This window comes from Carassius auratus, unplaced genomic scaffold, assembly GCF_003368295.1.
Source record: "Carassius auratus strain Wakin unplaced genomic scaffold, ASM336829v1 scaf_tig00022685, whole genome shotgun sequence".
Lineage (NCBI taxonomy): Eukaryota > Metazoa > Chordata > Actinopteri > Cypriniformes > Cyprinidae > Carassius > Carassius auratus.
Genome location: NW_020525209.1, coordinates 1 through 55,000, shown reverse-complemented (window position 1 = coordinate 55,000; position 55,000 = coordinate 1). Strand labels below are relative to the sequence as shown.

At 35.9% G+C, this 55,000-nt stretch overlaps 14 non-coding genes and 11 pseudogenes across 14 annotated transcripts; all 25 read right to left on the bottom strand.

Moving 5' to 3' along the window:
• Window positions 1–4,694: 4,694 nt before the first annotated feature.
• On the bottom strand, window positions 4,695–4,813 carry LOC113077485 (uncharacterized; annotated as a pseudogene).
• A 370-nt stretch (window positions 4,814–5,183) lies between these two features.
• LOC113077488 (uncharacterized) lies at window positions 5,184–5,301 on the bottom strand (annotated as a pseudogene).
• Window positions 5,302–5,947: 646 nt separating this feature from the next.
• LOC113077474 (5S ribosomal RNA) lies at window positions 5,948–6,066 on the bottom strand. The gene has a single exon (XR_003281348.1). It is a non-coding gene; the product is annotated as a 5S ribosomal RNA (ribosomal RNA).
• A 494-nt stretch (window positions 6,067–6,560) lies between these two features.
• On the bottom strand, window positions 6,561–6,678 carry LOC113077482 (5S ribosomal RNA). The gene has a single exon (XR_003281356.1). It is a non-coding gene; the product is annotated as a 5S ribosomal RNA (ribosomal RNA).
• Window positions 6,679–16,008: 9,330 nt separating this feature from the next.
• LOC113077470 (5S ribosomal RNA) lies at window positions 16,009–16,127 on the bottom strand. The gene has a single exon (XR_003281344.1). It is a non-coding gene; the product is annotated as a 5S ribosomal RNA (ribosomal RNA).
• A 514-nt stretch (window positions 16,128–16,641) lies between these two features.
• On the bottom strand, window positions 16,642–16,760 carry LOC113077475 (5S ribosomal RNA). The gene has a single exon (XR_003281349.1). It is a non-coding gene; the product is annotated as a 5S ribosomal RNA (ribosomal RNA).
• A 6,056-nt stretch (window positions 16,761–22,816) lies between these two features.
• On the bottom strand, window positions 22,817–22,934 carry LOC113077487 (uncharacterized; annotated as a pseudogene).
• A 3,475-nt stretch (window positions 22,935–26,409) lies between these two features.
• Window positions 26,410–26,528, bottom strand: LOC113077498 (5S ribosomal RNA). The gene has a single exon (XR_003281359.1). It is a non-coding gene; the product is annotated as a 5S ribosomal RNA (ribosomal RNA).
• A 6,122-nt stretch (window positions 26,529–32,650) lies between these two features.
• Window positions 32,651–32,769, bottom strand: LOC113077494 (uncharacterized; annotated as a pseudogene).
• Window positions 32,770–33,146: 377 nt separating this feature from the next.
• On the bottom strand, window positions 33,147–33,265 carry LOC113077469 (5S ribosomal RNA). The gene has a single exon (XR_003281343.1). It is a non-coding gene; the product is annotated as a 5S ribosomal RNA (ribosomal RNA).
• A 7,812-nt stretch (window positions 33,266–41,077) lies between these two features.
• On the bottom strand, window positions 41,078–41,196 carry LOC113077489 (uncharacterized; annotated as a pseudogene).
• Window positions 41,197–41,569: 373 nt separating this feature from the next.
• LOC113077486 (uncharacterized) lies at window positions 41,570–41,688 on the bottom strand (annotated as a pseudogene).
• A 506-nt stretch (window positions 41,689–42,194) lies between these two features.
• LOC113077499 (5S ribosomal RNA) lies at window positions 42,195–42,313 on the bottom strand. The gene has a single exon (XR_003281360.1). It is a non-coding gene; the product is annotated as a 5S ribosomal RNA (ribosomal RNA).
• A 512-nt stretch (window positions 42,314–42,825) lies between these two features.
• LOC113077481 (5S ribosomal RNA) lies at window positions 42,826–42,944 on the bottom strand. Its single transcript, XR_003281355.1, has one exon. It is a non-coding gene; the product is annotated as a 5S ribosomal RNA (ribosomal RNA).
• Window positions 42,945–43,457: 513 nt separating this feature from the next.
• On the bottom strand, window positions 43,458–43,576 carry LOC113077473 (5S ribosomal RNA). The gene has a single exon (XR_003281347.1). It is a non-coding gene; the product is annotated as a 5S ribosomal RNA (ribosomal RNA).
• Window positions 43,577–49,086: 5,510 nt separating this feature from the next.
• LOC113077492 (5S ribosomal RNA) lies at window positions 49,087–49,205 on the bottom strand. Its single transcript, XR_003281358.1, has one exon. It is a non-coding gene; the product is annotated as a 5S ribosomal RNA (ribosomal RNA).
• A 377-nt stretch (window positions 49,206–49,582) lies between these two features.
• Window positions 49,583–49,700, bottom strand: LOC113077478 (5S ribosomal RNA). Its single transcript, XR_003281352.1, has one exon. It is a non-coding gene; the product is annotated as a 5S ribosomal RNA (ribosomal RNA).
• A 221-nt stretch (window positions 49,701–49,921) lies between these two features.
• LOC113077493 (uncharacterized) lies at window positions 49,922–50,040 on the bottom strand (annotated as a pseudogene).
• Window positions 50,041–50,563: 523 nt separating this feature from the next.
• On the bottom strand, window positions 50,564–50,681 carry LOC113077497 (uncharacterized; annotated as a pseudogene).
• A 221-nt stretch (window positions 50,682–50,902) lies between these two features.
• On the bottom strand, window positions 50,903–51,021 carry LOC113077477 (5S ribosomal RNA). Its single transcript, XR_003281351.1, has one exon. It is a non-coding gene; the product is annotated as a 5S ribosomal RNA (ribosomal RNA).
• A 525-nt stretch (window positions 51,022–51,546) lies between these two features.
• Window positions 51,547–51,664, bottom strand: LOC113077496 (uncharacterized; annotated as a pseudogene).
• A 221-nt stretch (window positions 51,665–51,885) lies between these two features.
• Window positions 51,886–52,004, bottom strand: LOC113077476 (5S ribosomal RNA). Its single transcript, XR_003281350.1, has one exon. It is a non-coding gene; the product is annotated as a 5S ribosomal RNA (ribosomal RNA).
• A 1,115-nt stretch (window positions 52,005–53,119) lies between these two features.
• On the bottom strand, window positions 53,120–53,238 carry LOC113077472 (5S ribosomal RNA). Its single transcript, XR_003281346.1, has one exon. It is a non-coding gene; the product is annotated as a 5S ribosomal RNA (ribosomal RNA).
• Window positions 53,239–53,607: 369 nt separating this feature from the next.
• On the bottom strand, window positions 53,608–53,725 carry LOC113077495 (uncharacterized; annotated as a pseudogene).
• A 233-nt stretch (window positions 53,726–53,958) lies between these two features.
• On the bottom strand, window positions 53,959–54,080 carry LOC113077491 (uncharacterized; annotated as a pseudogene).
• Window positions 54,081–55,000: the final 920 nt, after the last annotated feature.

Here is a 55,000-nt window from a genome sequence, read left to right as displayed (position 1 = left end):
TCTAAAGCATCAATGACAAACTGAAGAGGAAGAAACCCATTTTTATACTCATATAAAATATCTCTTACTCTTTTTATATCTACATCTAGCCACTTTTTAAAAAACACATCTGTTCCATCTGTAGTAATCTTTGCATTTAAAAACAGAGGTTGATTCAAAATTGTTTCTCTTCCTTGTGGCTTAAAATCAATATGTGGTAAGAAATCCCTCCATGCCTCTAAAACCTCTTTATAAAAATCTGGTATTCCTTTTTTAACTCTCATCCATAAAATATCATCCCCTATTCTCAAATTTGAACATTTGTTTAAAAAATGTTTCATTATTACTTTCCATTCCTCCATCTTTTCTCTATTTAGATATTTCTTTACAGTTTTCACTCTCATACTCTTCTTCCTCTGCTCAACATCCATTAACCCTAACCCTCCTTCTTCTTGAGAACCAATTAAAGTCTTATGTGCAATTCTAGGAGGCTTATTATTCCATAAAAAATCCAACACAATACCCTTTACTCTCTGTTCCACCCACATTGGCATTGCAGTTACAGATAAATTATACCACATCTTAGAGAGCATTAGACTATTAACAATTAAAACTCTTCCTTTCAACTCCAAATCTCTCACTTTCCAAAAAACTAATCTTCTTTTCATTTCTCCCACAATCTCTTCCCATCTTTTATCTCTTGAACTCTTTTCATCTTTCCCCAAATTTACTCCTAAAATCTTAATTTCTTCCTTTTCATTAAAAGCAATGCAAGCTGGTAATGCTGGCGCTTCTCCAAATCTCATAAAAGCAGTTTTTTCCACATTTATCTTTGCACCTGTTGCTTTACAAAATTTCTGCATGAGTTCCATTGCTATTCTAATGCTCTCTAAATCTTCTATTATCAAGGTGGTATCATCCGCGTACTGAAAAATCTTTTGTCCTTCCCTTCCATTTTCAATATTTATACTTTTTATTCTTTGATCCTTTTTAAACATCATTCCTAGAGACTCTGCGACCAAGGAATACAACTGTGCTGACAATGGACAGCCCTGCCTTATGGATCTAGTTATCTTAAAAGCATCCGTTAAAAAACCATTACATTTAATAAAACTCATTGCATCCTTATACAAGATCTTAATCCATTTTCTAAAATTACCCCCAAAACCAAAACGTTTTAAACTCGCAAATAAAAACTCATGCTCCACCCTATCAAACGCTTTTTCAAAATCCATGCTTATCACATATCCACTCTTCTTTTCTTCATTCATATAACTTATCACATCCCTTATGTTGCTAACTGTATCTGATATATCTCTCCCCTGAACTCCATATGCTTGATTTGATAAAATTATCTTAGGTAACACTCTTTTCAGTCTGTTTGCTAAAATTTTTGCTAAAATTTTAAAATCTACATTTAGCATAGTGATTGGTCTATAGTTTTTTAAATCCTCCCTTTCCCTTTTTCTCTTGAATATTATTTTGACTAGACCCATTTTCATTGCTTGATTAATCTCTCCCTTTTTAAAAATCTCATCATACACTTGTTTTAGTATTTTCAATAATTTATACTTAAAAGCTTTATAAAACTCATTTGTTATTCCATCCATACCTGGACTTTTATTCACCTTTAATTGATTAATAGCTTCTTCTATCTCTTCTATTTTTATCTCCGCATCACACTCATCTTTGTCTTGATTATTAACTGTAGCTGTTATCGTCTCCAATATACAGTCTTTTTCCCCATCATCTATTCCTTGTGTCTTAAACAATTCTTCATGAAAATCTTTTACCTCCTTTAATATTTCTTTTGTTTCTTTTACTTTCCTTCCATCTTTGCATTTTATTTCTTTTATCGTTTCTGCCTTTTTCCTACTTCTTTCCAGATTAAAAAAGAATTTTGTGCATTTTTCTCCCTCCACAGTATATTTTGCCTTACTTCTTATCATTGCACCTCTATACTTTTCCTCCTCTATTTTACTTAAATCCTCTTCTAACAAAACAACCTTCTGCACATCAACGTCCTCTTTACTTAATTCTTCATTTAATTCTTTTCTGATATTCCTTTCTTTTTGTTTCTTAACTCGTTGTAGAAATTTACAATATTTTATTGTAGATTTCTTTATTTCATATTTTACATTATCCCACCATATCCTTTTGTTTTCTACAAACAAACTACTTTCCTTTTCTTTGTCTATAATTTTTTCTATTTCCATTCTATAAGATTCATTTTTTAAAATCTCTGCATTTAAAATCCAAACTCCTGGCCCCCTCTCCATTTTACTAAAATCCATCAAAATAAACACAAAACTATGATCACTTAATGTTGTTTCCTTATAGTACACCTTTTCAATATATTGCTCTAAAAATCTTGTGTTTAACACATAATCAATCCTTGTTTGGCACAAAAAATTCTCTACTAATTGTCTTCTTGAATATTCTCTTCTTTTTTCATTCCTATCCCTCCATATATCAATTAAGTCATTTTCTCCCATTAAAACATTCAGCTCTTTTCTTGCAGTATCTGTTCTATAAACCATTCCTTCTGCCATATCCATTTTGCTAAAAACTGTATTGAAATCACCCATTAAAATTACTTTCTTATACTTTAGTGTAAAACTCCTTAAATCATGAAAGAATCTCCTCTTTTCCTTTTCTTCTGTTGGTGCATGTAAGTTGCATAAAACAAAAGTTTCATCCTCACTACTTATTTCTACTGCTAAACATTTTCCATTTCTATCATCAAATACCACATTCCATTTATCCTTCATATACTTATCAATTAAAATTGCTACTCCCCTTCCTTTTCTTCCATCCCCATTATTATATATTATTTCCCCATTCCATCTTTTTTTAAAATCTTCCATTAATTCATCTTTCCAATTTGTTTCTTGTAATACAATTATATTTTCCTCTTTACACATTTCTTTCATTTTTTCAAATTTCACCACATTCAACAAACCTCTTGCATTCCAAGATACAATTCTTAAGACCATTAAGGATAATAAATATTTAAAAATATTCATCATTTCATTTTTCTTCCTCTTCCTCCACTATACTTCTTAAAACCTCACATTTCCCTCTAAATGTAGCTTTTTCTTTCATTTTTTCTTTTCTCTTTCTAGCACAGTCAATATTTGGTTTTACCTTCAGTAGACTTCTTCTTTGCATACGAGTGAATTCTCTATCTCTTTTATATCCTTCAGACTTTTGTTTCTCAGTCTCTTTTTCATCTTCCTCTTGTTCACTCTCCTCTTGTTCTTTTTTATGCTCCAGTTCTCTGCCCTTTAATGAAGTCTCCTCTAGTGTCCTTTCTTCTTCCATCATTTGTTCTTCTTTTTCTCTCTGTGTTCCATTTGTCTCCTCTTCCCTTTCAACTTCTGCCTGCTCACCACCATAATTTTTCTCCTCTTCTTCCACTTCTTTATGAATTTGTCTGCACTCTACCTCGGAGTCAGTCTCTTTGTTTGGTCTCTCCTCATTTACCATCCAACATTCACATTTCACAAGAACTTTGTGGCAATCTGGGCATCTCACTGCATCACAGTCCCGTGCAAAATGGCCTTGCTCCTCACATAGGTGACATTTAAAGTCTGGACAGTCTCTTAAGATATGTCCCGGATTCAAACACATACGACAAGTCTTCACCTGTCTGCCATGTATTATCCGGAAAAACTGTGTTCCCTCCGCTGTCTCAAACTTTGTGCTATATGGTAATGAAACCACCTGATCTGGAAACTTAACACGCACAAATCTCGTTCCATCTTCCACTTCAGTGCCTGGATATAGCCTTCTTTTAATTTGTGATGTTGGATGTACGCCCCAATTATCCAATTTATTAAAAATGTCTTTGTCTTCAAGATAAGCCGGTAGATGCATAAACGATACAACATATTCCCTTGTCTGTAGTTTTCTAATTACACAATCCTTTCCTTTAATAGTTATTCCGTCCAGTAGAATGTCACACATGTCCTCATTTCTTAAAGTGATTTCATATTCTCTGCCCAGCCTGGGCCTTACCGCCAAGATATGTCCACCTCCAATTTTCTCTGTCACCATCTTGATGATATCCTCAGCTTTTCCATCTTGTACTCCCTCTAAATCAATTATCACGGTTGCTTCTTTTGAATATTTTCTTCCTCTTTCATTTCTTCTGTTATGTTCTCCATTGATTCCTTTGTCCACACTTCGTCGTTTGTCCAGTCCTTTGTCAATATCCGTTTGTATTTCACCAGCCATTTCCATGTCGTTTTCCATAAGATCCGTCCTTTAATCCAAGAGATATATTAAATCAAAAACAAAAACACCCTCCAGACAGCATTAAGCTGCTGGAAGGTGGTTAAAGCAAAACAAACAAACAAAATTATACTTTCAAATCAAAAACTTTAGCAAAACAAAAAATATAAACAAATAAGGGAGAGCCTTCCTCTCCAACTACAGCCCAGTACTTCCTGTCTGACTCAATAGCGCCCTCAGGTTGGTATGGCCGTAAGCGAAGACTGCTGCAAAGAGAGGACTATTTAAAGACCAGCCAATCTAATCACCAGTACATTATATAAGTAGGAAAGAAAACCCAAAAGATTAAAGCACCTGGTATTCCTAGGCAGTCTCTCATCAAAGTACTAACCAGTCCTAAACCTGCTAAGATTAAGAGATCGGGCATTGACTCTATCTTTTGGCAAAATTATTATATACTAAGTGAAAAATTTCCAAAAAGCTTACAGCACCTGTTATTCCGAGGCGGTCTCCCATCCAAGTACCAACCAGGCCCAAACCTGCTTAGCTTCCGAGATCAGACGAGATGGGGCATAGCCAGGTTGGTATGACCGTAAGCCAAGACTGCTGCAAAGAGAGGGCTATTTAAAGACCAACCAATGTAATCACCAGTACATTATATAAGTAGGAAAGAAAACCCAAAAGCTTAAAGCACCTGGTATTCCCTGGCGGTCTCCCATCCAAGTACTAACCAGACCTAAACCTGCTAAGATTCAGAGATCGGGCATTGACTTGTTTTTTTTTTTTTTTTTTAATGAAAGATTATTATATAATTCGTTAAATTTTCCAAAAAGATTAAAGCACCTGGTATTCCCAGGCAGTCTCCCATCCATGTACTAACCAGGCCCAAACCTGCTAATATTCAGAGATCGGGCATTGACTCTATTTTATGGCAAAATTATTATATACTAAGTGAAAAATGTCCAAAAAGCTTACAGCACCTGGTATTCCCAGGCGGTCTCCCATCCAAGTACTAACCAGGCCCAAACCTGCTTAGCTTCCGAGATCACACGAGATCGGCATAGCCAGGTTTTTATGGCCGTAAGCGAAGACTGCTGCAAAGAGAGGGCTATTTAAAGAGCAGCCAATCTAATCGCCAGTACATTATATAAGTAGGAAAGAAAACCCAAAAGCTTAAAGCACCTGGTATTCCTAGGCAGTCTCTCATCAAAGTACTAACCAGACCTAAACCTGCTAAGATTCAGAGATCGGGCATTGACTCTTTTTTTTTTTTTTTTTTTTTTAATGAAAGATTATTATATAATTCGTGAAATTTTCCAAAAAGATTAAAGCACCTGGTATTCCCAGGCAGTCTCTCATCCATGTACTAACCAGGCCCAAACCTGCTAATATTCAGAGATCGGCATTGACTCTATTATTTGGCAAAATTATTATATACTAAGTGAAAAATTTCCAAAAAGCTTACAGCACCTGGTATTCCCAGGCGGTCTCCCATCCAAGTACTAACCAGACCTAAACCTGCTAAGATTCAGAGATCGGGCATTGACTCTTTTTTTTTATGAAAGATTATTATATAATTCGTGAAATTTTCCAAAAAGATTAAAGCACCTGGTATTCCCAGGCAGTCTCTCATCCATGTACTAACCAGGCCCAAACCTGCTAATATTCAGAGATCGGCATTGACTCTATTTTTTGGCAAAATTATTATATACTAAGTGAAAAATGTCCAAAAAGCTTACAGCACCTGGTATTCCCAGGGAGTCTCCCATCCAAGTACTAACCAGGCCCAAACCTGCTTAGCTTCCGAGATCACACGAGATCGGGCATAGCCAGGTTGGTATGGCCGTAAGCGAAGACTGCTGCAAAGAGAGGGCTATTTAAAGACCAGCCAATCTAATTGCCAGTACATTATATAAGTAGGAAAGAAAACCCAAAAGCTTAAAGCAAATGGTATTCCTAGGCAGTCTCTCATCAAAGTACTAACCAGACCTAAACCTGCTAAGATTCAGAGATCGGGCATTGACTCTATTATTTGGTAAAATTATTATATACTAAGTGAAAAATGTCCAAAAAGCTTACAGCACCTGGTATTCCCAGGCGGTCTCCCATCCAAGTACTAACCAGACCTAAACCTGCTAAGATTCAGAGATCGGGCATTGACTCTTTTTTTATGCAAGATTATTATATAATCCGTGAAATTTTCCAAAAAGATTAAAGCACCTGGTATTCCCAGGCAGTCTCCCATCCATGTACTAACCAGGCCCAAACCTGCTAATATTCAGAGATCGGGCATTGACTCTATTTTTTGGCAAAACGATTATATACCAAGTGAAAAATGTCCAAAAAGCTTACAGCACCTGGTATTCCCAGGCGGTCTCCCATCCAAGTACTAACCAGGCCAAACCTGCTTAGCTTACGAGATCAGACGAGATCGGGCATAGCCAGGTTGGTATAGCCGTAAGCGAAGACTGCTGCAAAGAGAGGGCTATTTAAAGACCAGCCAATCTAATCGCAAGTACATTATATAAGTAGGAAAGAAAACCCAAAAGCTTAAAGCACCTGGTATTCCTAGGCAGTCTCTCATCAAAGTACTAACCAGACCTAAACCTGCTAAGATTCAGAGATCGGGCATTGACTCTTTTTTTTTTTTTTAAATTAAAGATTATTATATAATTTGTGAAATTTTCCAAAAGATTAAAGCACCTGGTATTCCCTGGTAGTCTCCCACCCATGTACTAACCAGGCCCAAACCTGCTAATATTCAGAGATCGGCATTGACTCTATTTTTTGGCAAAATTATTATATACTAAGTGAAAAATGTCCAAAAAGCTTACAGCACCTGGTATTCCTAGGCAGTCTCTCATCAAAGTACTAACCAGACCTAAACCTGCTAAGATTCAGAGATCGGGCATTGACCGATTCTTTTTGTTTTTTTTATTTTTTTAATGAAAGATTATTATATAATTCGTGAAATTTTCCAAGAGATTAAAGCACCTGGTATTCCCAGGCAGTCTCCCATCCATGTACTAACCAGGCCCAAACCTGCTAATATTCAGAGATCGGGCATTGACTCTACTTTTTGGCAAAATGATTATATACTAAGTGAAAAATGTCCAAAAAGCTTACAGCACCTGGTGTTCCCAGGCGGTCTCCCATCCAAGTACTAACCAGGCCCAAACCTGCTTAGCTTCCGAGATCAGACGAGATCGGGCATAGCTTTTTTTTTTTTTTTTTTATTATCATATTACAACATTCCATAAATATTTTGCACATGAAAGTCTTATTTACTTTTAAAACAGTCATTTAACATTTTTTTTTTCTAAAAAAGACTCAAATAAAAATTAAAAGCATTATTAACATACATTTTAAGAACAATCTAAATAACATTTTTGCAATAATACATTAAAATGAAAATGTCATTCCAAAGAATGGATTCCCTTTTACAATTTTTTTTTTTTTTTTTTTTTTTTTTTTTTACAAACACTTATTTTTCATCTTTTATATTATAGTAACCAAACAGAAAATTTAGAATAAAAAACATCTTTATCCTAAAAAAATTGCACACATGTATTTTTGCCACCACTCAATTAGTTTCATTGTCTTTAAAGAAAACATGTCTTGCTTCCCCCATTTCCACTTTTCCTCCTTTCCTTTAGCGCTTCTCTTCTTATTTTCTGCTTTTTAAGAACCTGTTGAATGTCTACACCTTTTGTTCTTGCTTTTACACCTCTATTCAGTCTTTCTATTCCTTTATTTTCCAAACCAAAAATCCTCCCCCCATTTTCCACTTCTCTTACCTCCGGCAGTATCTTCATTCCCTTATCCTCATCCTTTTCTTGACCTTTTTCATAGTCCATCCCAGTCGTGTCCACTTCTTCCTTTTCCTTAGAAAAGTCTTTGTTAATCAGATTTATTTCCTCTTTGTCTACTCCTTCTCCCGTCTCCATTCCTTGCTCTCCATCTTTGTTCTTTTCTTCATTCTCATCTTTGTTGGTTTCCTCCTCTTCCTCACTGTCCTGTTCATCTTCCTTTCCTTGAGTCTGCCGCAGTGAATCATTTAAATGCTCAGTTGCAGTATCTCCCATCACCTCCTGTACGTCCATATTTGTGTCCTCATTTACCTCATGTTCCATCTCACATCTGCATCTCATGATTGCTTTGTCGCAGCCTTGGCACCGTGGGACTTTGCAGTCCCGCGCATAATGCCCCTGCTCAAAACAGTCTCGACATTTGAATTGCGGACAGTCCTTTTTCTCATGTTCCACACTTACACAGATCCTGCATGTCTTCAATTGGTTGTCATGAATCACTCTGTAGTACTGCACTCCTTCTTCAGTCATGAACCTGGTATTATATGGCAAAGATGTCACTTCTTTTGGAAACTTTACCTTTAGTCCGTCCGCCACTGTTGTCCCCGGATGATATCTCCTTCTTAGAGGCAATATGGGAATTACTCCCCAATCTATCAGTTTTTGAATGATTTCCTCATCTTCTATATAGCTGGGCAGACTCAAGAAAGATACCATCCTTTCTGTTGCACACAGTTTCCTTATCTCACATTCTTTTCCATTAATCATGATTCCTTTCAACAGTGAATCACAGTCCAACTCACTTTCCATAGTCATTTCAAATTCATTGTTATTCTTTCTTCTTAGTCCGATCAGTTTTCCAATTCCTACTTTCTCTTCAACTGATTTAATGATCATTATTACTGTTGTGTTTTCTATATCTTTTACAGTCATTGTTAATGTTGCTTCTTTTCTGTATTGCCTCTGATACTTTGTTTGGTGGCTCAATTTCTTTATCAATTGCTGTCGTTGAGATAAATCATTTCTTTTTTCTTCAACTCCATTATTAGTTCCAGTACCTTCAGTTGTTTGTAGTTCTATTTTTCTGTCTTGTCCATTGGTTTTTCCATCTGGTTTTCTCCTTGAAACCACCTTTGCCCAAGTCTCATTCCTGCTTTCAGCATTCCCTTCATTCATATTCCTTTCCATCTCGTCAGCAATATATCCAGATTCTCTGATCCCCATCTCATGTCCATTTGACAGTCCGTGTCCTTTGTCCATTAAATCTGTCATTTTGTTATATGAAACCCCAAACAGTATAAACTGTTTGGGGTTAAAAAAAAACACTAACTAATATAAACTCAACACAAACAAAAAAACAAACCAACTAATAAAACTAAACCAAACTACAAAATGGAAGAGCCTCTCTCTTCCTACTACTGCCAGCTCACTTCCTGTTGCACTCTAGCGCCCTCAGATTGGTTTGGCCGTAAGTGAAGACTTCTGCAAAGAGAGGGCTATTTAAAGAGCAGCCAATCTAATCGCCAGTACATTATATAAGTAGGAAAGAAAACCCAAAAGCTTAAAACACCTGGTATTCCTAGGCAGTCTCTCATCAAAGTACTAACCAGACCTAAACCTGCTAAGATTCAGAGATCGGGCATTGACTCTATTATTTGGCAAAATTATTATATACTAAGTGAAAAATTTCCAAAAAGCTTACAGCACCTGGTATTCCCAGGCGGTCTCCCATCCAAGTACTAACCAGACCTAAACCTGCTAATATTCAGAGATCGGGCATTGACTCTATTATTTGGCAAATATATTATATACTAAGTGAAAAATGTCCAAAAAGCTTACAGCACCTGGTATTCCCAGGCGGTCTCCCATCCAAGTACTAACCAGACCTAAACCTGCTAAGATTCAGAGATCGGGCATTGACTCTTTTTTTTATTTTTTTATTTTTTATTTTTTTGTTATGGAAGATTATTATATAATTCGTGAAATTTTCCAAAAAGATTAAAGCACCTGGTATTCCCAGGCAGTCTCCCATCCATGTACTAACCAGGCCCAAACTTGCTAATATTCAGAGATCGGGTATTGACTCTATTTTTTGGCAAAATTATTATATACTAAGTGAAAAATGTCCAAAAAGCTTACAGCACCTGGTATTCCCAGGCGGTCTCCCATCCAAGTACTAACGAGGCCAAACCTGCTTAGCTTCCGAGATCAGACGAAATCGGGCATAGCTTTTTTTTTTTTTTCATTAAAATTCTTTTACAAAAAATTTCAATTCATTTACAACATTCCAGGGAACTCAATTTTACAATTCCTTAAAACATTTTGTACATTACCTGAGAACATTTTATAAAAAACATCCATTTTCCTTTCCATCTTACAATACACATATAACAGTTGCAAATATTCTTCCTTTCTCTTTTTAAAATATCCCCATATGTCTATTTTACAGTCTTTGTTTCTCACTATGTTTCTTCTTTTCCATATCACATACTTCCCCATTGATATACATAGATTGACCACCTCCTTATTTGTACAATTTTCATTCAGTCCCATTATTATCAACTCATCCCAGTTTGGAATATCTTCCTTTCCTCTTAGTTGATTTATCAAACCTTTTAAAATCTTAAAAAATTATTTCAATTCATCACAATATAAAAACAAATGTAAAAATCCTTCATCCTCTTTTTTTACATACTTTACACAAAGCATTTTGTGTCAAACCAATTTTACATAGTTTCATCTCGGAAAAAACAACATTATGCCTTATAAAATAATCCAACGCTTCCATTTTTACATCTAAGAACCTCCATTTAACATTCCTCCATATATTATTTTCATCTAATCCAGGAAAATGATCAATCCAAAACTCATTTACTTTTGGTTTTGTGAAAACAGATTCCGTAAAACATGTGTAAAACATCTTCACAGTACAAGAGTTAAAATCATATTCCTTCTTCCCAACTTTAAAAGACACTTCTACTTTCTCTTCCTCTTTTTCCCCACTCTCTATTATTTCAATCCACTCTTTTGGTATTGCTTTCTTTACAACATCATATTGTTTCTTTAAAGTACTGACATTGAAATCCTCTTTTGCTTCTTCTAAAGCATCAATGACAAACTGAAGAGGAAGAAACCCATTTTTATACTCATATAAAATATCTCTTACTCTTTTTATATCTACATCTAGCCACTTTTTAAAAAAACACATCTGTTCCATCTGTAGTAATCTTTGCATTTAAAAACAGAGGTTGATTCAAAATTGTTTCTCTTCCTTGTGGCTTAAAATCAATATGTGGTAAGAAATCCCTCCATGCCTCTAAAACCTCTTTATAAAAATCTGGTATTCCTTTTATCATTCCTTTTTTAACTCTCATCCATAAAATATCATCCCCTATTCTCAAATTTGAACATTTGTTTAAAAAATGTTTCATTATTACTTTCCATTCCTCCATCTTTTCTCTATTTAGATATTTCTTTACAGTTTTCACTCTCATACTCTTCTTCCTCTGCTCAACATCCATTTACCCTAACACTCCTTCTTCTTGAGAACCAATTAAAGTCTTATGTGCAATTCTAGGAGGCTTATTATTCCATAAAAAATCCAACACAATACCCTTTACTCTCTGTTCCACCCACATTGGCATTGCAGTTACAGATAAATTATACCACATCTTAGAGAGCATTAGACTATTAACAATTAAAACTCTTCCTTTCAACTCCAAATCTCTCACTTTCCAAAAAACTAATCTTCTTTTCATTTCTCCCACAATCTCTTCCCATCTTTTATCTCTTGAACTCTTTTCATCTTTCCCCAAATTTACTCCTAAAATCTTAATTTCTTCCTTTTCATTAAAAGCAATGCAAGCTGGTAATGCTGGCGCTTCTCCAAATCTCATAAAAGCAGTTTTTTCCACATTTATCTTTGCACCTGTTGCTTTACAAAATTTCTGCATGAGTTCCATTGCTATTCTAATGCTCTCTAAATCTTCTATTATCAAGGTGGTATCATCCGCGTACTGAAAAATCTTTTGTCCTTCCCTTCCATTTTCAATATTTATACTTTTTATTCTTTGATCCTTTTTAATCATCATTCCTAGAGACTCTGCGACCAAGGAATACAACTGTGCTGACAATGGACAGCCCTGCCTTATGGATCTAGTTATCTTAAAAGCATCCGTTAAAAAACCATTACATTTAATTAAACTCATTGCATCCTTATACAAGATCTTAATCCATTTTCTAAAATTACCCCCAAAACCAAAACGTTTTAAACTCGCAAATAAAAACTCATGCTCCACCCTATCAAACGCTTTTTCAAAATCCATGCTTATCACATATCCACTCTTCTTTTCTTCATTCATATAACTTATCACATCCCTTATGTTGCTAACTGTATCTGATATATCTCTCCCCTGAACTCCATATGCTTGATTTGATAAAATTATCTTAGGTAACACTCTTTTCAGTCTGTTTGCTAAAATTTTTGCTAAAATTTTAAAATCTACATTTAGCATAGTGATTGGTCTGTAGTTTTTTAAATCCTCCCTTTCCCCTTTTCTCTTGAATATTATTTTCACTAGACCCATTTTCATTGCTTGATTAATCTCTCCCTTTTTAAAAATCTCATCATACACTTGTTTTAGTATTTTCAATAATTTATACTTAAAAGCTTTATAAAACTCATTTGTTATTCCATCCATACCTGGACTTTTATTCACTTTTAATTGATTAATAGCTTCTTCTATCTCTTCTATTTTTATCTCCGCATCACACTCATCTTTGTCTTGATTATTAACTGTAGCTGTTATCGTCTCCAATATACAGTCTTTTTCCCCATCATCTATTCCTTGTGTCTTAAACAATTCTTCATGAAAATCTTTTACCTCCTTTAATATTTCTTTTGTTTCTTTTACTTTCCTTCCATCTTTGCATTTTATTTTTTTTATCGTTTCTGCCTTTTTCCTACTTCTTTCCAGATTAAAAAAGAATTTTGTGCATTTTTCTCCCTCCACAGTATATTTTGCCTTACTTCTTATCATTGCACCTCTATACTTTTCCTCCTGTATTTTACTTAAATCCTCTTCTAACAAAACAACCTTCTGCACATCAACGTCCTCTTTACTTAATTCTTCATTTAATTCTTTTCTGATATTCCTTTCTTTTTTGTTTCTTAACTCGTTGTAGAAATTTACAATATTTTATTGTAGATTTCTTTATTTCATATTTTACATTATCCCACCATATCCTTTTGTTTTCTACAAACAAACTACTTTCCTTTTCTTTGTCTATAATTTTTTCTATTTCCATTCTATAAGATTCATTTTTTAAAATCTCTGCATTTAAAATCCAAACTCCTGGCCCCCTCTCCATTTTATTAAAATCCATCAAAATAAACACAAAACTATGATCACTTAATGTTGTTTCCTTATAGTACACCTTTTCAATATATTGCTCTAAAAATCTTGTGTTTAACACATAATCAATCCTTGTTTGGCACAAAAAATTCTCTACTAATTGTCTTCTTGAATATTCTCTTCTTTTTTCATTCCTATCCCTCCATATATCAATTAAGTCATTTTCTTCCATTAAAACATTCAGCTCTTTTCTTGCAGTATCTGTTCTATAAACCATTCCTTCTGCCATATATATCCATTTTGCTAAAAACTGTATTGAAATCACCCATTAAAATTACTTTCTTATACTTTAGTGTAAAACTCCTTAAATCATGAAAGAAACTCCTCTTTTCCTTTTCTTCTGTTGGTGCATGTAAGTTGCATAAAACAAAAGTTTCATCCTCACTACTTATTTCTACTGCTAAACATTTTCCATTTCTATCATCAAATACCACATTCCATTTATCCTTCATATACTTATCAATTAAAATTGCTACTCCCCTTCCTTTTCTTCCATCCCCATTATTATATATTTTTTCCCCATTCCATCTTTTTTTAAAATCTTCCATTAATTCATCTTTCCAATTTGTTTCTTGTAATACAATTATATTTTCCTCTTTACACATTTCTTTCATTTTTTCAAATTTCACCACATTCAACAAACCTCTTGCATTCCAAGATACAATTCTTAAGACCATTAAGGATAATAAATATTTAAAAATATTCATCATTTCATTTTTCTTCCTCTTCCTCCACTATACTTCTTAAAACCTCACATTTCCCTCTAAATGTAGCTTTTTCTTTCATTTTTTCTTTTCTCTTTCTAGCACAGTCAATATTTGGTTTTACCTTCAGTAGACTTCTTCTTTGCATACGAGTGAATTCTCTATCTCTTTTATATCCTTCAGACTTTTGTTTCTCAGTCTCTTTTTCATCTTCCTCTTGTTCACTCTCCTCTTGTTCTTTTTTATGCTCCAGTTCTCTGCCCTTTAATGAAGTCTCCTCTAGTGTCCTTTCTTCTTCCATCATTTGTTCTTCTTTTTCTCTCTGTGTTCCATTTGTCTCCTCTTCCCTTTCAACTTCTGCCTGCTCACCACCATAATTTTTCTCCTCTTCTTCCACTTCTTTATGAATTTGTCTGCACTCTACCTCGGAGTCAGTCTCTTTGTTTGGTCTCTCCTCATTTACCATCCAACATTCACATTTCACAAGAACTTTGTGGCAATCTGGGCATCTCACTGCATCACAGTCCCGTGCAAAATGGCCTTGCTCCTCACATAGGTGACATTTGAAGTCTGGACAGTCTCTTAAGATATGTCCCGGATTCAAACACATACGACAAGTCTTCACCTGTCTGTCATGTATTATCCGGAAAAACTGTGTTCCCTCCGCTGTCTCAAACTTTGTGCTATATGGTAATGAAACCACCTGATCTGGAAACTTAACACGCACAAATCTCGTTCCATCTTCCACTTCAGTGCCTGGATATAGCCTTCTTTTAATTTGTGATGTTGGATGTACGCCCCAATTATCCAATTTATTAAAAATGTCTTTGTCTTCAAGATAAGCCGGTAGATGCATAAACGATACAACATATTCCCTTGTCTGTAGTTTTCTAATTACACAATCCTTTCCTTTAATAGTTATTCCGTCCAGTAGAATGTCACACATGTCCTCATTTCTTAAAGTGATTTCATATTCTCTGCCCAGCCTGGGCCTTACCGCCAAGATATGTCCTCCTCCAATTTTCTCTGTCACCATCTTGATGATATCCTCAGCTTTTCCATCTTGTACTCCCTCTAAATCAATTATCACGGTTGCTTCTTTTGAATATTTTCTTCCTCTTTCATTTCTTCTGTTATGTTCTCCATTGATTCCTTTGTCCACACTTCGTCGTTTGTCCAGTCCTTTGTCAATATCCGTTTGTATTTCACCAGCCATTTCCATGTCGTTTTCCATAAGATCCGTCCTTTAATCCAAGAGATAAATTAAATCAAAAACAAAAACACCCTCCAGACAGCATTAAGCTGCTGGAAGGTGGTTAAAGCAAAACAAACAAACAAAATTATACTTTCAAATCAAAAACTTTAGCAAAACAAAAAATATAAACAAATAAGGGAGAGCCTTCCTCTCCAACTACAGCACAGTACTTCCTGTCTGACTCAATAGCGCCCTCAGGTTGGTATGGCCGTAAGCGAAGACTGCTGCAAAGAGAGGGCTATTTAAAGAGCAGCCAGTCTAATCGCCAGTACATTATATAAGTAGGAAAGAAAACCCAAAAGCATGAAACACCTGGTATTCCTAGGCAGTCTCTCATCAAAGTACTAACCAGACCTAAACTTGCTAAGATTCAGAGATCGGGCATTGACTCTATTATTTGGCAAAATTGTTATATACTATTATATTTTTTTTTTTTAATGAAAGATTATTATATAATTCGTGAAATTTTCCAAAAAGATTAAAGCACCTGGTATTCCCAGGCAGTCTCTCATCCATGTACTAACCAGGCCCAAACCTGCTAATATTCAGAGATCGGCATTGACTCTATTTTTTGGCAAAATTATTATATACTAAGTGAAAAATGTCCAAAAAGCTTACAGCACCTGGTATTCCCAGGCGGTCTCCCATCCAAGTACTAACCAGGCCCAAACCTGCTTAGCTTCCGAGATCACACGAGATCGGGCATAGCCAGGTTGGTATGGCCGTAAGCCAAGACTGCTGCAAAGAGAGGGCTATTTAAAGACCAGCCAATCTAATCGCCAGTACATTATATAAGTAGGAAAGAAAACCCAAAAGCTTAAAGCACCTGGTATTCCTAAGCAGTCTCTCATCAAAGTACTAACCAGACCTAAACCTGCTAAGATTCAGAGATCGGGCATTGACTCTTTTTTTTTTTTTTTTTTTAAATGAAAGATTATTATATAATTCGTGAAATTTTCCAAAAAGATTAAAGCACCTGGTATTCCCAGGCAGTCTCCCACCGATGTACTAACCAGACCTTAACCTGCTAATATTCAGAGATCGGGCATTGACTCTTTTTTTTTTTTTTAATGAAAGATTTTTATATAATTCGTGAAATTTTCCAAAAGATTAAAGCACCTAGTATTCCCAGGCAGTCTCCCACCCATGTACTAACCAGGCCCAAACCTGCTAATATTCAGAGATCGGGCATTGACTCTATTTTTTGGCAAAATTATTATATACTAAGTGAAAAATGTCCAAAAAGCTTACAGCACCTGGTATTCTCAGGCGGTCTCCCATCCAAGTACTAACCAGGCCCAAACCTGCTTAGCTTCCGAGATCAGACGAGATCGGGCATAGCCAGGTTGATATTGCCGTAAGCGAAGACTGCTGCAAAGAGAGGGCTATTTAAAGACCAGCCAATCTAATCGCCAGTAGATTACATAAGTAAGAAAGAAATCCCAAAAGCTTAAAGCACCTGGTATTCCTAGGCAGTCTCTCATCAAAGTACTAACCAGACCTAAACCTGCTAAGATTCAGAGATCGGGCATTGACTTTTTCTTTTTTTTTTTTTTTTTTTTTAATGAAAGATTATTATATAATTTGTGAAATTTTCCAAAAGATTAAAGCACCTGGTATTCCCAGGAAGTCTCCCATCCATGTACTAACCAGGCCCAAACCTGCTAATATTCAGAGATCGGGCATTGACTATATTTTTTGGCAAAATTATTATATACTAAGTGAAAAATGTCCAAAAAGCTTACAGCGCCTGGTATTCCCAGGCAGTCTCCCATCCAAGTACTAACCAGGCCCAAACCTGCTTAGCTTCTGAGATAAGACGAGATCGGGCATAGCCTTTTTTTTTCTTTTTTTTTATTATTATCAAAAGTATCAAAACAAATACAATTTACATTCAAAATAGAGTTTCATATCCATCACATAACTACATAAACACAAGAACTTGTCTGTCCTATCACCAAAAGTTTGCATGTCTACATACATTTATACGTTTAATTGTAATGCCATTTTTCCTTTTTGTTTAGAAATGTATGCTTAAACCTCCTTCGTCATCCACACATACAAGTACACATCCATTAATGAAAACTTTTTCAAACAAATCCTGGCTCAGATATTTCCACATTAGAAAGACATTCTTTCTCATCACTGTTTTAAACAACAGATTAATGTCCACTTTTTTCCTTTCAAAATATGCCAAATTCCTTCTTGTCCAAATTGCATATCTTGCATGACTTAAAATGTAATTACACAAATTAACCTTCCAATCTTTACAATTATTACATTCACCGAATAAAAACATTTTCCTCCACTCATCTCCTTCTATCTCTTTTCCCCAGTCCTCCTTTATCAATCTTTTCAATTTTTCATGAAATATGTCTAGCTCTTTACATTCAAAAAATATATGCATTAACGTTTCTGCATCAGTTTTACATACATCACATTCTCAATTAACATTCTTATTAATTTGATGAATCACCACCTTTGTGTATATTCTATTATGTCTTAATTTAAAGTCCAAGTTTTCACACTCCAGTCCATTATACTTCACACTTAAGTTTTTCCATATTGACTTTACATTAAATCCTGGAAACATTTTTTGCCACACAGCTTCTGATGCAGGCACCTTAATATCCTTTCCCACAAAAACGTTATATATTGTTTTCGCATTCATTTTTATCTTTGGATTAAGAAAAATTGGCTGCTTGTATATTTGATTTATATTTTCACAATCATATTTCACGTCCATTAAAAACTCTGCCCATGCACTAAATACTTCTTGATAAAATAAGGGTATATTTTCAAACATTGGCTTCTTTAAAGCCATGAATACCCCTTCTTCTCCACATCCACTGCTTTTATCCAAAAAGTCTCCCATGAAACCTTTCCATCCATATTGCACTTTATCATATAAATACTTCTTCATTGTTTTCACTCTTATTGTTTTTCTTTTAACCTCTAAATCAATCAACTTTAATCCTCCTCCTGTGTAGTCTGCTATTAATGTATTTTTTGATATTTTAACCCCTTTCCCTCCCCATAAAAAATTATTAAGAACATCCTTGATCTCATTTACCACCCAAACTGGCAAGTCAACTGCACCTAATAGATAATTACATTTGGTAAGCAACAAGGAGTTAAACACTATTACTTTGCCCCTCAGTGTTAATTCTCTTAATTTCCAAAAGCGTAGCACTTGTTTTATTTTGTTTAAAATCCCTGTCCAAGTAGCATCTCTTGCTTCTTTTGCATTAACTCCTATATTCACTCCTAAAATCCTTGTGTATTCTTTTGTGACTTTAAAATTATTTTCACACCCGCTCATATCTATCTCTCCTATACTCATTATTTCAGATTTTTCAATATTAATTTTTGCTCCTGATGCTTTTCCATAAGTTTCAACATGTTTCATTATTCTTTTTATACTTTCCATATCTCTTACAGTAAATGTTGTGTCATCTGCATACTGGTGAATTAAACTCAATCTCCCATGTGGTACTGGAATTCCTCTTATTTCCCTATCTCTCTTTACCAGTGTCGCTAGGGCTCAACTGATATTGAATACAGCATAGCAGACAGCGGACACCCCTGCCTCACTGATCTTTCTAGTGGAAAATGATCTGTTAAAACACCATTTACTTTTACACAACTTTTTGCATTACAATATAATAAATTTATCCACCTCAGAATCCTCTCCCCAAAACCAAAGTCCCTCATTGCTTGTTCCATAAAACAGTGCTCCACCCTATCAAAGGCTTTGTTTAGATCCATACATAAAAGCAAACCTCCTTCCCTATCATTAACCATACTATCCACTACATCCCTTATTGTGCATATGGTATCTGTAATGTCTCTTCCTGGTATACTGTATGCTTGATTTGGCGATATTATACTTCCCACTACTCCTTTTATTCTATTGGCTAAGACTTTTGTCAAAATTTTATAATCAGTTTTTAAAAGACTTAAAGGTCTATAATTCCCCAAATTAAGAGGACTACCTTTATTTTTATATAGAATATTGATTATGCCCAAGCTCATTGATTCTGGTATCTCCCTTCTTTCTTCCATACTCCTGAATACCTTAATCAGTATAGGTGCTAAACTATCTATGAATGTCTTATAGAATTCATGCGTTAAACCATCTGATCCTGGACTTTTATTCGGCTTTGTTTGTCTTATTGCTTCTTTTATTTCTTCAATACATATATCACTGTCACACATAATTCTTTCTACATCAGTTAATCTAGCACTTACTGTATTTAAAACTTCATCCACACATTCTTGTTTTACATTTTCTTTCTTGAAGAGTTTCTTATAAAATAATTCTACCACTTCTATAATTTCTACAAAATCTGTTACCTTTTTCCCTTCTTCATCTTCCAACTTCATTTTGTGCACCTTTCCCCCTCCACCGCATACTGTGCCCTGCTCCTTACTATTGAACCCTCGCACTTTTCCTTTTCAAACAACTCCATTTCTGCTTTTATCCTAAAGAAATGTTCTTTTGAGTACTCAGGGTTGTTTTCTATTTTCTCTGCTTCTTTCTCTAACATATTTCCCATGTCCTCCATTTCCCTCATTCTCATAAAATGCCTCTGCTTTGAGTACCTTATACTTCTTTTTTGTATTTTCCCTTTCATTATTTCCCACCACTCACAGACATTCTCTTCAAATAATGAGTTTTCCATTTCACACTTTATACATCTGTAAATACTTTTCCTGTACTCTTCTTCCTTTAACAAAGATGAATTCAGACACCACATCCCCCCACCTCTTGTTTCCTTATTTCCAGCCATCTTTACTGTCATGGCAGCATGATCACTTACTCCAATAAACTTATATCTCACATTTTTCACGTAATGTAATATTTCTCTTTTAACTAAACACAGATCTATTTGACTTTGTTTTAAGTTTCCCAGCACCATTTGCCTTCTTGAAAATTCCTTTTTAAATGGGTTCTCCTCTCTCCAGGCATCTACCAAATCCTCACTTTGCATTAATTGGTTTAAAATCCTTCTAGACACAGATTTGAAGTTTGCACTTCTAGACACATCTAGTCTTGTGCACCACACATTAAAATCTCCAACCACATTTACCTGTACACAGTGGTTTCATTTGCTCAAAAACTCCTTTTCGTTCGATTTCTACATTAGGTGCATATAAATTAACCAATCTAAAAAGTTCATTGTTGAACATAAAATCTATTCCTAACAGTCTTCCTTTACCATCATTATATATTTCCTTTACCTTATACATTTCACCTTTTTTCATCAGAATCGCCACCCCACAAGCCCTCTGATTTCCATGATTTACATAAATATCATGTTCCCAGATTTTCTTTATATTGACCATTATGTCTTCAGACCAATGTGTCTCTTGTAAACAAATGACATCTGTTTTAAGCTTTCCAATAACCTGCTCAAACTTATTCATTTCTCTGAGTCCATTACAGTTCATGCAGGCAATGCTCATTATGTAAAACATTGCATATATTACCAGTATTAGACGGAGACAACACATAAAAGAAACTCAAGTTCTTACTTTTTTGCAAAGCATTCTTCACCGCCTTTCATTTTCCTTTTCAGCAACTTGATACTTGCTTCACTTGTGTCCAAATCCTCTTCCAGATTTATCAGTGGAGTCTCCAGAGACTCCTTCACCTCTTCTCTTCTGCTTTCCTTATTCTTTAGGCTTTCTTCTTCTTCTTGTTGCCTTGTTCCTTGTTTTTTCTTTTTCCCTTCATCCCCTTCACTTTTTGCCCCTTTTTTGATTGCCCCTCCGTCTTTCTCTTCCATCCTCTGTACTCTCCCGATACTCCCACTACCGTCCTTTAAGCTTTCAACAAACTCTCTGCTGCTCTCTTTCTCAACAGTCTGTTGTCCAGCAGTTAAATCTCTTTCTCTCCATGCATCCCCTCTTTCCTCTTCCTCCACCGTTAAACTCTCCTCTGACTCTTCATACAGGTCCACGAAGCTTCCCACGCTATCTCCTTCCTCCCGCTCTTCTGAAATTTTGCATACGCAAAATGCATTTCTCATCCTGCAAATGCTACAGTTTCCTTCATTGCATTCCCTTACATAGTGGCCCTGCATTCCACACCGAAAACATTTAAAGTTTGGACAGTCTCTCACTATGTGTCCAGGTTGAATGCACAGACGGCATACTTTAACCAGTCTGTCATGTATGACTCGAAAGTGTTCAGATCCTCCCAACGTCTCAAACTTAGTTGAGTATGGCAGCGATTTAACAGTATCTGTGAACTTGACTTTCAAAAATCTTGTTCCATCAGCAATGTCAGTCCCTGGCAACATTCTCCTTTTAATAGTTGAAACTGCTGACACTCCCCAATCTTTTCGCTTTCCCTTTATCTCCTCATCTTGAATATAAGTCGGCAGATTTAGGAATGAAACCACCATCTCATTATTGCTTATTTCCTTCGCCATCACCCTACTGTTCTTTATCTTTAGCCCATCCAAAATTTTGTTTTTTCCATTCTCTTCTTTCATTGTCAGTTCATATTCTCTTGGATTTTTATATCTGCAACCAATTACCACTCCACATTCTTCTCTTACTTTTTTCAGTAGCTCCATCATTGTAATTCTGTCTTCTCCAACAATCTCCACCAACACAGTTAATCTCTTATCATAGCTTTGTCTTCTTGATTCATTTTCATTTTCTCCCATATTCCATTTACCTTGTCCTTTGTCCATGTTTGTCTTATCAGCCCGTATCATTTATCAACTAAAAAAGGATGAGATCAAGAATAAAGCAAAAAAATCTTCTTCTTTTTTTTAAAAATAAAGATACCAAAACAAACCAAAAAGTCTAAATTTTCAAACAAACAATTACACTCCACGTGCTCTCAGCACCACTACTTCCACTTCCTGATTAGCTCAATTGCACCCTCAGGTTGGTATGGCAGTAAGCGAAGACTGCTGCAAAGAGAGGGCTATTTAAAGACCAGCCAATCTAATCGCCAGTACATTATATAAGTAGGAAAGAAAACCCAAAAGCTTAAAGCACCTGGTATTCCTAGGCAGTCTCTCATCAAAGTACTAACCAGACCTAAACCTGCTAAGATTCAGAGATCGGGCATTGACTCTATTATTTGGCAAAATTATTATATACTAAGTGAAAAATGTCCAAAAAGCTTACAGCACCTGGTATTCCCAGGCGGTCTCCCATCCAAGTACTAACCAGACCTAAACCTGCTAAGATTCAGAGATCGGGCATTGACTCTTTTTTTTATGCAAGATTATTATATAATTTGTGAAATTTTCCAAAAAGATTAAAGCACCTGGTATTCCCAGGCAGTCTCCCATCCATGTACTAACCAGGCCCAAACCTGCTAATATTCAGAGATCGGGCATTGACTCTATTTTTTGGCAAAATGATTATATACTAAGTGAAAAATGTCCAAAAAGCTTACAGCACCTGGTATTCCCAGGCGGTCTCCCATCCAAGTACTAACCAGGCCAAACCTGCTTAGCTTACGAGACCAGACGAGATCGGGCATAGCCAGGTTGGTATAGCCGTAAGCGAAGACTGCTGCAAAGAGAGGGCTATTTAAAGACCAGCCAATCTAATCGCAAGTACATTATATAAGTAGGAAAGAAAACCCAAAAGCTTAAAGCACCTGGTATTCCTAGGCAGTCTCTCATCAAAGTACTAACCAGACCTAAACCTGCTAAGATTCAGAGATCGGGCATTGACTCTTTTTTTTTTTTTTTTTAAATGAAAGATTATTATATAATTCGTGACATTTTCCAAAAGATTAAAGCACCTGGTATTCCCAGGTAGTCTCCCACCCATGTACTAACCAGGCCCAAACCTGCTAATATTCAGAGATCGGCATTGACTCTATTTTTTGGCAAAATTATTATATACTAAGTGAAAAATGTCCAAAAAGCTTACAGCACCTGGTATTCCTAGGCAGTCTCTCATCAAAGTACTAACCAGACCTAAACCTGCTAAGATTCAGAGATCGGGCATTGACCGATTCTTTTTGTTTTTTTTAATTTTTTTAATGAAAGATTATTATATAATTCGTGAAATTTTCCAAGAGATTAAAGCACCTGGTATTCCCAGGCAGTCTCCCATTCATGTACTAACCAGGCCCAAACCTGCTAATATTCAGAGATCGGGCATTGACTCTATTTTTTGGCAAAATGATTATATACTAAGTGAAAAATGTCCAAAAAGCTTACAGCACCTGGTGTTCCCAGGCGGTCTCCCATCCAAGTACTAACCAGGCCCAAACCTGCTTAGCTTCCGAGATCAGACGAGATCGGGCATAGCTTTTTTTTTTTTTTTTTTAATTATCATATTACAACATTCCATAAATATTTTGCACATGAAAGTCTTATTTACTTTTAAAACAGTCATTTAACATTTTTTTTTCTAAAAAAGACTCAATTAAAAATTAAAAGCATTATTAACATACATTTTAAGAACAATCTAAATAACATTTTTGCAATAATACATTAAAATGAAAATGTCATTCCAAAGAATGGATTCCCTTTTACAATTTTTTTTTTTTTTTTTTTTTTTACAAACACTTATTTTTCATCTTTCATATTATAGTAACCAAACAGAAAATTTAGAATAAAAAACATCTTTATCCTAAAAAAATTGCACACATGTATTTTTGCCACCACTCAATTAGTTTCATTGTCTTTAAAGAAAACATGTCTTGCTTCCCCCATTTCCACTTTTCCTCCTTTCCTTTAGCGCTTCTCTTCTTATTTTCTGCTTTTTAAGAACCTGTTGAATGTCTACACCTTTTGTTCTTGCTTTTACACCTCTATTCAGTCTTTCTATTCCTTTATTTTCCAAACCAAAAATCCTCCCCCCATTTTCCACTTCTCTTACCTCCGGCAGTATCTTCATTCCCTTATCCTCATCCTTTTCTTGACCTTTTTCATAGTCCATCCCAGTCGTGTCCACTTCTTCCTTTTCCTTAGAAAAGTCTTTGTTAATCAGATTTATTTCCTCTTTGTCTACTCCTTCTCCCGTCTCCATTCCTTGTTCTCCATCTTTGTTCTTTTCTTCATTCTCATCTTTGTTGGTTTCCTCCTCTTCCTCACTGTCCTGTTCATCTTCCTTTCCTTGAGTCTGCCGCAGTGAATCATTTAAATGCTCAGTTGCAGTATCTCCCATCACCTCCTGTACGTCCATATTTGTGTCCTCATTTACCTCATGTTCCATCTCACATCTGCATCTCATGATTGCTTTGTCGCAGCCTTGGCACCGTGGGACTTTGCAGTCCCGCGCATAATGCCCCTGCTCAAAACAGTCTCGACATTTGAATTGCGGACAGTCCTTTTTCTCATGTTCCACACTTACACAGATCCTGCATGTCTTCAATTGGTTGTCATGAATCACTCTGTAGTACTGCACTCCTTCTTCAGTCATGAACCTGGTATTATATGGCAAAGATGTCACTTCTTTTGGAAACTTTACCTTTAGTCCGTCCGCCACTGTTGTCCCCGGATGATATCTCCTTCTTAGAGGCAATATGGGAATTACTCCCCAATCTATCAGTTTTTGAATGATTTCCTCATCTTCTATATAGCTGGGCAGACTCAAGAAAGATACCATCCTTTCTGTTGCACACAGTTTCCTTATCTCACATTCTTTTCCATTAATCATGATTCCATTCAACAGTGAATCACAGTCCAACTCACTTTCCATAGTCATTTCAAATTCATTGTTATTCTTTCTTCTTAGTCCGATCAGTTTTCCAATTCCTACTTTCTCTTCAACTGATTTGATGATCATTATTACTGTTGTGTTTTCTATATCTTTTACAGTCATTGTTAATGTTGCTTCTTTTCTGTATTGCCTCTGATACTTTGTTTGGTGGCTCAATTTCTTTATCAATTGCTGTCGTTGAGATAAATCATTTCTTTTTTCTTCAACTCCATTATTAGTTCCAGTACCTTCAGTTGTTTGTAGTTCTATTTTTCTGTCTTGTCCATTGGTTTTTCCATCTGGTTTTCTCCTTGAAACCACCTTTGCCCAAGTCTCATTCCTGCTTTCAGCATTCCCTTCATTCATATTCCTTTCCATCTCGTCAGCAATATATCCAGATTCTCTGATCCCCATCTCATGTCCATTTGACAGTCCGTGTCCTTTGTCCATTAAATCTGTCATTTTGTTATATGAAACCCCAAACAGTATAAACTGTTTGGGGTTAAAAAAAACACTAACTAATATAAACTCAACACAAACAAAAAAACAAACCAACTAATAAAACTAAACCAAACTACAAAATGGAAGAGCCTCTCTCTTCCTACTACTGCCAGCTCACTTCCTGTTGCACTCTAGCGCCCTCAGATTGGTTTGGCCGTAAGCGAAGACTTCTGCAAAGAGAGGGCTATTTAAAGAGCAGCCAATCTAATCGCCAGTGCATTATATAAGTAGGAAAGAAAACCCAAAAGCTTAAAGCACCTGGTATTCCTAGGCAGTCTCTCATCAAAGTACTAACCAGACCTAAACCTGCTAAGATTCAGAGATCGGGCATTGACTCTATTATTTGGCAAAATTATTATATACTAAGTGAAAAATTTCCAAAAAGCTTACAGCACCTGGTATTCCTAGGCGGTCTCCCATCCAAGTACTAACCAGACCTAAACCTGCTAATATTCAGAGATCGGGCATTGACTCTATTATTTGGCAAAATTATTATATACTAAGTGAAAAATTTCCAAAAAGCTTACAGCACCTGGTATTCCCAGGCGGTCTCCCATCCAAGTACTAACCAGACCTAAACCTGCTAAGATTCAGAGATCGGGCATTGACTCTTTTTTTTATTTTTTTATTTTTTATTTTTTTTGTTATGAAAGATTATTATATAATTCGTGAAATTTTCCAAAAAGATTAAAGCACCTGGTATTCCCAGGCAGTCTCCCATCCATGTACTAACCAGGCCCAAACTTGCTAATATTCAGAGATCGGGTATTGACTCTATTTTTTGGCAAAATTATTATATACTAAGTGAAAAATGTCCAAAAAGCTTACAGCACCTGGTATTCCCAGGCGGTCTCCCATCCAAGTACTAACCAGGCCCAAACCTGCTTAGCTTCCGAGATCAGACGAGATCGGGCATAGCCAGGTTGGTATGGCCGTAAGCGAAGACTGCTGCAAAGAGAGGGCTATTTAAAGACCAGCGAATCTAATTGCCAGTACATTATATAAGTAGGAAAGAAAACCCAAAAGATTAAAGCACCTGGTATTCCTAGGCAGTCTCTCATCAAAGTACTAACCAGACCTAAACCTGTTAAGATTCAGAGATCGGGCATTGACTCTTTTTTTTTTTTTTTTTTTTTTTTTGTTTTTAATGAAAGATTATTATATAATTCGTGAAATTTTCCAAAAAGATTAAAGCACCTGGTATTCCCAGGCAGTCTCCCATCCATGTACTAACCAGGCCCAAACCTGCTAATATTCAGAGATCGGGCATTGACTCTGTTTTTTGGCAAAATTATTATATACTAAGTGAAAAATGTCCAAAAAGCTTAAAGCACCTGGTATTCCCAGGCGTCTCCCATCCAAGTACTAACCAGGCCCAAACCTGCTTAGCTTCCGAGATCAGACGAGATCGGGCATAGTTTTTTTTTTTTTTTTTTTTTTTTTATTGAAACAATTCCATCATACATAATTCTTCTTACAGTTTTCACATTGAAACATTATATTTTCTTCAAAATAAAAACACATATAATATATTACGCCTCTCCTAAAAACAGAAATTTACATTCCAAATAAAACCAATTGTTAAAAGTCCTCTTGCTTAGGCAACGTTATTTTGTATTTTTTAAATGTGTACAGAACATCAGTGGGAAACATCTTATGAAACGTATCCATTTTTTTCTCCATTTCAAAATATGTAAACAAGGTTTGCCCATAATTTTCCACCAGTCCTTTAAACACCATCCATACATCTGCTACATAATTTCTATTTTTTGCCACGTTCCTCCTTTTCCATATTGCATTTTTTACTAAAACCATCAATAGATTAATCACTTTTTTGTTTGTAATATTTTCATTCAAACCAAACATTAAGATTGTATTCCAGTTGAAAACATCTTCATTCCCTCTTAAATCTTTCACAAGTTCTTTTGTTTTGTCAAAAAATTCTTTCAGTTTTTCACAATATAGAAACAGGTGCAAGATCCCCTCATCCTCTTTAAAACAGACCTTACATACAGCATCTGGCTCCATACCTATTTTGCACAATCTCATTCCAGTAAAAATAACATTGTGTCTAATAAAATAGTCCAAAACTTCCAGGTCAGTATCTAAGAAATCCCATCTTATATTTTTCCATACATCCTTCTCTTGAATTCCATCGAAATGTCTTAACCAAAAATCATTGACTTTTGGCTTTTTAAAAACAGACAAATTAAAATACTGATAAAACATTTTCACATTACATGATTTCAAACACACCTCTTTGTCATTCAATTTTAAAAATACTTCCATTTTATTCTCCCCGCTCCCACCATCTTGAATCATTTCCAACCAGTCCTCTGGAATTTTACTTTTAACCTCTTCATATTGTTTTCTTAACACATCCACATTGTACTCTTCTTTTGCTTCTTCCATTGCATCTATAATTACTTGTATGGGTAAAAAACCTTCTTTGAATTCATATAAAATGTCCCTTACTTTTAAAATGCCCACATCTACCCACTTCTTAAAATAAAGTTATTTTCCTTGTGTCCCAATCTTTTTGTTTAAAAATAAAGGTTGATTTAAAACGATTCCCCTTCCAACAGGTTTAAAATCCACCTTTGCTAAAAAAGACCCCCAAGCGCTTAAAACTTCCTTGTAAAATTCTGGTATTCCTTGTATCATCCAGTTCTTCAGTTTCATCCATAAAATATTGTCTCCGATTTGTAAATTTCCACACTTATTCAAATAAAACTCCATAGTTCCCTTCCATTCTTCTTTATTTTCATCATCTAAATATTTCTTGACCACTTTTACCCTCATACTCTTCATTTTTTGTTCCAGATCTACTAGTGCCATCCCTCCCTCCTCTACCGGCCCAATCAAAGTGTTGTAAGCAATTCTTCGGGGTTTTTTTTCCCATAAAAACTCTAAAATGGATTTTTTTATTCTTTGTCTCACCCACAGCGGGATTGATGCTACATGTAAAACGTACCACATTTTTGATAACATTAAAACATTTACTATTAAAATCTTTCCTTTTAAATTTAAAAACCTGTTTCTCCAAAAGACCAACCTTCTTTCCATCCCATCCACTATTTCCCCCCACATATTATCCTGTACATTCTTTTCATTTTTCCCTAAAAGCACACCTAAAATCTTAAATTCCTGCACTTCTGTGAAACTCCAACACCCCGTTAAAACCCTCCCAAATCTCATGTATTCAGTTTTCTCTTCATTTATCTTTGCTCCTGACCCTTGACAATACAAATTGATTTTATCCATTACATTTTTAACACTCTGCAAATTTTCCACTATTATTGTAGTGTCATCAGCATACTGGTAGATCTTATTTAGCTCCTTTCCTCTATTTATTTCAATTCCTTTTATTTCTTTACAGTTTTTAACTATCAGTCCTAAAGGCTCTGCCACTAAAGAATATAATTGCGCTGATAACGGGCATCCTTGTCTTATAGATCTAGTTAAAATAAAAGGCTCTGTTAAAAAAACATTACACTTTACTTTTGTTAATGCATCTTTGTATAAAATTTTTAACCACTTTATAAAATTCTCCCCAAAACCAAACTGCTCTAAAATCGAAAATAAAAATCCATGCTCTACTCTATCGAAAGCTTTTTCAAAGTCTAAACTAATAAAATAACCATTTTTGCCTTCTCCACTGACATAACTTATCCCATCTCTTATACTGTTTGTTATATCAGCTATGTCTCTTCCAATTACTCCATATGCCTGATTTGTCTCTATTATACTCGGTAAAACATTTTTCAATCTGTTTGCTAAAACCTTTGCTAAAATCTTCAAGTCAGTATTTAACATGGTTATTGGTCTAAAATTCTTTAAAAGTGTCTTATCACCCTTTCTTTTATATATTATTTTCATCAAACCCATACTCATTTTTTGATTGAAAGCCTCTTTTTTAAAAACCTCCTCATATACTTCTTGTAGAATCAAACTTATTTTATCCTTAAAAACTTTATAAAACTCATTACCTATCCCATCTATACCAGGACTTTTCTTGTTTTTCAAATTATTTATTGCTTGTGTTATTTCATCTAGCTTTATTTCTCTATCGCATTCCATTTTGTCTGCCACCTCCACTCTTTTTGTTATTTGTTGTAATAATACATTTCTCATTTTTCCATCTGTATCTTTAGTTTTAAATAATTCTTCATAATAGCTTCTTACTACTTCCAAAATTCCTTTTGTTTCCTTAATTACCTCACCGTTTTTATTTTTCAATTCTTTTATCATTTCCGATTTTGCTTTCCCCCTTTCTAGGTTAAAGAAGAACCTGGTGCATTTTTCTCCTTCTACTGTATATTTTGCTCTACTTCTTAGCATTGCTCCATTACATTTACTTTCCTCAAATTTCTTCAATTCCTCCTCCATTACTATAACATTTTGCACATTTACCTCCTCCTTATTTAATTCTTCCTTTAATTTATCTCTTATCTCTTTTTCTTTAGCCCTTTTCACTTTCTGGATCAACCTGCTATACTTAATTGAATATTTTTTTATTTCATATTTTACATTCTCCCACCACAATCTCTTGTCTTCCCAATACATTCCATTTTCTTTTTCTTCTTCTATTATATTTTCAATCCCTTGTTTGTAACTTTTATTTTTTAAAAGTTCTGTGTTTAAAATCCAAACTCCAGGTCCCTTAATTTCATCTTTAAAATTCATTCTCATTAAAACCATTTTATGATCACTCAAAGAAGTTTCCTTATAAGTTACATCCTCTATAAAATAGGTTAGGTTTCTTGTACATAAAAAGTGATCTATTCTTGTTTGACATAAAAAATTACCGACTAGCTGTTTTCTAGAAAATTCTCTTTTCTTTTCATGCCTCTCTCTCCATACATCTATCATATTTTTTCCCTCCATCAAACCTCTTAATTCTTTTCTCCCTGTATCTGACTTAAAAACCATTCCATCAGCCATATCTCTCTTACTAAAAACCGTATTAAAATCACCCACCATTATTATTTTTACCCATCCTTCTATCAAGTCTTTTAAAACAGTAAAAAACATAGTCTTTTCTTTTTCTTCATTTGGCGCATGTAGGCTGATTAAATTAAATTCTTCATTTCCATATTTAATTTTTACCCCTATACATTTCCCTTTTTTATCATCATAGATAAGTTCCCCTTCTATTTCCTTGTTTTTTCTTATTAATATAGCTACCCCTCTTCCCATTTGTCCTTCTCCGTTATTAAAAAAGATTTCTCCATCCCATCTCTTCTTAAAAACATCCATTACACCCCTTCTCCAGTTTGTTTCTTGCAATAAAATAATATCCTCATTTTTACACAGTTCTTTTAGTTTTTCAAATTTCATTTCATTCAACAGTCCCCTAGCATTAAAAACAACAACACTTAAAACCATAAAATATAATAAAACAAGCATAAAACCCATTTTCTCAGTCCACGCTCTCAGAGACTTTCAACACTTCATATCTATTTACATTTACTAGAGGGTTCTCTTGTGTCACTTTTTTCCTAGCCTTATCCAGGTTCGGTCTTACCTTGGGCAATCTTCTTCTTTTGAGGCCTTTTACTTCAGTGTCTACATCCTCATTACTTTCCTCACTCTCTTTGTCTTCTTGATAGTTTTTCTCCATTTTGTCCAATGCACTGTCCAGTACCCTTTCGGTTTCTTGCACTGGTGCCAATTTTCCTCCTTCCATTTGAGTCTGCATCCTTTGTTCGTTGTCGTCCTCTCCTTGTCCATTACTGTTCTCTTTATTCCCACCGTCCTGCGTTCCTTCCTCCTCTTCCTCCATCTCCTTGCCTTCATCTCTCTCATACACCTGCTTTCCCTCCTGCTCCTCTTGATTTTGGTTGTTTTCCATCCAGCACTCACACTTATTCAAAACTCTCCTGCAGTCCGGGCAACTCACCGCTCTGCAGTCTCTTGCGAAGTGGCCCCTTTCCAGGCACTTGTAACACGTAAATTCTGGGCAGTCCTTTACCATGTGGTCTGGGCTCATGCACAGTCTACAGGTCTTCACTTGGTTACTGTGCACCACCCAAAAAAACTGTGGACCTTCTGCTGTCTCCATCTTGGTGCTGTAGGGCAGGGAGGCCACCTCTTTGGGGAACCGCACTTTAATATACCTTGTCCCATCTTCGATGCTGGTGCCTGGGTATGTCCTCCTCCTGATGTTAGAGACTGGGGTTACCCCCCATCCCTCTAGCTTCTTTAGGATGTCCTCATCATTCACATAGGCAGGCAGGTGCATAAATGAGACAACATAGTCCCTGTTTTGCAGCCTTTTCACCTCACAGTTTATTCCCTTAACCGTCAGTCCATTGGTTAATTCATCTGCATCCTCCTCATTCTCTAAGGTAATTTCATATTCCTTTGTTAGCCTTGGTCTCACAGCCAGAATTTTTCCCTGCGATCGCTTTAATAATGTCTTCTGCCTTTGCGTCCTGAACATGCAATAATTCCACAATCACTGTTGCTTCCTTCATATAAACTCTTTTTGCAGCACCTCTTCTTTCATCTTTATCCATTCCGTTTCCTTCTCGTCGTTGATTTTCCAGTCCAGGTTCTTTTTGCCTTTGTGTCCCTCCTTCCATTGCTTTGTCCGTCACCAAAGATTCATCCATTTTTAACATAAACAACCTATTAGACTTACTTTCCCCCCAAACAGCATACGCTGTTGGGAAGATAAAACTAAACAAAAAAATAAAAAACAAAACAAAACAAAAACTCCTAAAACAAACACAAAAAGATTAAATACAAACAAGCTTAGGTGAGCCTTCCTCACCCTCTACTGCCACGTCACTTCCTGTGAGCACTCTATCGCCCCCAGGTTGGTATGGCCGTAAGCGAAGACTGCTGCAAAGAGAGGACTATTTAAAGACCAGCCAATCTAATCACCAGTACATTATATAAGTAGGAAAGAAAACCCAAAAGATTAAAGCACCTGGTATTCCTAGGCAGTCTCTCATTAAAGTACTAACCAGACCTAAACCTGCTAAGATTCAGAGATCGGGCATTGACTCTATTATTTGGCAAAATTATTATATACTAAGTGAAAAATTTCCAAAAAGCTTACAGCACCTGTTATTCCGAGGCGGTCTCCCATCCAAGTACCAACCAGACCCAAATATGCTTAGCTTCCGAGATCAGACGAAATAGGGCATAGCCAGGTTGGTATGGCCGTAAGCGAAGACTGCTGCAAAGAGAGGACTATTTAAAGACCGACCAATCTAATCACCAGTACATTATATAAGTAGGAAAGAAAACCCAAAAGCTTAAAGCACCTGGTATTCCTAGGCAGTCTCTCATCAAAGTACTACCCAGACCTAAACCTGCTAAGATTCAGAGATCGGGCATTGACTCTTTTTTTTTTTTTTTTTTTTTTTTTTTAATGAAAGATTATTATATAATTCGTGAAATTTTCCAAAAGATTAAAGCACCTGGTATTCCCAGGCAGTCTCCCACCCATGTACTAACCAGGCCCAAACCTGCTAATATTCAGAGATCGGGCATTGACTCTATTTTTTGGCAAAATTATTATATACTAAGTGAAAAATGTCCAAAAAGCTTACAGCACCTGGTATTCCCAGGCGGTCTCCCATCCAAGTACTAACCTGGCCCAAACCTGCTTAGCTTCCGAGATCAGACGAGATCGGGTATAGCCAGGTTGGTATGGCTGTAAGCGAAGGCTGCTGCAAAGAGAGGGCTATTTAAAGACCAGCCAATCTAATCGCCAGTACATTATATAAGTAGGAAAGAAAACCCAAAAGCTTAAAGCACCTGGTATTCCTAGGCAGTCTCTCATCAAAGTACTAACCAGACCTAAACCTGCTAAGATTCAGAGATCGGGCATTGACTCTATTATTTGGCAAAATTATTATATACTAAGTGAAAAATTTCCAAAAAGCTTACAGCACCTGGTATTCCCAGGCAGTCTCCCATCCATGTACTAACCAGGCCCAAACCTGCTAAGATTCAGAGATCGGGCATTGACTCTTTTTTTTGTTTTTAATGAAAGATTATTATATAATTCGTGAAATTTTCCAAAAAGATTAAAGCACCTGTTATTCCCAGGCGGTCTCCCATCCAAGTACTAACGAGGCCAAACCTGCTTAGCTTCCGAGATCAGACGAAATCGGGCATATTTTTTTTTTTTTTTTTAATTAAAATTCTTTTACAAAAAATTTCAATTCATTTACAACATTCCAGGGAACTCAATTTTACAATTCCTTAAAACATTTTGTACATTACCTGAAAACATTTTATAAAAAACATCCATTTTCCTTTCCATCTTACAATACACATATAACAGTTGCAAATATTCTTCCATTCTCTTTTTAAAATATCCCCATATGTCTATTTTACAGTCTTTGTTTCTCACTATGTTTCTTCTTTTCCATATCACATACTTCCCCATTGATATACATAGATTGACCACCTCCTTATTTGTACAATTTTCATTCAGTCCCATTATTATCAACTCATCCCAGTTTGGAATATCTTCCTTTTCTCTTAGTTGATTTATCAAACCTTTTAAAATCTTAAAAAATTATTTCAATTCATCACAATATAAAAACAAATGTAAAAATCCTTCATCCTCTTTTTTTACATACTTTACACAAAGCATTTTGTGTCAAACCAATTTTACATAGTTTCATCTCGGAAAAAACAACTTTATGCCTTATAAAATAATCCAACGCTTCCATTTTTACATCTAAGAACCTCCATTTAACATTCCTCCATATATTATTTTCATCTAATCCAGGAAAATGATCAATCCAAAACTCATTTACTTTTGGTTTTGTGAAAACAGATTCCCTAAAACATGTGTAAAACATCTTCACAGTACAAGAGTTAAAATCATATTCCTTCTTCCCAACTTTAAAAGACACTTCTACTTTCTCTTCCTCTTTTTCCCCACTCTCTATTATTTCAATCCACTCTTTTGGTATTGCTTTCTTTACAACATCATATTGTTTCTTTAAAGTACTGACATTGAAATCCTCTTTTGCTTCTTCTAAAGCATCAATGACAAACTGAAGAGGAAGAAACCCATTTTTATACTCATATAAAATATCTCTTACTCTTTTTATATCTACATCTAGCCACTTTTTAAAAAAACACATCTGTTCCATCTGTAGTAATCTTTGCATTTAAAAACAGAGGTTGATTCAAAATTGTTTCTCTTCCTTGTGGCTTAAAATCAATATGTGGTAAGAAATCCCTCCATGCCTCTAAAACCTCTTTATAAAATTCTGGTATTCCTTTTATCATTCCTTTTTTAACTCTCATCCATAAAATATCATCCCCTATTCTCAAATTTGAACATTTGTTTAAAAAATGTTTCATTATTACTTTCCATTCCTCCATCTTTTCTCTATTTAGATATTTCTTTACAGTTTTCACTCTCATATTCTTCTTCCTCTGCTCAACATCCATTAACCCTAACCCTCCTTCTTCTTGAGAACCAATTAAAGTCTTATGTGCAATTCTAGGAGGCTTATTATTCCATAAAAAATCCAACACAATACCCTTTACTCTCTGTTCCACCCACATTGGCATTGCAGTTACAGATAAATTATACCACATCTTAGAGAGCATTAGACTATTAACAATTAAAACTCTTCCTTTCAACTCCAAATCTCTCACTTTCCAAAAAACTAATCTTCTTTTCATTTCTCCCACAATCTCTTCCCATCTTTTATCTCTTGAACTCTTTTCATCTTTCCCCAAATTTACTCCTAAAATCTTAATTTCTTCCTTTTCATTAAAAGCAATGCAAGCTGGTAATGCTGGTGCTTCTCCAAATCTCATAAAAGCAGTTTTTTCCACATTTATCTTTGCACCTGTTGCTTTACAAAATTTCTGCATGAGTTCCATTGCTATTCTAATGCTCTCTAAATCTTCTATTATCAAGGTGGTATCATCCGCGTACTGAAAAATCTTTTGTCCTTCCCTTCCATTTTCAATATTTATACTTTTTATTCTTTGAACCTTTTTAATCATCATTCCTAGAGACTCTGTGACCAAGGAATACAACTGTGCTGACAATGGACAGCCCTGCCTTATGGATCTAGTTATCTTAAAAGCATCCGTTAAAAAACCATTACATTTAATAAAACTCATTGCATCCTTATACAAGATCTTAATCCATTTTCTAAAATTACCCCCAAAACCAAAACGTTTTAAACTCGCAAATAAAAACTCATGCTCCACCCTATCAAACGCTTTTTCAAAATCCATGCTTATCACATATCCACTCTTCTTTTCTTCATTCATATAACTTATCACATCCCTTATGTTGCTAACTGTATCTGATATATCTCTCCCCTGAACTCCATATGCTTGATTTGATAAAATTATCTTAGGTAACACTCTTTTCAGTCTGTTTGCTAAAATTTTTGCTAAAATTTTAAAATCTACATTTAGCATAGTGATTGGTCTGTAGTTTTTTAAATCCTCCCTTTCCCCTTTTCTCTTGAATATTATTTTCACTAGACCCATTTTCATTGCTTGATTAATCTCTCCCTTTTTAAAAATCTCATCATACACTTGTTTTAGTATTTTCAATAATTTATACTTAAAAGCTTTATAAAACTCATTTGTTATTCCATCCATACCTGGACTTTTATTCACCTTTAATTGATTAATAGCTTCTTCTATCTCTTCTATTTTTATCTCCGCATCACACTCATCTTTGTCTTGATTATTAACTGTAGCTGTTATCGTCTCCAATATACAGTCTTTTTCCCCATCATCTATTCCTTGTGTCTTAAACAATTCTTCATGAAAATCTTTTACCTCCTTTAATATTTCTTTTGTTTCTTTTACTTTCCTTCCATCTTTGCATTTTATTTCTTTTATCGTTTCTGCCTTTTTCCTACTTCTTTCCAGATTAAAAAAGAATTTTGTGCATTTTTCTCCCTCCACAGTATATTTTGCCTTACTTCTTATCATTGCACCTCTATACTTTTCCTCCTGTATTTTACTTAAATCCTCTTCTAACAAAACAACCTTCTGCACATCAACGTCCTCTTTACTTAATTCTTCATTTAATTCTTTTCTGATATTCCTTTCTTTTTGTTTCTTAACTCGTTGTAGAAATTTACAATATTTTATTGTAGATTTCTTTATTTCATATTTTACATTATCCCACCATATCCTTTTGTTTTCTACAAACAAACTACTTTCCTTTTCTTTGTCTATAATTTTTTCTATTTCCATTCTATAAGATTCATTTTTTAAAATCTCTGCATTTAAAATCCAAACTCCTGGCCCCCTCTCCATTTTATTAAAATCCATCAAAATAAACACAAAACTATGATCACTTAATGTTGTTTCCTTATAGTACACCTTTTCAATATATTGCTCTAAAAATCTTGTGTTTAACACATAATCAATCCTTGTTTGGCACAAAAAATTCTCTACTAATTGTCTTCTTGAATATTCTCTTCTTTTTTCATTCCTATCCCTCCATATATCAATTAAGTCATTTTCTTCCATTAAAACATTCAGCTCTTTTCTTGCAGTATCTGTTCTATAAACCATTCCTTCTGCCATATCCATTTTTGCTAAAAACTGTATTGAAATCACCCATTAAAATTACTTTCTTATACTTTAGTGTAAAACTCCTTAAATCATGAAAGAAACTCCTCTTTTCCTTTTCTTCTGTTGGTGCATGTAAGTTGCATAAAACAAAAGTTTCATCCTCACTACTTATTTCTACTGCTAAACATTTTCCATTTCTATCATCAAATACCACATTCCATTTATCCTTCATATACTTATCAATTAAAATTGCTACTCCCCTTCCTTTTCTTCCATCCCCATTATTATATATTATTTCCCCATTCCATCTTTTTTTAAAATCTTCCATTAATTCATCTTTCCAATTTGTTTCTTGTAATACAATTATATTTTCCTCTTTACACATTTCTTTCATTTTTTCAAATTTCACCACATTCAACAAACCTCTTGCATTCCAAGATACAATTCTTAAGACCATTAAGGATAATAAATATTTAAAAATATTCATCATTTCATTTTTCTTCCTCTTCCTCCACTATACTTCTTAAAACCTCACATTTCCCTCTAAATGTAGCTTTTTCTTTCATTTTTTCTTTTCTCTTTCTAGCACAGTCAATATTTGGTTTTACCTTCAGTAGACTTCTTCTTTGCATACGAGTGAATTCTCTATCTCTTTTATATCCTTCAGACTTTTGTTTCTCAGTCTCTTTTTCATCTTCCTCTTGTTCACTCTCCTCTTGTTCTTTTTTATGCTCCAGTTCTCTGCCCTTTAATGAAGTCTCCTCTAGTGTCCTTTCTTCTTCCATCATTTGTTCTTCTTTTTCTCTCTGTGTTCCATTTGTCTCCTCTTCCCTTTCAACTTCTGCCTGCTCACCAACATAATTTTTCTCCTCTTCTTCCACTTCTTTATGAATTTGTCTGCACTCTACCTCGGAGTCAGTCTCTTTGCTTGGTCTCTCCTCATTTACCATCCAACATTCACATTTCACAAGAACTTTGTGGCAATCTGGGCATCTCACTGCATCACAGTCCCGTGCAAAATGGCCATGCTCCTCACATAGGTGACATTTGAAGTCTGGACAGTCTCTTAAGATATGTCCCGGATTCAAACACATACGACAAGTCTTCACCTGTCTGTCATGTATTATCCGGAAAAACTGTGTTCCCTCCGCTGTCTCAAACTTTGTGCTATATGGTAATGAAACCACCTGATCTGGAAACTTAACAGGCACAAATCTCGTTCCATCTTCCACTTCAGTGCCTGGATATAGCCTTCTTTTAATTTGTGATGTTGGATGTACGCCCCAATTATCCAATTTATTAAAAATGTCTTTGTCTTCAAGATAAGCCGGTAGATGCATAAACGATAGAACATATTCCCTTGTCTGTAGTTTTCTAATTACACAATCCTTTCCTTTAATAGTTATTCCGTCCAGTAGAATGTCACACATGTCCTCATTTCTTAAAGTGATTTCATATTCTCTGCCCAGCCTGGGCCATACCGCCAAGATATGTCCTCCTCCAATTTTCTCTGTCACCATCTTGATGATATCCTCAGCTTTTCCATGTTGTACTCCCTCTAAATCAATTATCACGGTTGCTTCTTTTGAATATTTTCTTCCTCTTTCATTTCTTCTGTTATGTTCTCCATTGATTCCTTTGTCCACACTTCGTCGTTTGTCCAGTCCTTTGTCAATATCCGTTTGTATTTCACCAGCCATTTCCATGTCGTTTTCCATAAAATCCGTCCTTTAATCCAAGAGATAAATTAACCCTCTGGAGTCTAAGGGTATTTTTGGGGCCTTGAGAAGTTTTGTCATGCCCTGACATTTGTGCTTTTTTCAGTTTATTATAAATATCTAAATGGGTAAAGTCTAATATCACTGTAATCAGCACAAACTGGGCTATAATAATATGTGAAACCCATGCATGTACATGATTGTATTTTTGAGAAAAAAAATGTTATGCATGGTTAGTGAAAAACTAAAAATGTTAAATCACTTGAATAAGGCAATAAAACACATACATAAAATTGGTTGCCGGAAAAGTTGAGAACTGGAGCTTGTAGCCTAGAATTTTTCTTTCTGAATGATGTGAAAATCATCTTGTTTACTCACTCACAGAAAACAATATATTGATTTAAATTTTCTAAAACACTTTTTGTTGGTAAAAGTCATATGCGAGTAGGCGTCAACTATCATGAATATCATTGTGATTTACACCTGAGAAGACAAAGGCCTGCATAATGAGCTGCATAATGAGCCTCTCATTCAACTGTGCCACTGTGAGGGAGGACTAACAAGAAAGAGAACAAAATAAAAGTATATAATTTTATGTTTGTAGTTTATTAAGAATATATTTAATTATCCCACAACATAATTTGATATCCACTTGGGGGAGCAGTTAAACAGTTTATTAGGAACAATCAAAGCTGACTTTCAAATTTTTTGGCATCCTTTCTCTAGTCACACAATCCTTCAGAAATCCTTTTAACAATCTTATTTTCTACCAAATAAACCCCATTTATTATCATCATTATTATTATTATTATTATTAATGTTGAAAAGAGCTGATAATATTTTTCAGGTTTTTTTAGGGGGAATAAATCGAAAGAACTGCATTGTTTTTACATTTGTTAGAGTTATCTCTATTTGTCACATTTATATTATTTACATCAAGCTTTTGAATGGTATAGTATTGTATATTGTTATTGAAACTTCATAATGTTTCACTTGATTATAAATTTAGTCAGGAATTATAGTTTGGAAAAAGTATTTGGAAAAAGTCTAACTAGTAAAATGTTTACACGTTATGTGAAAACTAGTACAAATAAATAAAAAGAGACTTACTCATGTTTATGATCTCTGCTGAATAAAGTGCTTCATTCTTTTTTCTGAGGAAATCCATTTCTCAAATCCTCAACCACATCACATCTTTTTGGGGTGAATTATGTCTTAGTCCTCTCATCGCGAAGCAAACAGTAAAATAAAATAAAAACTTGAAGAATAGTCTCGCTGCTTTTTCTTCTGTGTGGGCGTATTCAAGCCGCGCGCTTCAGTTTGAATCTGAATAGCGCGTTCAGCGCGGGGGCGTGGTCACATTAGATATAATGAGCGGAGATATGAAAAACAGACATTGCGTTGTTTTCATATGGATTACTTTATCTCAGAATATTTGTTTTCGGCAGCACTTGTTTAGTTTAAAAGTAGACATTCCAGGCTTTCTATAGATATCTCTCTCATGTCTCTTCGTTCAGTATTCACGGAGTTACAGTTCATTTTAATGAAATGTTTGTACATGACGATCAGCGGAGACAAAGACTGTAGACAGCGCACCTTGTTTGTTATCTTTATTTTATAAGTGCACAAAGGTTTTTTGTTATTATGTCTGTATCCAAAAAAAACTAGACCCTTTACAGATTCGATTGATGTATTGCTCTTATCTGTACGATTAAAACTGAGAGTGTAATTTAAGTTCTTTTCGGGGTTATCAGGTGAAAATGACTCAAAACGCATATATGCGTTAATCGACTCGAAAGGGTTAAATCAAAAACAAAAACACCCTCCAGACAGCATTAAGATGCTTGAAGGTGGTTAAAGCAAAACAAACAAACAAAATTATACTTTCAAATCAAAAACTTTAGCAAAACAAAAAATATAAACAAATAAGGGAGAGCCTTCCTCTCCAACTACAGCCCAGTACTTCCTGTCTGACTCAATAGCGCCCTCAGGTTGGTATGGCCGTAAGCGAAGACTGCTGCAAAGACAGGACTATTTAAAGACCAGCCAATCTAATCACCAGTACATTATATAAGTAGGAAAGAAAACCCAAAAGATTAAAGCACCTGGTATTCCTAGGCAGTCTCTCATCAAAGTACTAACCAGTCCTAAACCTGCTAAGATTAAGAGATCGGGCATTGACTCTATCTTTTGGCAAAATTATTATATACTAAGTGAAAAATTTCCAAAAAGCTTACAGCACCTGTTATTCCGAGGCGGTCTCCCATCCAAGTAACAAACAGGCCCAAACCTGCTTAGCTTCCGAGATCAGACAAGATGGGGCATAGCCAGGTTGGTATGACCGTAAGCCAAGACTGCTGCAAAGAGAGGGCTATTTAAAGACCAACCAATGTAATCACCAGTACATTATATAAGTAGGAAAGAAAACCCAAAAGCTTAAAGCACCTGGAATTCCCTGGCGGTCTCCCATCCAAGTACTAACCAGACCTAAACCTGCTAAGATTCAGAGATCGGGCATTGACTTGTTTTTTTTTTTTTTTTTTTTTAATGAAAGATTATTATATAATTCGTTAAATTTTCCAAAAAGATTAAAGCACCTGGTATTCCCAGGCAGTCTCCCATCCATGTACTAACCAGGCCCAAACCTGCTAATATTCAGAGATCGGGCATTGACTCTATTTTTTGGCAAAATTATTATATACTAAGTGAAAAATGTCCAAAAAGCTTACAGCACCTGGTATTTCCAGGCGGTCTCCCATCCAAGTACTAACCAGGCCCAAACCTGCTTAGCTTCCGAGATCACACGAGATCGGGCATAGCCAGGTTTTTATGGCCGTAAGCGAAGACTGCTGCAAAGAGAGGGCTATTTAAAGAGCAGCCAGTCTAATCGCCAGTACATTATATAAGTAGGAAAGAAAACCCAAAAGCTTAAAGCACCTGGTATTCCTAGGCAGTCTCTCATCAAAGTACTGACCAGACCTAAACTTGCTAAGATTCAGAGATCGGGCATTGACTCTTTTATTTGGCAAAATTATTATATACTAAGTGAAAAATTTCCAAAAAGCTTACAGCACCTGGTATTCCCAGGCGGTCTCCCATCCAAGTACTAACCAGACCTAAACCTGCTAAGATTCAGAGATCGGGCATTGACTCTTTTTTTTTTTTTTTTTTTAATGAAAGATTATTATATAATTCGTGAAATTTTCCAAAAAGATTAAAGCACCTGGTATTCCCAGGCAGTCTCTCATCCATGTACTAACCAGGCCCAAACCTGCTAATATTCAGAAATCGGCATTGACTCTATTTTTTGGCAAAATTATTATATACTAAGTGAAAAATGTCCAAAAAGCTTACAGCACCTGGTATTCCCAGGTGGTCTCCCATCCAAGTACTAACCAGGCCCAAACCTGCTTAGCTTCCGAGATCACACGAGATCGGGCATAGCCAGGTTGGTATGGCCGTAAGCGAAGACTGCTACAAAGAGAGGGCTATTTAAAGACCAGCCAATCTAATCGCCAGTACATTATATAAGTAGGAAAGAAAACCCAAAAGCTTAAAGCAAATGGTATTCCTAGGCAGTCTCTCATCAAAGTACTAACCAGACCTAAACCTGCTAAGATTCAGAGATCGGGCATTGACTCTATTATTTGGCAAAATTATTATATACTAAGTGAAAAATGTCCAAAAAGCTTACAGCACCTGGTATTCCCAGGCGGTCTCCCATCCAAGTACTAACCAGACCTAAACCTGCTAAGATTAAGAGATCGGGCATTGACTCTTTTTTTTTTTTTTTTTTTTTTTTAATGAAAGATTATTATATAATTCGAGAAATTTTCCAAAAAGATTAAAGCACCTGGTATTCCCAGGCAGTCTCCCATCCATGTACTAACCGGGCCCAAACCTGCTAATATTCAGAGATCGGGCATTGACTCTATTTTTTGGCAAAATTATTATATACTAAGTGAAAAATGTCCAAAAAGCTTACAGCACCTGGTATTCCCAGGCGGTCTCCCATCCAAGTACTAACAATGCCCAAACCTGCTTAGCTTCCGAGATCAGACGAGATCAGGCATAGCCAGGTTGGTATTGCCGTAAGCGAAGACTGCTGCAAAGAGAGGGCTATTTAAAGAGCAGCCAATCTAATCGCCAGTACATTATATAAGTAGGAAAGAAAACCCAAAAGCTTAAAGCACCTGGTATTCCTAGGCAGTCTCTCATCAAAGTACTAACCAGACCTAAACCTGCTAAGATTCAGAGATCGGGCATTGACTCTTCTTTTTTTTTTTTTTTTTAAATGAAAGATTATTATATAATTCGTGAAATTTTCCAAAAGATTAAAGCACCTGGTATTCCCAGGCAGTCTCCCACCGATGTACTAACCAGACCTTAACCTGCTAATATTCAGAGATCGGGCATTGACTCTTTTTTTTTTTTTAATGAAAGATTTTTATATAATTCGTGAAATTTTTCAAAAGATTAAAGCACCTAGTATTCCCAGGCAGTCTCCCACCCATGTACTAACCAGGCCCAAACCTGCTAATATTCAGAGATTGGGCATTGACTCTATTTTTTGGCAAAATTATTATATACTAAGTGAAAAATGTCCAAAAAGCTTACAGCACCTGGTATTCCCAGGCGGTCTCCCATCCAAGTACTAACCAGGCCCAAACCTGCTTAGCTTCCGAGATCAGACGAGATCGGGCATAGCCAGGTTGATATTGCCGTAAGCGAAGACTGCTGCAAAGAGAGGGCTATTTAAAGACCAGCCAATCTAATTGCCAGTAGATTACATAAGTAGGAAAGAAATCCCAAAAGCTTAAAGCACCTGGTATTCCTAGGCAGTCTCTCATCAAAGTACTAACCAGACCTAAACCTGCTAAGATTCAGAGATTGGGCATTGACTTTTTCTTTTTTTTTTTTTTTTTTTTTAATGAATTATTATTATATAATTTGTGACATTTTCCAAAAGATTAATGCACCTGGTATTCCCAGGAAGTCTCCCATCCATGTACTAACCAGGCCCAAACCTGCTAATATTCAGAGATCGGGCATTGACTATATTTTTTGGCAAAATTATTATATACTAAGTGAAAAATGTCCAAAAAGCTTACAGCACCTGGTATTCCCAGGCAGTCTCCCATCCAAGTACTAACCAGGCCCAAACCTGCTTAGCTTCTGAGATAAGACGAGATCGGGCATAGCCTTTTTTTTTCTTTTTTTATTATTATCAAAAGTATCAAAACAAATACAATTTACATTCAAAATAGAGTTTCATATCCATCACATAACTACATAAACACAAGAACTTGTCCGTCCTATCACCAAAAATTTGCATGTCTACATACATTTATACGTTTAATTATAATGCCATTTTTCCTTTTTGTTTAGAAATGTATGCTTAAACCTCCTTCGTCATCCACACATACAAGTACACATCCATTAATGAAAACTTTTTCAAACAAATCTTGGCTCAGATATTTCCACATTAGAAAGACATTCTTTCTCATCACTGTTTTAAACAACAGATTAATGTCCACTTTTTTCCTTTCAAAATATGCCAAATTCCTTCTTGTCCAAATTGCATATCTTGCATGACTTAAAATGTAATTACACAAATTGACCTTCCAATCTTTACAATTATTACATTCACCAAATAAAAACATTTTCCTCCACTCATCTCCTTCTATCTCTTTTCCCCAGTCCTCCTTTATCAATCTTTTCAATTTTTCATGAAATATGTCTAGCTCTTTACATTCAAAAAATATATGCATTAACGTTTCTGCATCAGTTTTACATACATCACATTCTCAATTAACATTCTTATTAATTTGATGAATCACCACCTTTGTGTATATTCTATTATGTCTTAATTTAAAGTCCAAGTGTTCACACTCCAGTCCATTATACTTCACACTTATGTTTTTCCATATTGACTTTACATTAAATCCTGGAAACATTTTTTGCCACACAGCTTCTGATGCAGGCACCTTAATATCCTTTCCCACAAAAACGTTATATATTGTTTTCGTCGTTATATCTGTCAGACATTTCTTTTCACCATTTTTCCCAATAATAAACATTTTTGGCATTCCCCAGTTTCCCGGTTTAGTTGTCTCTCTCTCAATCATTTCAACCCAAGTCTTGGGCAAGCTTGTTTTAATATTTTCACATACCGAATCCAATTTTGATTTTTCAATTTCGTCATCCCATTCCACCACGTAGTCATAAATTGCTCTATTTGGCATAAAACCTTTCACATATTCATATACCATATCCTTTAATTGTCTTACTCCCGCTTTCATGTATAGTCTATTATAAAACATTTTCCCATTCATTTTTATCTTTGGATTAAGAAAAATTGGCTGCTTGTATATTTGATTTATATTTTCACAATCATATTTCACGTCCATTAAAAACTCTGCCCATGCACTAAATACTTCTTGATAAAATAAGGGTATATTTTCAAACATTGGCTTCTTTAAAGCCATGAATACCCCCTCTTCTCCACATCCACTGCTTTTATCCAAAAAGTCTCCCATGAAACCTTTCCATCCATATTGCACTTTATCATATAAATACTTCTTCATTGTTTTCACTCTTATTGTTTTTCTTTTAACCTCTAAATCAATCAACTTTAATCCTCCTCCTGTGTAGTCTGCTATTAATGTATTTTTTGATATTTTAACCCCTTTCCCTCCCCATAAAAAATTATTAAGAACATCCTTGATCTCATTTACCACCCAAACTGGCAAGTCAAGTGCACCTAATACATAATTACATTTGGTAAGCAACAAGGAGTTAAACACTATTACTTTGCCCCTCAGTGTTAATTCTCTTAATTTCCAAAAGCGTAGCACTTGTTTTATTTTGTTTAAAATCCCTGTCCAAGTAGCATCTCTTGCTTCTTTTGCATTAACTCCTATATTCACTCCTAAAATCCTTGTGTATTCTTTTGTGACTTTAAAATTATTTTCACACCCGCTCATATCTATCTCTCCTATACTCATTATTTCAGATTTTTCAATATTAATTTTTGCTCCTGATGCTTTTCCATAAGTTTCAACATGTTTCATTATTCTTTTTATACTTTCCATATCTCTTACAGTAAATGTTGTGTCATCTGCATACTGGTGAATTAAACTCAATCTCCCATGTGGTACTGGAATTCCTCTTATTTCCCTATCTCTCTTTACCAGTGTCGCTAGGGCTCAACTGATATTGAATACAGCATAGCAGACAGCGGACACCCCTGCCTCACTGATCTTTCTAGTGGAAAATGATCTGTTAAAACACCATTTACTTTTACACAACTTTTTGCATTACAATATAATAAATTTATCCACCTCAGAATCCTCTCCCCAAAACCAAAGTTCCTCATTGCTTGTTCCATAAAACAGTGCTCCACCCTATCAAAGGCTTTGCTTAGATCCATACATAAAAGCAAACCTCCTTCCCTATCATTAACCATACTATCCACTACATCCCTTATTGTGCATATGGTATCTGTAATGTCTCTTCCTGGTATACTGTATGCTTGATTTGGCGATATTATACTTCCCACTACTCCTTTTATTCTTTTGGCTAAGACTTTTGTCAAAATTTTATAATCAGTTTTTAAAAGACTTAAAGGTCTATAATTCCCCAAATTATGAGGACTACCTTTATTTTTATATAGAATATTGATTATGACCAAGCTCATTGATTCTGGTATCTCCCTTCTTTCTTCCATACTCCTGAATACCTTAATCAGTATAGGTGCTAAACTATCTATGAATGTCTTATAGAATTCATGCGTTAAACCATCTGATCCTGGACTTTTATTCGGCTTTGTTTGTCTTATTGCTTCTTTTATTTCTTCAATACATATATCACTGTCACACATAATTCTTTCTACATCAGTTAATCTAGCACTTACTGTATTTAAAACTTCATCCACACATTCTTGTTTTACATTTTCTTTCTTGAAGAGTTTCTTATAAAATAATTCTACCACTTCTATAATTTCTACAAAATCTGTTACCTTTTTCCCTTCTTCATCTTCCAACTTCATTTTGTGCACCTTTCCCCCTCCACCGCATACTGTGCCCTGCTCCTTACTATTGCACCCTCGCACTTTTCCTTTTCAAACAACTCAACTTCACAACTTCAATTTCTGCTTTTATCCTAAAGAAATGTTCTTTTGAGTACTCAGGGTTGTTTTCTATTTTCTCTGCTTCTTTCTCTAACATATTTCCCATGTCCTCCATTTCCCTCATTCTCATAAAATGCCTCTGCTTTGAGTACCTTATACTTCTTTTTTGTATTTTCCCTTTCATTATTTCCCACCACTCACAGACATTCTCTTCAAATAATGAGTTTTCCATTTCACACTTTATACATCTGTAAATACTTTTCCTGTACTCTTCTTCCTTTAACAAAGATGAATTCAGACACCACATCCCCCCACCTCTTGTTTCCTTATTTCCAGCCATCTTTACTGTCATGGCAGCATGATCACTTACTCCAATAAACTTATATCTCACATTTTTCACATAATGTAATATTTCTCTTTTAACTAAACACAGATCTATTTGACTTTGTTTTAAGTTTCCCAGCACCATTTGCCTTCTTGAAAATTCCTTTTTAAATGGGTTCTCCTCTCTCCAGGCATCTACCAAATCCTCACTTTGCATTAATTGGTTTAAAATCCTTCTAGACACATCTGATTTGAAGTTTGCACTTCTAGACACATCTAGTCTTGTGCACCACACATTAAAATCTCCAACCACATTTACCTGTACACAGTGGTTTCATTTGCTCAAAAACTCCTTTTCGTTCGATTTCTACATTAGGTGCATATAAATTAACCAATCTAAAAAGTTCATTGTTGAACATAAAATCTATTCCTAACAGTCTTCCTTTACCATCATTATATATTTCCTTTACCTTATACATTTCACCTTTTTTCATCAGAATCGCCACCCCACAAGCCCTCTGATTTCCATGCTTTACATAAATATCATGTTCCCAGATTTTCTTTATATTGACCATTATGTCTTCAGACCAATGTGTCTCTTGTAAACAAATGACATCTGTTTTAAGCTTTCCAATAACCTGCTCAAACTTATTCATTTCTCTGAGTCCATTACAGTTCATGCAGGCAATGCTCATTATGTCAAACATTGCATATATTACCAGTATTAGACGGAGACAACACATAAAATAAACTCAAGTTCTTACTTTTTTGCAAAGCATTCTTCACCGCCTTTCATTTTCCTTTTCAGCAACTTGATACTTGCTTCACAAATCCTCTTCCAGATTTATCAGTGGAGTCTCCAGAGACTCCTTCACCTCTTCTCTTCTGCTTTCCTTATTCTTTAGGCTTTCTTCTTCTTCTTGTTGCCTTGTTCCTTGTTTTTTCTTTTTCCCTTCATCCCCTTCACTTTTTGCCCCTTTTTTGATTGCCCCTCCATCTTTCTCTTCCATCCTCTGTACTCTCCCGATACTCCCACTACCGTCCTTTAAGCTTTCAACAAACTCTCTGCTGCTCTCTTTCTCAACAGTCTGTTGTCCAGCAGTTAAATCTCTTTCTCTCCATGCATCCCCTCTTTCCTCTTCCTCCACCGTTAAACTCTCCTCTGACTCTTCATACAGGTCCACGAAGCTTCCCACGCTATCTCCTTCCTCCCGCTCTTCTGAAATTTTGCATACGCAAAATGCATTTCTCATCCTGCAAATGCTACAGTTTCCTTCATTGCATTCCCTTACATAGTGGCCCTGCATTCCACACCGAAAACATTTAAAGTTTGGACAGTCTCTCACTATGTGTCCAGGTTGAATGCACAGACGGCATACTTTAACCAGTCTGTCATGTATGACTCGAAAGTGTTCAGATCCTCCCAACGTCTCAAACTTAGTTGAGTATGGCAGCGATTTAACAGTATCTGTGAACTTGACTTTCAAAAATCTAATCCATCAGCAATGGGAATCCATCAGCAATTTTGAGATCGGGCATAGCCAGGTTGATATTGCCGTAAGCGAAGACTGCTGCAAAGAGAGGGCTATTTAAAGAGCAGCCAATCTAATCGCCAGTACATTATATAAGTAGGAAAGAAAACCCAAAAGCTTAAAGCACCTGGTATTCCTAGGCAGTCTCTCATCAAAGTACTAACCAGACCTAAACCTGCTAAGATTCAGAGATCGGGCATTGACTCTATTATTTGGCAAAATTATTATATACTAAGTGAAAAATGTCCAAAAAGCTTACAGCACCTGGTATTCCCAGGCGGTCTCCCATCCAAGTACTAACCAGGCCCAAACCTGCTTAGCTTCCGAGATCAGACGAGATCGGGCATAGCCAGGTTGGTATGGCCGTAAGCGAAGACTGCTGCAAAGAGTGGGCTATTAAAAGACCAGCCAATCTAATTGCCAGTACATTATATAAGTAGGAAAGAAAACCCAAAAGATTAAAGCACCTGGTATTCCTAGGCAGTCTCTCATCAAAGTACTAACCAGACCTAAACCTGCTAAGATTCAGAGATCGGGCATTGACTCTTTTTTTTTTTGTTTTTTTTGTTTTTAATGAAAGATTATTATATAATTCGTGAAATTTTCCAAAAAGATTAAAGCACCTGGTATTCCCAGGCAGTCTCCCATCCATGTACTAACCAGGCCCAAACCTGCTAATATTCAGAGATCGGGCATTGACTCTGTTTTTTGGCAAAATGATTATATACTAAGTGAAAAATGTCCAAAAAGCTTAAAGCACCTGGTATTCCCAGGCGTCTCCCATCCAAGTACTAACCAGGCCCAAACCTGCTTAGCTTCCGAGATCAGACGAGATCGGGCATATTCAGGTTGGTATGGCCGTAAGCGAAGACTGCTGCAAAGAGAGGACTATTTAAAGACCAGCCAATCTAATCACCAGTACATTATATAAGTAGGAAAGAAAACCCAAAAGATTAAAGCACCTGGTATTCCTAGGCAGTCTCTCATTAAAGTACTAACCAGACCTAAACCTGCTAAGATTCAGAGATCGGGCATTGACTCTATTATTTGGCAAAATTATTATATACTAAGTGAAAAATTTCCAAAAATCTTACAGCACCTGTTATTCCGAGGCGATCTCCCATCCAAGTACCAACCAGGCCCAAACCTGCTTAGCTTCCGAGATCAGACGAAATAGGGCATAGGCAGGTTGGTATGGCCGTAAGCGAAGACTGCTGCAAAGAGAGGACTATTTAAAGACCGACCAATCTAATCACCAGTACATTATATAAGTAGGAAAGAAAACCCAAAAGCTTAAAGCACCTGGTATTCCTAGGCAGTCTCTCATCAAAGTACTAACCAGACCTAAACCTGCTAAGATTCAGAGATCGGGCATTGACTCTTTTTTTTTTTTTTTTTTTTTTTAATGAAAGATTATTATATAATTCGTGAAATTTTCCAAAAGATTAAAGCACCTGGTATTCCCAGGCAGTCTCCCACCCATGTACTAACCAGGCCCAAACCTGCTAATATTCAGAGATCGGGCATTGACTCTTTTTTTTTTTTTAATGAAAGATTATTATAGAATTCGTGAAATTTTCCAAAAAGCTTAAAGCACCTGGTATTCCCAGGCAGTATCCCATCCATGTACTAACCAGGCCCAAACCTGCTAATATTCAGAGATCGGGCATTGACACTTTTTTTTGTTTTTAATGAAAGATTATTATATAATTCTTGAAATTTTCCAAAAAGATTAAAGCACCTGGTATTCCCAGGCAGTCTCCCATCCATGTACTAACGAGGCTAAACCTGCTTAGCTTCCGAGATCAGACGAAATCGGGCATAGCCAGGTTGGTATGGCCGTAAGCGAAGACTGCTGCAAAGAGAGGACTATTTAAAGACCAGCCAACCTAATCGCCAGTACATTATATAAGTAGGAAAGAAAACCCAAAAGCTTAAAGCACCTGGTATTCCTAGGCAGTCTCTCATCAAAGTACTAACCAGACCTAAACTTGCTAAGATTCAGAGATCGGGCATTGACTCTTTTATTTGGCAAAATTATTATATACTAAGTGAAAAATTTCCAAAAAGCTTACAGCACCTGGTATTCCCAGGCGGTCTCCCATCCAAGTACTAACCAGGCCCAAACCTGCTTAGCTTCCGAGATCAGACGAGATGGGGCATAGCCAGGTTGGTATGACCGTAAGCCAAGACTGCTGCAAAGAGAGGGCTATTTAAAGACCGACCAATGTAATCACCAGTACATTATATAAGTAGGAAAGAAAACCCAAAAGCTTAAAGCACCTGGTATTCCTAGGCAGTCTCTCATCAAAGTACTAACCAGACCTAAACCTGCTAAGATTCAGAGATCGGGCATTGACTCTTTTTTTTTTTTTTTTTTTTTTTTAATGAAAGATTATTATATAATTCGTGAAATTTTCCAAAAGATTAAAGCACCTGGTATTCCCAGGCAGTCTCCCACCCATGTACTAACCAGGCCCAAACCTGCTAATATTCAGAGATCGGGCATTGACTCTTTTTTTTTTTTTTAATGAAAGATTATTATAGAATTCGTGAAATTTTCCAAAAAGCTTAAAGCACCTGGTATTCCCAGGCAGTATCCCATCCATGTACTAACCAGGCCCAAACCTGCTAATATTCAGAGATCGGGCATTGACACTTTTTTTTGTTTTTAATGAAAGATTATTATATAATTCTTGAAATTTTCCAAAAAGATTAAAGCACCTGGTATTCCCAGGCAGTCTCCCATCCATGTACTAACGAGGCTAAACCTGCTTAGCTTCCGAGATCAGACGAAATCGGGCATAGCCAGGTTGGTATGGCCGTAAGCGAAGACTGCTGCAAAGAGAGGACTATTTAAAGACCAGCCAACCTAATCGCCAGTACATTATATAAGTAGGAAAGAAAACCCAAAAGCTTAAAGCACCTGGTATTCCTAGGCAGTCTCTCATCAAAGTACTAACCAGACCTAAACTTGCTAAGATTCAGAGATCGGGCATTGACTCTTTTATTTGGCAAAATTATTATATACTAAGTGAAAAATTTCCAAAAAGCTTACAGCACCTGGTATTCCCAGGCGGTCTCCCATCCAAGTACTAACCAGGCCCAAACCTGCTTAGCTTCCGAGATCAGACGAGATGGGGCATAGCCAGGTTGGTATGACCGTAAGCCAAGACTGCTGCAAAGAGAGGGCTATTTAAAGACCGACCAATGTAATCACCAGTACATTATATAAGTAGGAAAGAAAAACCCAAAAGCTTAAAGCACCTGGTATTCCCAGGCAGTCTCCCACCCATGTACTAACCAGGCCCAAACCTGCTAATATTCAGAGATCGGGCATTGACTCTATTTTTTGGCAAAATTATTAGGCTGCTGCAAAGAGAGGGCTATTTAAAGACCAGCCAATCTAATCGCCAGTACATTATATAAGTAGGAAAGAAAACCCAAAAGCTTAAAGCACCTGGTATTCCTAGGCAGTCTCTCATCAAAGAACTAACCAGACCTAAACCTGCTAAGATTCAGAGATCGGGCATTGACTCTATTATTTGGCAAAATTATTATATACTAAGTGAAAAATGTCCAAAAAGCTTACAGCACCTGGTATTCCCAGGCAGTCTCCCCATCCATGTACTAACCAGGCCCAAACCTGCTAATATTCAGAGATCGGGCATTGACTCTTTTTTTTTTTTTAATGAAAGATTATTATATAATTCGTGAAATTTTCCAAAAAGATTAAAGCACCTGGTATTCCCAGGCAGTCTCCCATCCATGTACTAACCAGGCCCAAACCTGCTAATATTCAGAGATCGGGCATTGACTCTATTATTTGGCTAAATTATTATATACTAAGTGAAAAATTTCCAAAAAAGCTTACAGCACCTGGTATTCCCAGGCGGTCTCCCATCCAAGTACTAACCAAACCTAAACCTGCTAATATTCAGAGATCGGGCATTGACTCTATTACTTAGTAAAATTATTATATACTAAGTGAAAAATGTCCAAAAAGCTTACAGCACCTGGTATTCCCAGGTGGTCTCCCATCCAACTACTAACCAGACCTAAACCTGCTAAGATTCAGAGATCGGGCCATTGACTCTTTTTTTTTTTTTTGTTGGAAGATTATTATATAATTCGTGAAATTTTCCAAAAAGATTAAAGCACCTGGTATTCCCAGGCAGTCTCCCATCCATGTACTAACCAGGCCCAAACTTGCTAATATTCAGAGATCAGGTATTGACTCTATTTTTTGGCAAAATTATTATATACTAAGTGAAAAATGTCCAAAAGCTTACAGCACCTGGTATTCCCAGGCGGTCTCCCATCCAAGTACTAACCAGGCTCAAACCTGCTTAGCTTCCGAGATCAGACGAGATCGGGCATAGCCAGGTTGGTATGGCCGTAAGCGAAGACTGCTGCAAAGAGAGGACTATTTAAAGACCAGCCAATCTAATTGCCAGTACATTATATAAGTAGGAAAGAAAACCCAAAAGATTAAAGCACCTGGTATTCCTAGGCAGTCTCTCATCAAAGTACTAACCAGACCTAAACCTGCTAAGATTCAGAGATCGGGCATTGACTCTTTTTTTTTTGTTTTTAATGAAAGATTATTATATAATTCGTGAAATTTTCCAAAAAGATTAAAGCACCTGGTATTCCCCAGGCAGTCTCCCATCCATGTACTAACCAGGCCCAAACCTGCTAATATTCAGAGATCGGGCATTGACTCTGTTTTTTTGGCAAAATTATTATATATTAAGTGAAAAATGTCCAAAAAGCTTAAAGCACCTGGTATTCCCAGGCGTCTCCCATCCAAGTACTAACCAGGCCCAAACCTGCTTAGCTTCCGAGATCAGACGAAATAGGGCATAGCCAGGTTGGTATGGCCGTATTTTTTGGCAAAATTATTAGGCTGCTGCAAAGAGAGGGCTATTTAAAGACCAGCCAATCTAATCGCCAGTACATTATATAAGTAGGAAAGAAAACCCAAAAGCTTAAAGCACCTGGTATTCCTAGGCAGTCTCTCATTAAAGTACTAACCAGACCTAAACCTGGCTAAGATTCAGAGATCGGGCATTGACTCTATTATTTGGCAAATTATTATATACTAAGTGAAAATGTCCAAAAAGCTTACAGCCACCTGTTATTTCCGAGGCGGTCTCCCATCCAAGTACTAACCAGGCCCAAACCTGCTTAGCTTCCGAGATCAGACGAGATGGGGCATAGCCAGGTTGGTATGACCGGTAAGCCAAGACTGCTGCAAAGAGAGGGCTATTTAAAGACCGACCAATGTAATCACCAGTACATTATATAAGTAGGAAAGAAAACCCAAAAGCTTAAAGCACCTGGTATTCCCAGGCAGTCTCCCACCCATGTACTAACCAGGCCCAAACCTGCTAATATTCAGAGATCGGGCATTGACTCTATTTTTTGGCAAAATTATTAGGCTGCTGCAAAGAGAGGGCTAATTTAAAGACCAGCCAATCTAATCGCCAGTACATTATATAAGTAGGAAAGAAAACCCAAAAGCTTAAAGCACCTGGTATTCCTAGGCAGTCCTCTCATCAAAGAAACTAACCAGACCTAAAACCTGCTAAGATTCAGAGATCGGGCATTGACTCTATTATTTGGGCAAAATTATTATATACTAAGTGAAAAATGTCCAAAAAGCTTACGACCTGGTATCCCAGGCAGTTCCATCCATGTACTAACCAGGCCCAAACCCTGCTAATATCAGAGATCGGGCATTGACTCTTTTTTTTTTTTTTAATGAAAGATTATTATAGGAATTCGTGAAATTTTCCAAAAGATTAAAGCACCTGGTATTCCGTCAGGCAGTCTCCCCATCCAGTACTAACCAGGCCCAAACCTGCTTAAATATATCAAGAGGAGATCCGGCGCAATTGAACACTTTTTTCTTTGTTTTTAAATGAAAGATTATATATAATTCTGAATTTATTTCACAAAAAGATTAAAGACCTGGTATTCCAGGCAGTCTCCCATCCATGTACTAACCAGGCCGAACCTGCTAATATTCAGAGATCAGGCACTGACTCTATTTTTTGGCAAAATTATTTATACTTAGTGAAAAATGTCCAAAAGCTTACAGCACCTGGTATTCCCAGGCGGTCTCCCATCCAAGTACTAACCAACCTAAACCTGCTAATAT